Here is a 72,089-nt window from a genome sequence, read left to right on the forward strand (position 1 = left end):
TTGACAGACAAGAATGCAGCAGCCTCAGCTACAGTTTCTTCCACTACAAGAGCATCCAGCATTGCATCCTCTATATACACCTGTTCCCCCCTGTGGTTTCAATAGCCTTCACTTGAGCCTCATTTTTCGTGCATACATGTCCAGGAGCATATTTGTCTCACAGCTGTAACACACTTTGCTTTGCAGAGATTCCCAGCAGCAAACTGAGTTCGCTGAACAGGTTCTTGTTGTGGTATATACCGAAAAAGGCTTTCGCCCCACTTTAAATTATAAAGCAACCGCCCAAACCAAGCATCCAACAGGGTTCCATACAAGTCCACACACACGCACACGGAGGTCCACAGGTACACAGACAAGACATAAGGGTCAATGCTGAGGGCACATCACAACAAGCCCTAAACACACACAACACAAAGCCACGAGACGGCCTAGTCAGGCTCTGGCGGAGGGGGCGGCAGCGGGCGAGCCAAGCGGAGCGCCATCAAGCGAAGGTCGGTGAGGAGGGTGGTGATGACGTCCCGGTCCTGGGGGCGGCTAAGCGGCCGCCAAAGCTGCAAGTAACCACACATTTTGAAGATAGCGTCAGTCGCACGTCGGAGAGGCACCTTCTGAATGACAAGCTTGTTGCGAATGTTCCAAAGCGTCCAGGCGAGGATCCCAATGCACAACCATCTCATATGGCGGTAGCGAGTAGGGGAGGCGTTGAGTTCCGCAAGTAGGTCGGGGAAGTTGGTATTGCACCACTGTCCACCGACCGTTTCGCGGAAGCAAGCCCACATGAACTGGGCAGTAGAGCTCGAGAAGAAGATGTGGTTAGCATCCTCGATCGTGCCATAGATGGGACATCTCCCATCGCCTGAGCCGTTACGCTTGAGGACTTCAACCCCGGAGGGGAGGCGTCCACGGATCCATTGCCACAGGAAGATCCTGATCTTCAGAGGGAGGCGGATGTCCCAGATCAGGCTAAAGGGTTCCGGGGCCGTCGAGGGCGTGATGGCGGCGTACAAGGACTTCGTGGAGAAGCGGCCAAATGGCTCAAGGTGCCAAGAAATGGCATCCTGGTCCTCCTCGACGTTCATCGACATAAGGGTCACATCTTGGAGGAGGGAGTCCCAAGCAGCCACCTCGAGGGGGCCGAAGGGGCAACGGAAAGCAAGACGCCCTAAGTCAATAAGGGCCGTCTCGACAGAGACCCGAGGGTCGGCCGCAATGGCAAAGAGATCTGGGAATCGCACAGCCAAGGGGGAGTCTCCTAGCCATCGGTCGAACCAGAACAGGGTCGAGGACCCGAAGCCAACAGAGATGGAAGTACCGATGCGGAGGATGGGCAGAAGCTGGATCACGGACTGCCAGAACTGGGATCCACCCATACGCTGGCAAAAGGCCAGAGGTTGGCCCCTAAGGTATTTATTACGGATGATGGTAAGCCAGAGGCCTCCCTCCCCATTGGCGATGCGCCACAGCCAGCGGGTCAGGAGAGTGATGTTCATGCGACGAGATGATAGGATCCCAAGGCCACCCTGGTCTTTGGGTTTGCAAATGTCGGGCCAGCTCACCATGTGATACTTCTGCTTGTCTCCCTCGCCCGCCCAATAGAACCTCGACTAGTATTTAGCGACCTCCTGATGGAGGGTCTCATGGAGGCTGTAGAAGCTCATGAGAAACCAGAGAAGCCTAGCAAGCGAGGAGTTGATTAGAATCATCCTGGCCTCTTTCGACAGCCAACGTCCCCGCCAAGGTTCAACCCGGTGCTGCATCCTAGTCACCGTCGGGCGGAGATCAGCCACGGTGAGCCTGGAGTCACTAATGGGTATCCCCAGGTAGGTCATGGGGAAGGAACCCAAGTGGCAGTTCAGCCGGTCCGCAATGGACAACGCCTCCTCCGGAGGGTAGCCAAGGACCATCACTTTGCTCTTATCGAAGTTAATGGTGAGCCCAGACATCTGTTGGAAACACAAGAGGAACTTTAGGTTGGTGATGTCGGACGCGGAGCCCTCCACCATAACTATGGTGTCATCCACATATTGGAGGAGGGAGACCCCTCCCCCACCCACAAGGTGGGGGACAACGCCGCGGAGATGGCCACAAGTTTTGGCCTTATCAAGAATGCCTGCGAGGGCATCGACAACCATGTTGAATAGAAACGGGGAGAACGGATCGCCCTGGCGCACCCCACATAAGGTGGGGAAGTAAGGTCCGATCTCGCCGTTGATGTTGACCGCCGTCCGACCGCAGGTGACCAATTGCATAACGCGGGTCACCCAACGGTCGTCGAAACCCTTACGAAGCAGAACTTCCCGAAGGAAGGGCCAGTGGACAGTGTTGTAGGCTTTGTGGAAGTCTAACTTTAGGAAGACTGCGCGGTGGTGTTTGGAGCGGACTTCGTGGAGGACCTCGTGAAAGACCAACACCCCATCCAAAATGAACCGGCCTTGGATGAAGGCGGATTGGTTTGGGTGGATGACAGAGTCCGCAAGAAGGGTCACCCTATTGGTGTACCCTTTAGCCAAGATCCTGAAGATCACGTTGATCACCGTGATCGGGCAGAATTGGCGAATGTCGGAGGCCCCCGAAACCTTGGGGCTGAGGGCAATGATCCCATAGTTTAAGCGCCCAAGGTCCATGGTCCCAGAGAAGAACTCGTCGAAGAGGGCCATGACCTCCGGTTTGATGGTTTGCCAGAACGTTTTGAAGAACGAGACTGGCAATCCATCCGGACTCGGAGCCGAGGAGGGGTTCATGCCCTTGATCGCCGCTAGGACCTCCTCCTCCGAGAAGGGGGCCACCAAGGCCGCGTTGGCCTCGTCGGAAACTAGCTAGGCACCCGACCAGGTGTCGGGAGCCAGCGCAGCCCCACCCCGAGGGGTGGGGGAGAAAAGGGCTTTATAAAAGCCGTCTACGTGGACTTGGATGTCCGAGGGGCGAGTGAGCTGAGTATCACCGTCCCACAGAGAGTGGATGGAATTCCGACGATGCCGGCCATTGGCGATCGCCTGGAAGTAAGCCGTGTTAACGTCACCACGGAGCACCCACCACTGGGTGCCGCACAGCCTCCAGTAAGCCTCTTCGTCAAAGTAGATGACCGAGAGCTCATCCTCGAGATCATATCTCACCATCCACTCGTCTGGAGAGATCCCGGACGAGTCAGCGCGAGCGTCCAGGGCCTGGATGGCACACATGAGGGCCTTCTTGCGCTCACGAAGATCACGTCCAAAGTTCGTGCCCCAACCCTTCATAAATTGGCGGGCCAGCTTGGCACAGAACTGCCAAGAGTCAACGGCGGACATGGCATGGTGAGGAGCGTCTCGCGCGGCGATCCACTTGGCCGCAACGGCCTTGCGGAATCCAGCCTGGTTGAGCCAGAAGAGCTCAAACCGGAACCGAGGAGGGACGGGGGTGGGGGGGGCGTTCATCCGCGGAGGAGAGGAGTAGGGGAACGTGGTCCCGATCCGGGTGATGGCCTGCAACGAGGCCATGGGGCATCTAAGCTCCCAATCCGGAGAGACTAGGACGCGGTCCAGAACGGACTACATTGGGTTCGCCTGGCGGTTGGTCCAGGTGAACCGGGCCCCCGTTCGCTCAAGCTCATGGAGGCCAAGCTCCGCAATGCAGTCGTTAAACATCTGCATCTGGGGACGGTTAACCCTGTCGTTATTCTTCTCATCCGGAGAGTGGATGAGGTTAAAGTCACCTCCCACCACCACTGGGAGGGAGGAAGCGGAGATCTTTTGTTGTAGCTCAGCGAGGAAGGTCGGGGAGCGGCGGTGGTCCGCCAGTCCGTAGACAATGATGACCTCCCACTTAAAATTGAGAGCCCACTCGAAGATCTCCATACTAATGAAGAACTCGCCCCGGTCCATACCGCCCACCTCAAAGGTGGCATCCTTCACACCTAACAGGATGCCACCTGAGTGGCCATTGTTCCCACTAGAAGGGAGCCAATGCCAGGCAAACAGGTGGGAGCTAAGGCTGTCAAGCTCGGGAAGACAGAACTCCGTGCGCATGGTTTCTTGGATGGCAATGATGTCTATGTGTTCGGCACGGATGTACTCAACTAGCTGGCGGCGGCGGCCGTCATGGCCAAAGCCGCGGATGTTCCAGAAGAGGGCGCGCATCTAAACCGCCATAGAGGGGCTGCTTGACCCCAGGACGGTGGATGCGCTGTGAGCTCTGAGCGCGGCAGTGCGGGAGCGAGTGCGGCCACGGATTTCCTCGACTAGCACCACAGAAGGAGGCTGGGGCGCCGGCGTGCGGAGGAGGCGGGCCTGGGTTTCGGCGAGTTTCCCGTCAAGGATCTCGCGAGCCTGAATAGCCGCAATCTGCTCTAAGGGGTGGGGGGCACTTCCCCCCTGAAAACTACAGCCGAGTCTAGGGCCACCTTGGCAAGGCGGCCGAGCGGGACCGCTTCAAGCGTAGAAAACGAACAGCTGGAAGAACTGGAGGGGATGTCGGTCGCACCTGTCTCGAGGTTCCAGGCCGCAGCCCGGATCTCAGCCCGCTCGGAGATGGACGACGTCGGGAAGCTGGCCGGGCGGTCCGCATCGAGACGGGCACTGCGGTGGAAGGCAGTCATCGGAGTCGACGAGGCCCGAGCCCGACGGACGTACGACACACCGACCGAGGCGGGTGGGAGGCGACGGGGGTGACCACATCAGCGGAGGCCACCAGGAGCAGGCGAGGCGGTGACGCAGGCGCCGGAGGCTCCAGCAGGGCACTGGACCCTGCCAGGGCAGGAGAGGGCGGGCCCGGGGCCGACGAGTCGATCTCCGGGGCGGGAGCAGGCGCCAGGGGAGAGGCGGGGGACGACGGCGTGTCCTCCCCAGGGGGGTCCGCCGGGGGAGACCCGAGGCGAGGGGGGCCCGACGCAGGCGAGTCCGGCTGCAGCGGAGAAGGCACCGTCGGGGACGGAGGAGGCGGGGCGGCCGCGGGGACGGAGGACGGCGAACACGGCAAAGATGCCGGGAGGACGAGGAGACTGACGTTGGAGATGTCGCTGAGCTCGGCCGAAGAGGAGAGGGAGGAGACGGGCAGCGCGGCGGGGGCGGCCTCGGCGGAGGCCAACCCACGCGACCGGCCCGCAGCCGCACCCCCGCGACCCGTAGGGGGGCCCGAAGGGTCACGCGAGGGGGAGCGGCTGTAGCCAGAGTGCTCATCGTCATCCTCCGGATCCTCGTGGCGGGAAGGGCGTGGACGGCGGTAGTGGGAGTCGTCGCGGTGGTCCGCACCGCCCCCGCCAAAGTGGCCATCAGTGAGGTATCGAGGGCGGCCGATGTGGTTGGGAGGCTCAGGGTAGATCTTGAGGTCGAAACCCTGGTCGTTGAAGAAGACCCGGACGGTGGCACGGAAGGTGGAGGAGTCAAGGCACTTGACCTTGACACGGACCTCCTCCTCCTTGAGGAGAGAGAGCTCGTCCACCACCACCACCTTGCCCAGGAGCTTGGACATACTGCGGATCACCTCCTCAGAGCAGGCGATGTCGGGGAGGCCAGCTATGACGATCCAAGCAGTATCCAACACGGCCACAACCTTAGGGTCCAACAGGGGCTCAGAGATGTTGACAACGAGCTTGTTGAGGGCGAGGGTGATGTCGTCGCTACGGGTGCAGAGGCCCAGGCTAAGAGCGTCGGGGAAGACCACGGTGAAGGAGCCGTTCGAGGTCGGAGTCACCTGCCAGTCGTAGACACGGCGGCAAAGGTGGTTGAGCTCGGCCTCGATCATCTCCGGAGAGGCGACCCCAGCCCCCACAATGGTCACGACCGCAAGGAGTGACGAAGATGGGGGGGGGACGTCCTCCACCTCGATGTGGAAGAAGCCGAGACCCTCAATGTCGTGGCCGTACATCATGAGCTACTCTGACATCGGGCGATCCGGGCAAAGAGCCACGGGGTGACCCGACTCCTTGTAGAGGTAGCACATCGGCGGGTTGGGACACTCCACCTGGTAGTGACCGGCAATGCCAGAGGAGGATCGCGGGGGCCATAGGAGACGGCCGCGGCCGAGGATGCGGGAGTCGGGGCCGCGGAGTTGAGGGGGTGGTCGGGGCCCTTCCGCTTCTTCTTTTTGGTGCCACCATTGCCGGGAGGCATGCTCGGCTGGATGCGGGGCGGCTGGTAGGGGCGAGGAGGGGCCGCATCGGCGGCCACGGGGAGGGACCGGGAGGGCGACGGCGACCGGCCGCGACGGCGCGCGGGAGACGGGGAGCGGGGGCGGTCGCGGCGGGCCTCCCGCCCGGGGGAACGCCAGTCCGCGACATGCGCTGGGGAGCGCCGGCCATCCCGAGGGGAAGCACGATGGCCAGGTGAGCGGCGGTCGCGGTCCGGGGAGCGACGCTCTGCGCGCGCCGGCGAGCGGCGGGTCTCACGGGCGGGGGACCGGCGGGAGGGAGGCCGGGATGTGAGCTGCTGCCGGAGGTCGGCCTCATGACGCAACCCGTCAGGGGAGGAACGGGGAGCGTCCCGGCGCTCGTCGCGGCCGCGCTTGGGCCGACCGGCGTGATCGCCCCAGTTCCGGGCCATGGCTGCAAGGGGAGGAGGGGGACGCTGCCGGAGCCGGAGACGAAGGGGCAGCCGCAATCGCGGGGAGGGAAGGGGATGGGTCGGGGCGGCGGGAGGGAGGCGCAAGGGAGGAGACCGGTTGGATTAGGAACCCTAGGGTAGGCCAAATGTGTGGCCTGGGTGGGCCCGCAACCACAGATAGCCGCGACCCAATACCGCCCGCACTCGCAGAGGGCCACACAGGCCGGCCCATGGGAGGGCCCAAGAGTGACGGGCGGCCCAGCACCCGCGCGAGGAGGCAGGGTTTCCCAGCGCCGCCGGCGCCGGCGCCGGGGCAGGGCTGGGCGGGCGCGGCCGGAGGAGGGCACGAGAGGGCACCGGCGAACGGGGGAGGGGGGCGCCAAAGGCAGATATGGAAGGGCGAAATGGCGAACGTCGCGACATGACCGAGGACAGCGTCGGCCATGCTATGGCCGAGCTTGCGACCGGACCCGAGAGGGCACCAACGCACCACGACAGCCGAGCGGCGCCGTGGTCGGCGCGGCCCGTGACCCCCCAGCCCTGCAGCCGGCGACAGTGGCGGCGGCCCGACCCCAATGTCGCCCCTTTACTCCCCGGCGACTGAGACGAGTTCAGCGTCCGGTGCCGGCGCCGGGCAGGCGGGCGGGCGGCCGAACTCCCACCCCTGGGAGTAAGGCCACCGGCGCCATCCGGCCATCGGGCACGGGCAGGAGCGGGAGGGGCGACGCGGTCGCGGCACACCACGGGGCGGCCGGCCTCGATGTCATCGGCCTCCGCTAGGTCAACCCAGATGACCCGCGCGGGGGCAAGGGGCGACGGGGGGCGCGACGGGGAGGCGGGCGGCGAAGCCGCGGCGAGGAGGTCGGAGGAGGGAGGCGCGGCCGAGGGGGAGGGCGGAGGCGGCGTGGCAGGGGGAGACGCCGCGCCGGACGAGTCGCCCCTGGGATCGCCAGCGCCGTCGCCAGAGCAGTCCGCCATCAGGACCCGTCTCACTCCTTGGTCTATTGCTCTAGTGCCCGCTCTGCTTCTTTTCTTGTTGTGGTATATAACCCCCATTTGTGCTATATCGTCCCTGCTGTTCTTTGTTTAATTCCAGCACTGCCTCTTGTACTAGAGCATATACAGTTGCAGTATGAACTGTAAGAGGCAATGAATTTCAACAGCTGCTCTTATATCACCTTTCAATCCAAGTACAAATTGAGTAACCAAAAATATTTCACTGACAGACCCTTCATATAGTTTGACTTGGTACACAAGCTGATTGAAATTACTCGGATATTACTGAACAGTTCGAGTCTGTTTTAAAACCAACAGACCTCTCATGCAATCTCTATGCACATCGAGGTCAAATTCCTGCAGCATGGCCACAGAAAACTGACTCCATGATGAACAGTAATCAGACAGTTTATATGACTGGTACCAGTGTGCAGCATTTCCATGTAAGTGCAGAGATGCAGACATTACTTTTAAGTTTTCAGGAGTTTGATACAACAGGAAATAAGCTTCAATTATCAAGTCAAATTCGAATTCCTTCCCCATCAAACTGTGGAAATTCCATCTTAGGCATCCAGGTGCGCGTGGATCCATGCTAGTCAGAGGAAGAATTTTTTTGAGGTGTGTGTGATACCTTTCCTGGATCCACAGGAGGAAGCTGTCCATGTTGCCCCCCTGCGAACATGAACCCTTGGCTGCGTCGCCGCTGTGGGCGACACTGCATAACAACCCTTCGCTGCCATCCGCTCCAGATCCGCGTCCTGAACACTGGTGGATTCCTTTAACACTCGCGCCACATGAACCTGTTCCTGATGGATCTCTCCAATAGAGCTCACAAATATGTTTACTTCGGACTGCACCTGATCCAGCCGAGCGACTTATTCCTCAAACTTGTTGTCCAACCCATCCAGTCGCGCCTTGATTTCCAAAATTCCTTCCACTTGCTCCTGCAGTAGCTGCAGAGCCGCAAATGCCTGCGTTACGTTCTCCTCGAATGACCCCATCACCTCTACCTGGTGTCGTGTCTGAGCACTTGGCTTGAACGGCACCGTTGCAGCTTCCTCTGGATTTCTCCAACGCCGATCTCGGATTTACAGCCAACCGCGTGAGCAATCGACAACCGACCAGTCGATGTTACGGAGAGAATCTTGAGTATGCGAAGCACAAGACGGACCTATCTAGCTCTGAATACCACTTGTCATATCCTTGCTGAGGATTTCCTGCCCAGATTTGGGATCGAGAAGAGGATACTTGGGAAGAAGAAGAAGAAACCACAGAAATAGTAGGTATGAGGAGAGAAAATATGAGCTATTTCATTTAGTCGCTGCCAATTCCAGCCAACGGTCGTGCTTATATATAGCTAATAGATTTTCACACACTCAGCCCCCAAATGAACATGACACTCGCAGATGGCCCACTAGTTATACAAATATTACCGAAAAAAGCTTTCGCCCCGCTTTATAAATAAAGCAACCACCAGAAGCACAAGGTCCAACAAATGTTCACACCGCACATGCACGCCAAAGTAGCAGACAACAAAGAAAGTATAACAGAGGGTTCTGCTGAGGGCACAGCTCAACAAGCCCTAAAGAGAAAATAAAAGGCGGCAACACATTTCCCTTGGCGCTGCTCTCGACCGCCTTCAGCTTCCTCATCCCTGGTTCTGCAGCCCTCAGGGCGACAGTACTGACAACCATAATTGGAAGGGTATAATCAAATTGTAATATATGTTCCCATAAAAAGTAAGAGACATGGAAAATTGGTAGTTTTGATCACCTTGCAGGTTGTTTTGTTAAGGTGGAAAAATTGTATCGGGTTCCTACCTGCACGCCTTGTTGAATGCTAAACAGAATCATGTGCATGGATTAGTTTCCGCAAAATAATTCTACGTGTATGGATTGGTAGTTTGGACCAATATGGAACTGTGGCCATGATATTGTCTTGAGAATTAGGCAAATAGTTAATCCATTATGTGTTGAATGTAGTGCAGCTGTAGCTCTTTTATTCTCATATAGAAGTTCACCCTGATGATCGTCAAAATTACTATGAATTCAATTTTTCTGTGAAGAGACTTATCTTTTTCACAATCTATTCCTGACCTGTCAAAATATTATATGTACTTCCGTAAAATGGTTCGCAAGGTATCAGAATGAAAGTGAAGGGACTAATTAGTGAAGTTGTAACTAACCACTAGATTTTACTTATTTCACATTCTCTCTCTTTGCATACAGATGGCTATGGGGCTCAATTTTTCTAAATTTGTTGGTTCCTGTGGTTATCCTCAAGGATATTAATTTCAGATGGCTGAAGTGTTTTCTTTGACAGAGAATGTGCTTCAGTATTAGTGAGTGTCTACCTCTTTCCCAGTTAACCCTCTCTTGTCATAGGATTTCATGAAAGATAATACCTTGCTGTGAAAATTGTAGAATGATCATGTTTTTTCTTTGTATCCAGGGACTAATCTAGGATCTCTCATGCCCGGGCTTGCCGACTACATGATGTCTTATGTTAGATGATTAATACGGTGATTTTTATGAAAAAACTAGCATCTTACGCACCTTAATTTGTGTTCTTCCTCGGCTTTCGAGAAGTTTCTGGGTCTGTCACTGTTTGCATCCCTATGATTTTAATGTTTTTAGAGACTCCCTAGAAAATTTAATGGTTATTGAATAAAAATAAAAAGACCTAACCATCTTATTGGTGGACGCTAGTTTTAATGGCTTGAATTTAATCTGGACTACTAATCTACAAGAAAATAAGAGGCCGTATGTAAAATAAGGAGGTTGATATAATTTGGTGTGATAAAGTTACTAGAATTATGTAATTTGGTACGTTCTGACATTGGTTTACTAAATTATAGTATTTGTTCTCAGCAGTGCACTGTTGTTCTTTAGGCTCAGACAATATTGACAGAATAAAGTTCATTTAGTTTGATTTATATTGCAATTAAGAAGGATGTTGGATTTGCCAACCAATGTTGCTGGGATGTAGATTTATGTTTTTACCACCATATGGTCCATTTTATGGTATAAAGTTTTTTAGTTGTCTAAATTTCTCAAGTGTATTTTATGTTGGCTTAATAAGGTTTGTTACAGCAAATGTGATCCTTTTGTAATATCAGTATGTGAATTTTTTTCTATTTAAATTTTCCATTGTATAAGCATACCTACTCATTTAGTTTACATCAGACATTTCTACCCTGACTATGGGCTGCTTAAACTAACATGAGTTTCCTTCCTACAAATCTTTATATATTGAAGTGTTTTTAGCACATTATTTGTTTATAATAACTGTGGGCATGTACTGGCGAAGAATTTGCAAAGGATAACAACATATATTGATACTGATATACGGAGTAGAATTTACTTAGCTTCTATCCATTTCCCTTATTCAGCCACCCGTATCACATTCTTATGAGTAAGCATGGTTTGTAAATACAAGTGTTCACAAAAATATTAATGATCGTGTCGTTTTTCAGGAATTGCAATGGACCAAATTGTTGCCCAAGGCCTGGATTCGAAACATGCAGCTGTAATGCTAATCAATCATACCCATTGCTTATCAGTCGTAATCAATTCCTGCTTTTTCAACTTTCTCTTTTTTGGAAAAAGCGGAAGCATTATCGGCCAACTGAAAAGAGTATGTTATAAGTACAATGAAATCTGGGAAAAGAACTATGGTAATTCTTTCTCTTCTATTTGACCTCCATTTGTTCTGTCATACAATCTAACTCACAACAAATTGGAGGAAAGTAATTTATTTTTCCCTAAATTTATTTCTATAAGCAAGAATTTCATCCGCTTTAAAAATAACTATTTTAAAACATATGCCTAACTTTTCTTCAACATTTCTATTACTCCCTCAGTCCCTTTTTATAAAAGTTAAACTTTTTTCTTATCTTTGGCCAGTTTATAGAAAAACTACCAATATGTACAATATTAATTAAATGAAATATTAAAATAAATTTCATGATGGATCTAGCGATACTGATTTTGTGTTGTAGATATGATATTTTTCTAGAAACTCATCAAATATAGAAAGGTCTCACTTTTGAAAAATTAACACACTTCACAAAAATGTACCGAGTGAGTAATAAAAAATAAACCGAGTGAGTACTTATTTGTAGCCCTATTTTTTACGGAAATATTTTAGATATTTTGTGAGCTTGTTAATTAAATTTGCCATCCCGTGCACCTGCACGGGTTGACTACTGTGTCGGGGAAAATAAGTCGTGATGCCCAGCCTTCCCATGCAGATGGGAGACGACGACACAGCCGCCGCTCTTTTCCCCTTCCCAAACCCTAGAGTTCGAGGCACTGATCCCCAAGCCAAGGATTTGATGCCGCCAGGAGGAGGTGAGCATGGCTGCACGGAGCAGGACCACTCATTGGCGACCGGTCGCCGTGACGAAGGCGCTCCGTCCCATCCTATGCCGCCGCCTCCCCTCATTGTTCCCGTAGCTTCTGAGGTTTGTTCTTCGCCTGTTTCTTGTTCCAATCTTTGACATGAAAGGGAACCCGCTCGGGCGACTCGGGCGGAGCCCCAAATCCCTAGCCGACAGGGTCGCCACACCTCCTGTCCACCCCTTTTGTCGCTGCTAGAGGAAGCTGTCGGGCGAAGCCCTGGTGGCTGATTGGGTGGTGCGGGCACCCAAGGGCGCGGGGGCACATCCCTCGGATCTAGGTCACGGTGGAGTGAGGCGGTGTGGTGGTGGTGGGTGGATGCGGCGGAGCCGCAAGGGCACCGTGGGATGGCTGGTGGTTCGGCTGTGCTGGTGTCCCGCAGGGCCCAGTGGGGACCGGGTGGTTCGAGATCGGGGGCGGGCGCCTCCGTGGTCTTCGGTCAGATCCGCTCGGATCTGTCCTCTGGGCGTCGGCGTGCGGTGTGAGGTCTTGGCAGCGGCCATGTTGGCAACTGCGTGGGTGTGGGCTGCGACGGCGTGGTGGCGGTCCATGGTGGTGGGGCGGGTCGGTTAGGGCGGCTGCGGGACATGCTCCGGCGTCTGGCCGTTGGTGAGCTACTCTTGTGGAGGTCCCTAGGTCCTCTTGTGGCGACATGGTGTGGCCGTTCGGGAACCTCCCGTCGCTGGGCGTGTGGCCGGTCCCTGCCAGATGATGCAGATCCAGGCCGGGAGTCGAGGTTGGGTGTGTGTGTGTGTATGGGGGGGGGGGGGGTGACGCTTGGGAGAGGTGTTGGGAGTGGTGGGTGGCGCCAATGCGGTCGGGCCACCCATCACCGGCAGGGGTGCCGGTCGTCGACGTGGTCCGCTCCCGCTTCACCTCTTCTCCGACTTGGTGGCTCCTCGATCGATCTGGTCGTTCTGGTCGCTGGCGGCTTTGTCGGCGGTCAGAGTTTGCCAATCGGCACATCGTTGGCAGCCATGGAGGACCCATGGGGCGTCTTGTTCCCTGGGCGGCGGCCCAAATGGTGGGAGCTCCTGCGATGCTCGTGGGCTGAGCTCGTGGCTCAGGTGCAGGCGACTAGCGTCCATGGCCGTGTGGGCGGCGTGGTGGCTGGTGTTTTGACGTTCTGTGACGGCGAAGGCGGCATTGCTGCGGTGGCCTTGTTCTCTGCAAATACTGGGAATCATATTGTTTTGAGGAAGATGAGTACAATCTTGTCGTGTGCAATCCTGCGACCAAGAAGTGGGCCGAGCTGCCTCCTAATCCTATACAATTGCAAGACGAAGACGAAGAATATTTGTGTTTCGATCCAGCCGTCCCCTCCCGTTTCATGGTATTCACACACACTTGGGATTTCACAGAAGTGACAATCTACTCATCAGACACTGGACGATGGACTACGGTGGAGAGTGGTTGGATTGATAAGACTCCTATTGGTCTTCCTGTCTTCCTGAATGGTACTTTGCATTTGATGACCACTGAATATTCAATAGTCACAGTAGACACAGAGGGGAAGGTTTGGGGGCAAATTGATATTCCAGGCAACATGCGAGACAGCTCTGATTATCCGTTCATTGGACAGTCTCAGGAACGATTGTATGCTTGGTGTATAAATGATAATGTTGATGTTTGCCAACTTTTAGTTTGGGCTCTTGAGGATTATGGTGGTGCAAAGTGGGCCTTGAAGGATACTGTTAACGTTTCAGAACTGTTTGGAAGGGATCGTTACAAATATGTGGAGCCCTTAGCAATTCATCCAGATTGTGATTTGATTTTCCTTACCGACCAGAGGGGGAAGGCTATCTCATATGATATGGACAGCAAGAAAGTGCATGTTATCGGCACTCACGAAACATTCTATGGTGCTATACCTTATGTTCCATGTTTTGCGGAATGGCCGTCAGATGGTCACTGACCTTGGTGGAACTATATATTGTCTTCATAGAATTCAGCCATGGAGAATATGCAACACCTAGCAACAGCTTCCAGTGGCTAATGCTTAGTTGTATGAATGAGTCTAGGTATTTGATATATCGGCTGCCTCTAGTGCTAATCATTATGGTCACCTGTTAGCTCTTGGTATGGGGTAACTGTGAGGGTATATTATCTATTTTTGAAATTGGTTGGATTTTCACCTCTTTATTTTCCGTTTAAGATTGGAGATGCTTATCTCTTGTTGCAACTTGCAAGTACATTTATCTTTTATGGACAACTTGTTATCCATCAGTTCTGAATATTGATATCGCCTTGTTCTTATGCACATGTTAAAGACTGGAGATGCCTATCTCTTGTACGTTTATTATTCTTCCATTTTATTTCACTTCATTAGGGGAAGAGGATTTTTCTAGGGGAGGAGAAAAACATGACCCTCTCTGTGTGACCATTCTCCTATTTGAATTCTGACTATGCTGTATGACTAAATCTATTTTTGAGCATCTTTCGATTTTGTTTACTGTGATGTTAGTTTACAGATTTTTCTCATCTTTTTCCAAAATTGTGCAGTGAGTTCCTAAACATGCAAATTGAATTATTTGCATATTGTCTGAGATTATAACTGTTTGTCCAAGAAGACGACATTTTCCTTCAGTGAAATGTGATCACCAAAGGTTTTGATCAGTCAAGGCATGCATTTTCCCATCATAAACATAAGCATTGCGATTGTCAAGTCTTGGTTCCAGCGACAGTTTTCTTTACCTGTATATATAAGCGTGAGCCTGAGAGACTATCTAGAGGATGGCCACTGACAGAGAAAATAAGCCAAGAACTATATAGTCACCAAGGTGTCTCTTTCTTGTTTTCAAGCCCAAAACGCGTTGCATCCCGAACTCCCGGTTCCTTCCAATCAGATACAGTGAGGATTACAACATGGAAAGCCTCTAAGTATTGTCCATAATTAAGCGGAAACTATATCTTTCTTTGGCAGAGAAATAACAGAGTAGTATTGATCCAGTTAACAAACATCAAAACATAGATGAAACTATTTTGACATCTCCTAATAAGGAATTAAAGAGCAGGGGCGCCTTGCTTTGCTAACCCAAAGCATTCTAAGGAAACAAAATAACCAGAGCCAATTGCCAGGTAAGCCTGGAGAAATGCAATGGACTACCAAGGCAAAATAAATAAACAAAGTGATGCCACTTTGCATCTCCTCCTTATAAAGCAAGCACATAGGCATTCGTAAAACAACAGAACCACCTGATACTGTCACAAAGTCTGGAAACCAGGCAACTACCCATTGCAACTAAAATATCTAATGTTACCCAAAAAGGCTTTCGCCCCGCTTTATATATAAAGCACAGATCAACCACAACCCAAGTACAAACACACCCCACGACAACACACGCACACACCCAAGGCGGGATACATAGGCGCTGTGCGCAGCAACACCACCCCTAACACTACAAGAGCAATCAGGGATCTCCACCGGGAACATGCCACCGCGAAGAGATGAAGCCGCATATGACGAACCGAGAGCTCCAAGGCGGCGCCTCCAAGAAGGTTACGACGTTAGCGCGCCTCCACTGCCTGACCCGGGGGTCAGAGTTTCCTCTGGAGCGACACGATGACCGGTGAGAGCCGCGACGACGCCTTCAAGAAGGTAACGCGCTACGCTGCCGCCTGAGCACCGCGCTACCACCACCAGGGCCACCGCCCCGGCATCCAAGACCTTGACACCATCGCACCCGAGATCCGTCGCTACCCCAACCAAAGAGACGAGTGGAAAGGTCGCTCCTTTACACACCCCTGGACGGCCCCCGGCGCCGAGACCCAAAGGGTCGGCCCAAAAAAAGGCCTCCATCACCCGTCCTGCTGCACCGGGTGCAAGACAAGCTCAGTCCTGCTGCCAGGCGCGACACGAGGTCGGTCTTGCTGCCGGGCGCGAGACAAGCACGGTCCTGCTGCCGGGCGCGAGACGAGCTCGGTCCTGCTGCCGGGCGCGAGACGAGCTCTGTCTCGCAGCCACGGGCGCGAGACGAGCAATGGACCGCAACTGGGAGCGGTCCAGCCCTATGACGAGGGTAGAGCCCGGACGACGAGGGGAGGGATCGAAGGTCGAAAAAGGCCGCTCACCGACGGCCGACGCTGCTCTCAGAGATGACCAGCAGCCGCCGTGACACGATCTAGACCACCGCCATGAGCCACCACCACGCCGTGGCAGCCCACATCCTCGCATCCATGCCCTGGCCAACACCACCGGAGGCTCCACCATCCCACCGGAGAAGCACAGCCGCCAGCAGCACCACCACCACCTTAGCAGGGCCGCCGGCCGTCCCCGCCGCCACCAACCACCAACACCAACCAGATCTGGGCAGAGCCACCCAGATCCGCCGCCAGAGCAACCCGCCTCCTCGGATCCCCACAAGCCGCGCTGGAGGGGGGAGGGAGGAGAGGGGGGCACGCCTGCGGGCCACCACGACGCCGGAGAGGGGGAGGGGAGACGGAGCAGAGGAGAGCCACCGCCCGACGCCGACGGGCAGGAGGGGGCGCCCCGCGACGCCGGCCACCTGCGCGCGGGAGGAGACGCCCCGCCGCCGCCTGCGCCACGCGGCCTTTGGCCGGTGACGTCGCCGGCGGCGGCGAGGGAGGAGAGGCCGAGGCGAGGGGCTGGGGCGGCGGCGCTAGGGAAGCCGCCCGGAGTCGCCCGCGGGAGCGAATCTGGGGCGGACGCGTTTTTCTTCAGTGTCACCGCCCCAATTTCCCTGGAGCTCTTATACTGTTAAAGATCTAGAAACCATGAACTATTAGCATTGCCAAAATACTGGGCATCACTCTGCCGAGGGCATGCCAATCAGCTTCATCACAACAGAAGGACAGCTGATATACACACGCTGGAAGCTTTCAGTGGCCACAACTGCCCTCCAGTTTGCAGGGGAGCTGAGGAAATCAAAGCATGCCTTCTTCAGCCCAACACAGTGGTGCTGATCAGCGAGAGCCATGATGGTCGCAACTGTGCCTACATCGATGTACCCGCATAGCCTTTCCCCGCAAACCAGCTGTTGCTACGGGAAATTGATCCGCGCAACAGCACTGATTCCTCGCTTTCGTGGAGGTAAACCAACCGTTTTTCATGCAAAACGGCAAAGATGAGTCAAACCCTAGGTTTGCTAGGGCTGGGCAGAAGCTACGAGCTAGGTGCTGGAAAGTAAAGAGCGTAGGAGAAAAAGTAACGTAAGGTTGTGAAAGGATTGATTGATTTTTCAATCGGCCATATACCCACATATATAAGGGTATGCCTGGCCTTTGGTAAATTGGAGTAGGACTCCTGACGTGCTGTTTCCTTGGCACATAAGCCAAAAGGCTTTTCCTAATCTTTCTGTAGAAGCATCAGCCTGGGCCCAATACTAGTAAACTTTCCATATTAGCTCCGTTTTGGCAGAATAGCTGATTATGCAAAATCTTTTCCATCTTCAGTTTTCCAAACCAGGCCTCTTTCCTTCTTTCTTTTCATGTGTGAGCTCTAACACACAATTCTGTTCCATCCAGCCTGCTGCACCTAGCCTCTGTACTTGCAATCATGTGTGAATTCTCAAACCATTAGCTTAACCACCAAAACTAAATAATCTGGGCAACCCCTCAAGCCAGATCCAAATTAGACTATCAACACATGCCCCCTGTTTTTGGGTGTAATTTTATTTACCAAAAACACCATGGCAATGTCTTAGGACGATGTCAACCGCTTCACCAGCCATATCAACTGCTTAGGGCGATGTCTAAATAACACATCGGCCAAATTTTGTTTAGGGTGATATCTAAAATCATATCGGCCATATAGTGCCATCAAGCTTCTTGCCACATGCTAGGATATTACTTCTTCAAATATTTGCCATTGGGAACTTTGGGCAACTTTTCCCCTTGCAAAGATTGTACAAAATATGAATTTCCAGGAACAATCTCTACAACCTTATACGGACCTTCCCAACTCGGTGACCACTTGCCGAATTTATTGTTCCTAGTTCCAACAGGCAAAATCGTTTTCCACACCAAGTCTCCTATTTGAAACGATTTTCCCTCACCCTTTTGTTATAAGCCTTAGCTACTCTTAACTTTTCTTTTTCAATTTCCTGCAAGGCTCTTAATCTTTCTTCTGGAACATCATCAATTCTATCCAGCATCAAATTATTATAGTCTATAGCTGACAAATCATTTTGTGTGGCTACTCTAAGAGCTTGCAAATTAACCTCTACAGGTAACACTGCTTCCTGTCCATGCACTAACTCATATGGTGTCACTTGAGTTGCTCCATGCTTAGATATCCGATGAGCCCATAAAGCCTCCGAAAGCACTTCATGCCACTTTCTTGGATGCTCCTTAATTTTTTTCTTTATAAGTTTAATTAAAGTTTTATTGCTAGATTCGGCCTGTCCATTAGCTTGAGCATAATAAGGCGACGATTTAACAATTTAATTCTAAAAGATTCGGCAAACTCATGAAATTTATGAGACATAAAAGAAGAACCTTGATCAGTAGTCAAAGTTTGAGGAATACCGAATCTGTGAATAATATGCTCCAAAACAAAATTAATCACGTCCTTATGGGTCATATTTCTTAAAGGAATTGCTTCAGTCCATTTGGTAAAATATTCTGTAGCTACTAGGACGAAGCGATGACCTTTAGATGAAGCAGGATATATTTGACCAATAAAATCTAAATCCCATCCTCTAAACGGCCATGGCTTAATAATGGGATGCATCATAGCTGCAGGTGCCAATTGAACATTTCCAAATTTCTAGCATTCTTCACACCCTTTATAATAGCGAAAACAGTCCCCTAACATCGCCGACCAATAAAAACCTGCTCTTTTCAATAACCATTGCATCTTATGAGCCGACTGATGTGTTCCGCATAGCCCTTCATGTACTTCACCCATAGCTACTCTTGACTGATCAGGACCTAAGCACTTTAAAAGTAATCCATCTATTGTTCGACGGTACAACTCACTATCTAGCAAAGTATATTTTAAAGCTTGTCGCCGAATTTTTCTATCTCTTGTTTGCCCAGGATCCTTTAGATGATTAATCAGAGAAATTCTCCAATCACTTGGTTCTAAATTAGCTGCTGATTCGGTTATTTATGACTCCTGCACCGAATCTTCTTTGCCATATACTATTTGCTGCTGGATTGAGCAAGGACCTGCTACATCTTTTAGCAAATTAATAGCCAACAGATCAGCATTACTATTAACAGCATCTAGCATCGGTTTCTCTAATATGAAAAACTTTCCCCTGCTGATTTGGTATCCGGATGCTTGCTACGCTAAGCAATTAGCTCTAGAATTCTCTTCCCTAGGTATATGACTGATAGTGAAAGTATTGAGAGACTTAATTATATCTAAACATCGGTCTAAATAGCTGTTTAATAATCCATCAAAACATTGAAATTCACCACCAATTTGCCGGACTACCAGAAGTGGATCTCCAAAAGCCTCTATATCCTTTACACCCATATCTACTAAATTTTGTAAACCAAACAACAAAGCTTCATATTCAGCTTGGTTATTTGTACAAGGATATTCCAAACAGACTGATGTTTCATAAACGACATTGTTTGGTGAAATTAAAACATTACCGATGCCTTGTCCCTCCCTACAAACCGATCCATCAAAATAAAATTTCCACGGGCACACACTAACATAATTAATATCTTCTTCATCCTTAATCCTATGATCAACAATAAAATCAGCGATGACTTGACCTTTCATAGCACACAACGATTCATATGCCAAGTCATATTCTATTAGTGCATAAGCCCATTTTCCAATCCTACCACTAAGAATCGGCTGCTGCAGCATATATTTAATTATGTCGGCTTGGCAAGCTACTACACATGTATTATAAAGTAAATATGGCCGAAATTTTGTACATGCATAATATAAAGATAAACATGATTTTTCAATAAACACGTACCGACTCTCAGCGTCAAGCAAGCGTCGGCTCAAGTATGCAATGATGTACTCCTTCCCGCCGTTCTCTTGTGCTAAAACTGAGCCGATCACCTTGTCTTGTGCGGCAATGTATAACCTGAACGGCACACCAGACTTGGGTGCTCGAAGCACCGGAGGACTTGACAAATACCGTTTTATATTATTAAAAGCCTCTCGCTGTTCTTCCCCCAAGTGAATTCGGCTTCATGTTTTAACCGAAGTAAAGGAATAAACGATTCAATTTTTCCCGCAAGGTTAGATATGAATCGTCTCAAGTAATTAATTTTTCCTAACAATTTATGCACATCCCTTTTACATGTGGGCTCCTCCAATTTTCTGATTTCCTCTACCTTCTTAGGATCAATCTCTATGCCATGCTTGTGAATTACAAAACCTAAGAACTTACCAGCCGACACACCGAAAGCACATTTGAGTGGATTCATTTTCAGCCCATACCGACGCATTCTTTCAAAAGCTAATCGAAAATCGGCTAAATGATGATCAAACCCATCCGATTTAACAACTACATCAATATATATTTCTAATACGATGCCTAGAAGATCATGAAAAATCTGATTCATAGCACGTTGGTATGTAGCTTCGGCATTCTTCAATCCAAAAGTCATAACATTCCACTCAAATAAACCAATAAAACCAGGGCATCGAAAAGCAGTCTTAAACATATCTTCTTTGGCCATAAATATCTGATTATAACCAGCATTACCATCTAAAAAACTGATCACTTTATGTCCAGAAGCATTGTTAATCAACATGTCGGAAATAGGCATAGGATATTCATCTTTAGGGGTAGCCTTATTCAAATCCCTAAAATCAATACATACTCTAATCTTATCAGCATTCTTCTTTTCAACAGGAACAATATTAGAAATCCATTCCGCATATCTACACGGCCGAATAAACCGAGCTTTTAACAACCGATCAATTTCATCTTTGATGCGGTCATATATACTAGGATTGAATCGCCTAAGGGGCTGTTTATGCGGCCTAAAATCAGATTTAATAGGCAATATGTGTTCAACTAAGTCCCTACTCAAACCGGGCATCTCAATATAATTCCAAGCAAAGCAATCAACAAATTCCCTAAGTAATTCACATACCTTTCCTCTCTGATCGCCCCCCCATATTAGCATTAATAAATGTAGGTCTAGGGACACTTCCATCACCAATATCAACTTCCTCAAGTGGGTCAGCCGATGAGAATCCTTGTCCAAGCTTCTCCATGTCATCGAAATCCTCAATAGCTTCATGCATATCATTCTTTCCTGAACGATACTCCTCAACATGCCTTTGCATCCATTTAACACTATCTTCCTTATTCATTGAAGCCGAGCTACACTAGCCGGCTGTGCGTGTACATGAACAAAACTATCTCTGCCAATACTAATATAATCATAATCTGATAAATCTCTACCCGTCAAGCATCGCATCTCACCGTGTTGCCAATCAACCGGAGCCTCAGCCAAAGCAATGCAGGCCGAATTATCCACCTCAACTACTTCAACATCATCATCAACCCATTGAATCAAACATTGATGCAGAGTAGAAGGGATGCAACAATTTGCATGAATCCAATCACACCCCAAAAGAATATTATATCGGCCTTTGACATCAACAACGAAGAAGCAGTCAGCAATGTTTTGCTCCCAACCGTGAGCTCCATAGAAATAACACCCTTAGCTTCAGACAAGTCTCCTGAGAACCCACTAAGTCCCATATTGATTTTCATTAGTTCTTCCTCTTTTCGGCCCAATTTAGAAGAAACCAAAAAATGCATGATATTAACACCGGCTCCGCCATCAACAAGCACGCGACCAATAGGCTTACCATCAATGTGACCCTTGATAAACAAAGGCTTTAGGTGTTGTCCGTGCTTCTCTGGTTTCTCAAATGTAACACTTTTGTGGCCAAGAACAAGCTCTGCAACTTCAGCCTCTTCAGCCTTAGGCGCATGAAATTCAGCAGGCAGCTCAAATACCATATTAATGTCCATATCTGTAGGCATATCTTCTTTATCCCCAGAGTTTCCATCCATGACCATGTCATCAGCAATGTTGCCTTCCTCCCTTGCGATGCGTTTCTCTTTCCAAGTCATATTCAAAGGCACCATTGGTTTATCTTTATTGAACCACTCGTCGCGCTTCTTCTCAGCTAGTTCCTCTCTAATTTCCAATGCCTGCAGCCGTTGCACCCTTCTTTTTTGAGTATGTGTGAGCCCCGTTGGGCACCATCGAAGCTTTGGTTTAGTTCCTGGTGCCACTGACCTAATTTTGCTGCTCCCCGAGTTCCTCGGTCCGTACTGATGTGCTGCTGCTTGGGGAGCAAACATTCTGTCTTTGGCTGAAAAAAATTCTGTATTGATCAGTTGTGCTAGCGGTCCCATCTTTCTGCATATTGGGCCTCAAATCAGCATGTGAGTTGCTTTCTTTTTCTGGAATCTCCTCTTGCTGCAATGTATCAGGCCCCTGTTGCTGCAATGCATCATTACTAATCTTTTCTGACTAACATCAAAAAATCTTGTCACACTTACTAACATCAAAAGTATATTTGATTTCCTCTCTTTTAGCTGGTGTGGGTTTCAGGGCAGCACATGCAAAAGGTTTTGACTAGGTGCTCGAACCCATTCGGCCATACATATATCAACACCATCTTCACTAGCCGAATCACTATCATGCTCTACAACATTAACCGTAGGTTTTTCCTTGTCTTTGTTCTTATTATCCCTAAACCGGCTGTATGGTTTAACTTCTTTAGCACGGTTTTCCTGTGCCCAAGCCTTTTGCAAAACTTGGTTAACATCTGAAAATTCTTGCCCTTCCAATTTATCTCTAATATGAGCAAGCAAACCCGAAAAGGCAAGATCAGCTAAATCTTTTTCGGCTATGGTCAAACTGAAGCATCAGTTTTTGACATCTCTAAATCTTTTAATATAATCATAAACATATTCATTGTGTTTTTGCTTAACCATTGTCAAATCTAAAAGTCTAAGTTCGGTTTCACCACAATAAAAGTACTCATGAAATTTCTGTTCCAATTGAGCCCATGTTGTAATAGAGTTAGGACCAAGCGATGTAAACCAAGTAAATGCAGTACCAGATAAAGACAAAGGAAATAATTTCACTCTAAAAATATCTGATGTACCAACTTCACTGCATTGTGCTAAAAATTGTCCTACATGCTCAAAGGTTGATCTACCATCTTCTCCTGTGAACTTAACAAAATCTGGAATTCTAAACCCACGAGGATAAGGTGTTGTGTCGAAATATTAAGGGTAGGGTTTTTGATATGCGCGTGCTCTACCCTTAGGTTCCAAGCCAAATTCTCTAAGTATATTAGCAAGTTGATCCTTAAAATTTTTGGTAGGCTGCGGAGAACTAGCTTGTGGCATAGATGCACCATAAGTACGTGGCGGTAACTCTGACAAAGAAGTATGAGCATGATACATTTGCTACAGAGAACCATTAAAACACGCATCTGGCACCGGCCCGTAAGGAACCCCGGTAACAATAGGTGGCAAGGGTGGTGTGCTATATGCTACTGTTTGATAGTAGGGTTGCTGCAGATTGGAATTAAAGCCAACACTTTGGTTATTGCTGCTGAAATTTTGTGGAACCGAAGTCAGAGCAGGAGTAGCAGCAGTAGGTACAAAATTATTGGCCGAATTGCCAATGTAATTATGACCACTTTGGTTATTGCTTAACGAGATGTGGGGCTGCACAACATTGGGTACTGCAACGGGTGTATGCATAGGGTTAGGTACATTAGTGAACCTACTATTTTCTGGATGCGCCGGCTATTTCTCATAACGTTCATCATTGGCCTGTAGCACCATTGAACGAATTTGACGAGGCAAGCTGATCTGAATATCCTTATTAAATTGCTCTCTGAACTCATCAAATTTGCTAACTACAGATTCAGTAATCGTGCATGCCATATCTGTCATTTGTTTGTCGTATTTACTAGCTACAGATGCATCAATTAGATGTGCAATCTCTTCTGTACAAGCAGTTTTACTTACCCCAACAGGATGACTTGCTGTAGCTATCTTCTGGATGACGCCATTTCTTGCCTTTGGAAGCCTGCCAATTTCTGCTTCAACTTTTCCACCCTCTCTTCCTCAAGCTCCTTTTCAAGTTTCTGCCGTTCATCCTCAGGAAGATCCTCAAGTGTGACAACGATGATGTTGTTGGGGTTGAGATCACTTCCGTCCTTGGGGTCGGTGCTCATTGTGTTCCTCTTCTTCGTCCCTAGCGGAGTCACCAATTGTGTTGCTGCGGGAAATTTATCCACGCAGCAGCACTGATTCCTCGCTTTCGTGGAGGTAAACCGACCGTTTTTCAATGCAAAACGGCAAAGATGAGCCAAACCCTAGGTTTGCTAGGGCTCAGCAGAAGCTACGAGCTAGGTGCTGGAAATTAAAGAGCGTAGGAGAAAAAGTAACATAAGGTTGTGAAAGGATCGATTGATTTTTTAATCGGCCATATACCCACATATATAAGGGTATGCCTGGCCTTTGGCAAATTGGAGTAGGACTCCTGACGTGCTATTTCCTTGGCACATAAGCCAAAAGGCTTTTCCTAATCTTTCTGTAGAAGCATCAGCCTGGGCCCATGATACGTCTCCGTCGTATCTACTTCTCCAAACAGTTTTGCCCTTGTTTTGGACTCCAATTTGCATGATTTGAATGAAACTAACCCCGGACTGACGCTGTTTTCAGCTGACTTTCCATGGTGTTATTTATGTGCAGAAACAAAAGTTCTCGGAATTACCTGAAACTCCACGAAACGTCTAGTTAAAAATAATAAAAAATCCTCGCCAAAGATGAAGACCAGGGGGGCCACACCCTGTCCACGAGGGTGGGGGCGCCCCCCCAGGGCGCGCCCCTACCTCGTGGGCCCCCTGGAGCTCCTCCGACGCCAACTCCAACTCTATATATTTGCTTTCGGGGAGAAAAAAACCAAGGAGAAGAAATCATCACGTTTTATGATACGGAGCCGCCGCCAAGCCCTAAACCTCTCGGGAGGGCTGATCTAGAGTTCGTTTGGGGCTCCGGAGAGGGGGATTCATCACCGTCGTCATCATCGACCATCCTCCATCACCAATTTCATGATTCTCACCGCCGTGCGTGAGTAATTCCATCGTAGGCTTGCTGGACGGTGATGGGTTGGATGAGATCTATCATGTAATCGAGTTAGGTTTGTTAGGGTTTGATCCCTAGTATCCACTATGTTCCAAGATTGATGTTGCTATGACTTTGCTATGCTTAATGCTTGTCACTAGTGCCCGAATGCCATGATTTCAGATCTGAACCTATTAAGTTTTCAGGAATATATGTGTGTTCTTGATCCTACCTTGCAAGTCTATAGTCACCTACTATGTGTTATGATCCGGCAACCCCGAAGTGACAATAATCGGGACCACTCCTGGTGATGACCATAGTTTGAGGAGTTCATGTATTCACTATGTGGTAATGCTTTGGTCCGGCACTATATTAAAAGGAGGCCCTAATATCCCTTAGTTTCCGTTAGGACCCCGCTGCCACGGGAGGGTAGGACAAAAGATGTCATGCAAGTTCTTTTCCATAAGCACGTATGACTATATTCGGAATACATGCCTACATTACATTGATGAATTGGAGCTAGTTCTGTGTCACCCTATGTTATGACTGTTACATGACGAACCGCATCCGGCATAATTATCCATCACCGATCCAATGCCTACGAGCTTTCCATATACTGGTTTACGCTTATTTACTTTCCCGTTGTTACTGTTACAATCACTACAAAACACCAAAAATATTACTTTTGCTTTTGTTACTCTTTTGTTACCGTTACCAGTACTATCATATTACTTTGCTACTAAATACTTTGCTGTAGATACTAAGTTATCCAGGTGTGGTTGAATTGACAACTCAACTGCTAATACTTGAGAATATTCTTTGGCTCCCCTTGTGTCGAATAAATAAATTTGGGTTGAATACTCTACCCTCGAAAGCTATTGCGACCCCCTACACTTGTGGGTTATCAAGACTAATTTCTGGTGTGGTTGCCGGGGAGCATAGCTCTATTCTTTGAGTCACTTGGGATTTATATCTGCTGGACACTATGAAGAACTTGAAAGACGCTAAGACAACAATTTGTCCCTCAACTATGAGGGGAAGTAAGGAACTGCCATCTAGCTCTGCACTTGATTCACCTTCTGTTTTGAGTAAGCTTGCGACACCTAAACCTTATTCTGCTATTCGTTCTGATATGTCGCATGTTATTGATGATGCCACTTATGCTATGCATGATACTTATGATGAAACTACTTCTACGCTTGATACTACTGTGCCCCTTAGTGAATTTCTTGATGAACAAATTGCTAGGGCTAAAGAGAAAGAAATTATTGATACTGAATATATTGATGAAAGTGATGATGAAGATACGCCTGTTATTCCTGAGGGTTATGTTTTTGATATGGAAGCTTCTACATCTATTTTTGCCTGCAAAGGTAGATCTGAGCTTAAGAGGCTATTAGTTAAATGGAGTAAGGAATCTCTTAGAGATAGAATGAAACCTGACCCTGCTTTTGCTACTTCACCTATTTGTGTTGCCGATAAGGATTATGAATTCTCTGTTGATCCTGATATAATTACTTTGGTTGAATCTGATCCTTTTCATGGCTATGAATCTGAAACTGTTGTGGCACATCTTACTAAATTAAATGATATAGCCACCCTGTTCACCAACGATGAGAGATCTCGCTACTTTCTCTGTTGATCCTGATATAATTACTTTGGTTGAATCTGATCCTTTTCATGGCTATGAATCTGAAACTGTTGTGGCACATCTTACTAAATTAAATGATATAGCCACCCTATTCACTAACGATGAGAGATCTCGCTACTTTTATATCCTTAAAATATTTCCGTTCTCATTAAAGGGTGATGCTAAGATATGGTTTAATTCTCTTGATCCTGGTTGTGTGTGTAGTCCCCAGGATATGATTTATTACTTCTCTGCTAAATATTTCCCTGCTCATAAGAAACAAGCTGCTTTAAAGGAAATATACAACTTTGTGCAAATTGAAGAAGAGAGTCTCCCACAAGCTTGGGGGAGGCTTCTCAAGTTACTTAATGCTTTGCCTGATCATTCTCTTAAGAAAAATGAAATACTTGATATCTTTTATAATGGACTAACCGATGCTTCCAGAGATTACCTGGATAGTTGTGCTGGTTCTCTTTTCAGGGAAAGAACACCGGATGAAGCTGAAATTTTATTGAATAATATGTTGACAAATGAAAATAATTGGGCACTTCCTGAGCCAGCTCCTGCTCCAATTACCGAGCCTATTCCTAAACCAACTCCGAAGAAGAGAGGTGTTCTATTTCTCAGTCCTGAAGATATGCAAGAGGCAAAGAAATCTATTAAATAAAAAGGTATTAAAGCCGAAGATGTTAAGAATTTACCTCCTATTGAAGAAATACATGGTCTTAATTTACCGCCTGTTGAAGAAACACATGATCTTAATCCATTACCTATTGAATAACCTCCTGATCCTGATAACCCGACACAGGTAGTAAAGGTAAATTCTCTCTATAGATATGATAGAGCTGAAATCCCTCCTACTAAAATTGCTAGCCAATGCTTGGATGAGTTTGATAACTTTAAGTTTAAGCAAGAAGATTTCAATGCTTATTTTGGTAGACAATTAAAACAAAATGCTTATATGATTAAACACTTGGGTGACTATATGGCTAATATTAGAGGTTAACTTAAACTTGTTAGCAAACATGCTTCTATGGTTACCACTCAAGTAGAACAAGTACTTAAAGCTCAAAATGATTTGCTCAATGAAATGAATAGTAAGAAAAATGATTATGCTATTAGAGTGGCTACTAGAACTGGTAGAATGACTCAGGAACCTTTGTATCCTGAAGGCCACCCTAAGAGAATTGAGCAAGATTCTCAGAGAAATAATATTGATGCACCTAGTTCTTCTAAAAGGAAGAAAAAGAAAAATAATAGGACTTTGCAAACTTCTAGCGAACCTATTGCTGAAACACTTGATAATCCAAATGATATCTCGATGTCTGATGCTGAAACACAATCTGGTAATGAACATGAACCTAATGAAAATGTTAATGATGATATTCATGATGATGCTCAACCTAGTAATGATAATGATGTAGAAATTGAACTTGCTGTTGATCTTGATAACCCACAATCAAAGAATCAACGTTATGATAAGAGAGACTTTGTTGCTACGAAACATGGTAAAGAAAGAGAACCATGGGTTCAGAAACCCATGCCTTTTCCTCCCAAACCATCCAAGAAAAAGGATGATGAGGATTTTGAGCGCTTTGCTGAAATGATTAGACCTATCTTTTTGCGTATGCGATTGACTGATATGCTCAAATGAATCCTGATGCTAAATATATGAAAGATATTGTTACAAATAAAAGAAAGATACCTGAAGCTGAGATTTCCACCATGCTTGCTAATTATACTTTTAAGGGTGGAATACCTAAGAAACTTGGAGATCCAGGAGTACCCACTATACCATGCTCCATTAAAAGAAATTATGTTAAAACTGCTTTATGTGATCTTGGAGCCGGTGTTAGTGTTATGCCTCTCTCTTTATATCGTAGACTTGATTTGAATAAGTCGACACCTACTGAAATTTCTTTGCAAATGGCTGATAAATCAACTGCTATACCTGTCGGTATTTGTGAGGATGTGCCTGTTGTGGTTGCAAACGTTACTATTTTAACGGACTTTGTTATTCTTGATATTCCCGAGGACGATAGTATGTCTATTATTCTTGGAAGACCTTTTTGAATACTGCAGGGGCTGTTATTGATTGCAACAAAGGCAATGTCACTTTTCATGTTAATGGTAATGAGCATACGGTACACTTTCCGAGGAAACAACCTCAAGTTCATAGTATCAACTCTATTGGAAAAATTCCATCGATTATTTTGGAGGTTTTGAATTTCCTCTTCCTACTGTCAAGAAGAAATATGATATTCTTATTATAGGGGATGTGCATATCCCCGTTGAGGTAACATAGTGTTATTCGAAATTTCTCCGGTTCCATGTTATTCGGAATGAGTTTGTTAACAAGACCTGATCAACCTTGTTAGTGGATTCCTTTTGATGAGCATGAGACAGATGAAACTAGAAGCACAACCTTCTGTACCCTCTTTATACTTTCTGTTATTTAGTTGAAATAAAGTAAAAATAGTATTTTTCTGTCTGTTTTCTGATTTATCCGTGCAATATAAAAATACCCCAAAAATAAAAGTCCTCCAAATGCCATGCCAATTTAATATGATTTCTTCTGGAATATTTGAGGATTTATGGTACTGAAAACACCACGGGGGGAGCTGCCACCTGGCCACGAGGGTGGAGGGCACGCCCTACCCCCAGGGCGCGCCCCCTGCCTCGTGGGCCCATGGTGGCCCTCCTCCACTTATTCCTGCACCCATCCACTTCTTCTTCCTCCCAGAAACACGAATAGCTGCTTCAAGCACGAGTTCTAGCTCACTTTGCCGCGATTTTCGATCTCCTTGCTCAAAGCACCTCTCACAAAACTTCTTGGGGAGATTGTTCCTTGGTATGTGACTCCTCCATTGGTCCAATTAGTTTTTGCTCTAGTGCTTTATTCACTGCAAATTTGTGCTGCATAGGTGACCATGTTCTTGAGCTTGCATGTCAAATTTATATGGTTCCAAGTAGTTCTAATGCTTGATATAGGCTCTACGCACTTGTAGGAGTAGTTGCTATCAATTTTGTTGAGCTTGGCTCACTTTTGTTTGAAGTTACTAAAAATTTCAGAAATTTTTCAGAGGAAGCAATATGCTTAGAAAAATGTTCCAAGGTGGTTCTTCAAGGAAGCAAGGACCCAGACTTGCAATGCGTGATGCTGATGAGGAGCCCCCAAGGGATGCTCCAGTGCGGCCCTGTGAATGGCCTTCAGAAAATTTTATGGATCGAGCGGGAATCAAAGAGGAATTTAACGCATATTTGCGTAACGCCGATCTCGTGAGCTTTGAGGCAGACAAATGCCCACAGTACTATCAATTCACTAGTTCATTTGTGAGGAGGTTTGAATTTGCATCTTCACGTAATTCTCCAACTGTCATGTTTGATCTTTATGACAAATCTTGTACCATGGACTTAGAGGATTTTACTTTTGCTTGCAAACTTGCACAATGGGGTAGTGCTAGTGATTCCCGTAAATCTGAATTTAGAGATTTTCTTGCTGGTATAACTGTAGGGGAATCTAGAGATATAACACAAGCTACCATAGGGAGCATTCACTTTCCTGCTATACATTATTTTGCTCTCTTCATTGGTAGGTGCATAACTGCTAAGGATGAAGCATGTCATATGTGTGTGCCTGACCTCAGTATTCTTAGGAGTGCTGTGTTAGGAGACCAATCTTATCATCTGGGAGCTATTGTAGCACATAGGTTGCATCATAATAGATATAATGGAGATTTCTTTGGAGGAATTTATGCAACCCGCTTAGCTAATTTTCTTGAGGTGGACGTTCGTGAGGATGATATTGAGTTGCCTCCTACTTATTTAGATTTTAATTCTATGGTCTCTCACCAGTTTATCGAGAGGAATGGATCACCTCTCTTGTATCGACTAATCTTTGACAAACGGTGTGTTGTCCGTATTACTCTCCCTGCTCCTGCCTTCTTTGATTATCAGGCAAAACGAAGATATATTATTACTAGAGAGGAGGCATATGAGTACGAAAGGAGAGCGGAGGCAGCCCGATGCCATGCTGCAGCTCAAGCGGCGATAGCCGCTGCATCACAGTACGACCCCAACTACACCTACGGGTATTTGCCAGGCCATCACTCGCAATGAACCAACTTAGGACAAAAGCCTAAGCTTGGGGGAGTAAGTATTTCCCACAGACATTACATTTATGTTTACACACACTCATTGCTAGATGTCGGTGCTCATACTCTTTCATTGTAATATCCATGCTAGTTTATTTTCTTTTTCCTGCTTTCTTCTTGTGTGTTTGTTAAACCTTAAGAAAAACCAAAAAAATTTAGTAATAGCTTCTAGCTAGTTTACCTTTCTTGATGTAGTAGTAATAATTAAAAATAAAACCCAAAAATATTTCCCGTTCTTCTTTTGCTTGTTGGGAGCTTTCCCGTGTAAATAGTTTTATTTCTTTTCTTTTCTTTGGGGGTCGATAGGAGAAGACCATGATTAAATTGTTGAAGTGGCTCTTATATGCATTATTGTTGATTTAACCAAGAGCCCATACTGCCTTGTCTTCTCCTATTTTTTGAATGCTCGCAGATTCCAGCTTAGTCCAATGCACGTGCACTCTTATTATTATTCAGTTCGTTCGGCCGTGCAAGTGAAAGGCAATTATGATGATATATGATGGACTGACTGAGATGAGAAAGCTGGTATGAACTCAACCTCTCTTGTTTTTGTAAATATGATGAGTTCATCATTCTTGATTCAGCTTATTATGAATAAACATGTTTGCAATGACAATTAGAGATCATAGTTGCTCGTGCCATGCTTGATTAGCTATGAGTTATAATGGTTTACCTTGCGTGCCAACATGCTATTGAAATGGTTGTGATGTGGTATGATGGGGTGGTATCATCCTTTGAATGATTTAAGTGACTTGACTTGGCACATGTTCACACATGTAGTTGAAACAAATCAACAATAGCCTTCATGATATTTATGTTCATGGTGAATTATATCCTATCCATGCTTGCATCCAATGTTTATTAATTTTAATGCATGTTCATGACTGTTGTCGCTCTCTAGTTGGTCGCTTCCCAGTCTTTTGCTAGCCTTCACTTGTACTAAGAGGGAATACTGCTTGTGCATCCAATCCCTTAAACCCCAAAGTTATTCCATATGAGTCCACTATACCTTCCTATATGCGGTATCTACCTGCCGTTCCAAGTAAATCTGTATGTGCCAAACTCTAAACCTTCAAATAAATATTCTATTTTGTATGCTCGAATAGCTCATGTATCAACTAGGGCTGCCCTTATCTTCCATGTTAGGCGGGTTATTCTCAAGAGGAGTGGACTCCGCTCCTCACTCATGAGAAAATGGCTGGTCACCGGGATGCCCAGTCCCATGCTTTATGCGAACTAACTCAAAATTAATTGCAAACAAAACTCCCCCTGGGACTGTTGCTAGTTGGAGACACTCATTGTTTCGAGCAAGTCTTGGATTGATGCTTGTTGGTGGAGGGGGAGTATAAACTTTACCATTCTGTTTAGGAACCGCCTATAATGTGTGTAGCATGGAAGATATCGCCATCTCTTAGTTGTTATGTTGACAATGAAAGTATGCTGATCAAAATATTGTTTATCTCTATTTCAAAACCGAGCTCTGGCACCTCTACAAATCCCTGATTCCCTTTGCGAAGGGCCTATCTATTTACTTTTATGTTGAGTCATCACCCTCTTATACAAAGCACTAGCTGGAGAGCGCAGCTGTCATTTGCATTCATTACTATTAATTTATATTGGGTATGACTATGACTGGATCTCTTTTACCATGAATTACAATGTCTAGCCAGTCCTTGATCTTTAAAGGTTCTCTGCATTTATGTTTTGCGGTCTCAGAAAGGGCTAGCGAGATACCATCTTGTTATACCATATTATGATTGTTTAGAGAAAGTGTTGTCATCTGAGATTTATTATTATGGCTCGCTAGTTGATTACGCTATTGATATGAGTAAACGTGAGACCTAGGAGTTATTGCAAATGTGGTTAGTCATAATCTTTGCTGAAAACTTGAATGCTGGCTTTACATATTTACAACAATAAGAGCAAACGGAGTTTGTAAAACTTTTTCTTTATCACTTTCAGTTTGTCAACTGAATTTCTTGAGGACAAGCAAAGGTTTAAGCTTGGGGGAGTTGATACGTCTCCGTCATATCTACTTTTCCAAACACTTTTGCCCTTGTTTTGGACTCTAATTTGCATGATTGGAATGGAACTAACCCCGGACTGACGTTGTTTTCAGCACACTTTCCATGGTGTTATTTATGTGCACAAACAGAAGTTCTCGGAATGACCTGAAACTCCACGGAACGTCTAGTTAAAAATAATAAAAAATCCTCGCCAAAGATGAAAACCAGGGGGCCCACACCCTGTCCACGAGGGTGGGGGTCGCGGCCCCCTAGGTCGCGCCCCCCTACCTCGTGGCCCCCCTGGAGCTCCTCCGACGCCAACTCCAACTCTATATATTTGCTTTTGGGGAGAAAAAAAATCAAGGAGAAGAAATCATCGCGTTTTACGATACGGAGCCGCCGCCAAGCCCTAAAACCTCTCGGGAGGGCTGATCTGGAGTCCATTCGAGGCTCCGGAGAGGGGGATTCGTCGTCGTCATCATCATCAACCATCCTCCATCACCAATTTCATGATGCTCACCGCCGTGCGTGAGTAATTCCACCATAGGCTTGCTGGACGGTGATGGGTTGGATGAGATCTATCATGTAATCGAGTTAGTTTTGTTAGGGTTTGATCCCTTGTATCCACTATGTTCTGAGATTGATGTTGCTATGACTTTGCTATGCTTAATGCTTGTCACTAGGGCCCAAGTGCCATGATTTCAGATCTGAACCTATTATGTTTTCATGAATATATGTGTGTTCTGGATCCTATCTTGCAAGTCTATAGTGACCTACTATGTGTTATGATCCGACAACCCCGAAGTGACAATAATCGGGACCACTCCCGGTGGTGACCATAGTTTAAGGAGTTCATGTATTCACTATGTGCTAATGCTTTGGTCCGGAACTCTATTAAAAGGCGGCCTTAATATCCCTTAGTTTCCGTTAGGACCCCGCTGCCACGGGAGGGTAGGACAAAAGATGTCATGCAAGTTCTTTTCCATAAGCACGTATGACTATATTCGGAATACATGCCTACATTACATTGATGAACCGGAGCTAGTTCTGTGTCACCCTATGTTATGACTGTTACATGACGAACCGCATCCGGCATAATTATCCATCACCGATCCAATGCCTATGAGCTTTCCATATACTGGTTTACGCTTATTTACTTTCCCGTTGTTACTGTTACAATCACTACAAAACACCAAAAATATTACTTTTGCTTTTGTTACTCTTTTGTTACCGTTACCACTACTATCATATTACTTTGCTACTAAATACGTTGTTGTAGATAATAACTTATTCAGGTGTGGTTGAATTGACAACTCAACTGCTAATACTTGAGAATATTCTTTGGCTCCCCTTGTGTCGAATCAATAAATTTGGGTTTAATACTCTACCCTCGAAAGCTGTTGCGATCCCCTACACTTGTGGGTTATCAGCCCAATACTAGTAAACTTTCCATATTAGCTCTGTTTTGGCAGAATAGCTGATTATGCAAAATCTTTTCCATCTCCAGTTTTCCAAACCAGGCCTCTTTCCTTCTTTCTCTCCATGTGTGAGCTCTAACACACAATTCTGTTCCATCCAGCCTGCTGCACCTAGCCTCTGTACTTGAAATCATGTGTGAATTCTCAAACCATTAGCTTAATCACCAAAACTAAATAATCTGGGCAACCCCTCAAGCTAGATCCAAATTAGACTATCAACACCAGCTTTAGCCTCTGCATGTCATACCTGTCTGCCACGACAAGTAGATGCTGGAACATGGTATCTTCATCTTCTTCTTTTGTCTCTAGTATCTTGTCGGTGTAGGCGAAATAGAGCAACGCCTTGAACACCTGAGCCTATATGTCATCTATGTGTATGACTCTGGATGTGCCACCCTCCTTCATTGCGCTGAAGAGCTCCGCACTGAATACCGGCGATCGGGAGGCGATCACGCATCGGTGTGCGGCGAACGTCTCACTGCCAACCCGAAACACCACATCGCCACCCTTCTCGGTCTTAAGGAGAACACCGAGGTGCTTGCTCAGGTAGGACGGGGGCGGGGAAACAAACTTTGGGGCAGCAGCCTCGACCATCTTGGCGGAGAACCCGTTGATGACAACAATGTCACACCTGATTGTGAAGGAATCATCCTTGAGATGCTTGGATTTCTCAAAGGCTTCCCTTTTGATGAACTTTTTTTTTCTCGAATATGCACGAGTGTGCATATCATATATTAAAGAAGAAAGGCCAAGAGTGCCTCCACCATAGTTTACAGGATTGTTATTACATGCTAATCCTCATCACTCACCCACCTCTCTACCCTAGCAAAGAAGGGCATTACATTCCCTTTCAATAACCCAGCGGAGGACCAAGTGGAACCCTCCGAACACACCTTTCTCAGCAGCTGCTCGACGGAAGGCTGCGCGCCCTCGAAGACAATGGCATTTCTATGCTTCCACAACTCCCACCAAGTCAGCGTGAAGATGGTGCGAAGATCCTTCATGCTGACATTGTTCGATCCATGCTTGTCGACAGCCCACTCTACCAGCGAGTCTTGGGCAGTAGGGATCCAACTCGGTGTCCCCAACGCAACAAAGATCGTTGCCCAAACTATCCGAGAAAAAACACACGTGAGTAGTACATGATTGATCGTCTCCTCCTCTTGATCGCAAAAAGGACATGCAGCCTGGAGAGGTAGACCTCTGCGTGCAAGACGATCCGAGGTCCTGCATCTATCCTTCATGGCCAGCCATGTGAAAAACCTGCATTGCATCAGAGCACGTGATTTCCATGTCAGGTCCGCCGTTGGGATCACCTCCCGACCCCAAAAACCAGCCGCATATGCCGATTTCACAGAGAACTGCCCATTATTGTCCCACGACCATGATATCTCATCCGGCGCCTCGTCAGAAAGTTCCCAACCATTGACCACCTGCCATAGTGCTAGAAACTCATGCAAGGTCTCAGGTCCAAAGTTGGGGCTAATGTCCATCGCCCAAGACCCGTCTTCCATGGCCGTACTGACCACCCTCAACTTCCGAGTGCGGGGTGGCACAAGATCATAGACTCGTGGTGCTAACTCCTGGATTCTCTGTCCATGTAGCCATCGGTCCTCCCAAAAGAGTGTTGTTCGTCCCGACCGCATGTTACTCCTCATGGTTGCCTGGCACAACATGTTTGCTTCTTCCGCAACTTTGATTCTGAATTCATTCCAGGGTCTGGACTCATCAGTCCTCTTGAGCCATGGCCAACGAGCTTGCATGGCGATATTCATCCATCTTAGATTTGGCAGCCCTAAACCACCTGCCCACTTCGGCATACACACCAAGTCCCATGCAATAGCACAATTGCCACCGTTTGCCTCAGCTCTTTGGCACCATAAGAAACCCCGACAAATCTTGTTCATTGTCGTGATAGTTTTTGCAGGGAGGTCCAAAGCCATCATAGCGTGGATCGGCATGGCACATAGGACAGACTGCACAAGAGTTAATCGTCCACTTTTAGGCATAAGAGTTGCCTTCCACTTAGGAAGTTGATTTGCCATGTGATCCACCAAAAACCGCAGCTGCGTCGCTCATTGCTTTCTTAGCGATAATGGTAGCCCAAGATACTTAATCAGAAATGATCCCAAGGGGCATTGCAACTCATTGCATGCCATTGCAATCTCCTCCTTGGAGAACCTGATAGGTAGGGCCGTAGATTTGCGCATGTTGATTTTCAGCCCTGCTGCCTCCCCAAATAGCTCAAACAGAGACTTACACACCTCCAGGTCCATTGGATTCGGCTTGACAAATAATACCACGTCGTCAGCAAAGATAGATAGGCGCTTCCTCATAACAACATGCGTCAGGGGTGATAGCACTCCTCTACCCATAGCCAGCTCGAACATCCTTTGCAGGGGCTCCGTTGTTAGAATGAAGAGCATTGGGGAGATCGGGTCGCCCTGCCGCAACCCTTTACAGTTGTAGATCGTGTCTCCCGGATCACCATTTACAATGATGTTGGTGGTCGATGTTGCAAGTATCCCGCATATCCAAGACCTCCACCTTGGCCCGAAGCCCATTTGATGCAAAACCTCAATAAGGAAAGGCCACTGAACGGAGTCGAATGGTTTTGATATATCTAGCTTGAGCAGCACAGTTGAACTCCTCAAAGCATGCAATCGGCATGCCATGCTCTGCACAAGCATGAAATTGTCATGCAGCGATCTGCCCTTAACAAATGCGCTCTGGTGGTTTCCAACCAGCTTGGGAAGATCCTCCACCAACCGGCAAGCCAGAACTTTCTCAAAAATCTTAATGGCCCCATGGACAAGGTTTATAGGCCGGAAATCGCTCACCTCCAAAGTCCCCTCCTTCTTGGGAAAAAGTGAGACGAGGGACTTATTGATTGCGTCCAAACCTCTCATATCCCCTTGTAAAAGCTGTCCATCACTTTCATGAAGTCTACCTTGATAATGTCCCAGCAAGTTGCATAGAATCTACCGGTGAACCCATCCGGTCCCGAAGCTTTATCCATGGGCATGCTCTTTATCACCTTCTCCACTTCCTCAGCCGTAAATGGATTCTCCAAATGCTCTAAGTCCAGGTGTGGCAGGCCCAACCTATCCAGATTGAGAGCATGTGACCTAGCCTCCGGAGCACCAAAAGCCGCACCAAAGTATGCGTCCACCGCCAATGCCACCTCATCTTGCCCAGAGTATAAGTTGCCGTTGTGCTTCACTGTTCTCATGATATTATTTCTCTATCTATGACTAGCTTGTTGGTGGAAGAGCCTAGTGTTTCTGTCACCCTCACGCAGTTGCAACAGCCTTGATCGTTGCCTCGCTATCGTCCTCTCTAGAGAGCTCAAGCCCAACAGCTTTTTTCTTTAGGCATTTCCTCAGCGCCCTCTCAGCATCAGATAGTGCTCTTGTCTCCATGGCGATGTCAAGTTGTTTGATAACTTCAAGCACAATCGCTATTTGCAGTTTCACATTTCCGATCCAACGGTCACTCCACCTTTGGAGGCTCACTGCAGTTGCTCTCAACTTGTTATGCAGCATGAGATAGTCATTGGTGGCCGCAGGTGTGGTGGACCAAGCCAGCTTGAGTACATCACGAAACCCTCGGCTCGAGTCCAAAATGACTCAAATTTGAAATGGCTCTTTATATTGATACTCACATTCATATCTAGCACCAACGGGCAATGATCAGACACAGCCGTGCCCAGAGCCGAAAGAGAACTTGCTGGATAGGCCTCGTCCCAGTCATTTGAGACGAACACGTGATCAATCTTCTCCAAGGTGGCCACTCTTCGTTCATTTGACCAGGTGTATCTTCTGCCGTTCAAATAAATCTCTTTGAGTTCCAAGGTGTTAAGTTTGGCGTGAAACCTTCCCATCATCCTTCGGTTGATCAAGGCATTGTTCTTATCCTCCTCACAGGTGATGAGATTGAAATCTCCGGCCACGAGCCAAGGCCCCGCATGTAGGTCTCGAATATCCACCAAGTCTTGTAGGAGCTCAACCTTCTCATCCTCCTCTTGTGGCCCATACACACATGTGAGCCACCAGGGCTGCTCATCCTCAGGGCATTTAACGAGCACAGTTAATGTATGGTTGGTATAGTGTGGGTTAGAGAGTTGAGTCATCGTGGCATCCCAGGCCACCAAGATTCCACCGCGCGTTCCGGACGCAGGCAAATAGAAAAACTTCTCAAACTTAGCACCGAGGCATTGCCATACAACGTTTAGCGATACATCATGCAATTTAGTTTCTTGGAGACACACAATGGCTGGACAAGCCTGAGTCACCACCTGAAAAACCGTGTTCTGATGGGTAGGCACATTGAGCCCACAGACATTCCACACCATCATCCTCAAAGGTTGCGCATTCATCACAAACACCAACCAAGCCACTCGCGTGTGCGCTAACACACCTCCACCCCCTCCTGGGGCACAGCCGGCGATTCCCACCCGAATAAAGCGAGCACAACGGCGATGTGCATGTCCGAAAGCGGGCGGGAAAATAGATTCACGTACATCCTTAGAGCTTCTTCCGAGATGACCTCCCCTTCATGCACCAAACAGAGCTTCCTAATGAGCACCTGCTGTTGCTTGGATGCCCCGTGCTTCGCCAGCCTCGCACTCCTCCTTGGCGTGCCATCCAATCTTCATTTCTTCCTCGGGTTAGGTGTTTGCACCACATATGTGCAAGTGGTCGGGAGCGGCAAGATTGGAGAGAGAGTTTTGCACATCTCAGCACGCATGCTCTCGATATCGCCATGCATCAGCATGCCACCACCAGACCGTGGCGGCATGGCCAGGGCCAGCCCATCTTCAACAGCAGTAGCGGTCACATGGTCCAGCATGCCCAGGAACTGCCCATGTTCAGGTTCATCAGTAGAAGTGGGCGCATGCATTGGCTCACTCCCCTGCTCCATGCTACGTACCATGCATGTTGCATGGGTGCAACTCTCCTCCGATCGGCACACTTGGAAGGTTTCCATAGCCTCCACTTGTTTGTTTTGTCCATACTCGCACGCGTTGCAATCCAACTGGTGAGACAGCGACTCCAAGGCCCAGGAATATCCAGAAAAGCTGCTACTATCTTCCTCCAGTAGGCCCACCAGGGTGATGCGGCAGGAGCCAATCAGGATGGAATCGCTACCGCGCAGGCCCCCAGCAGGTACCAGATGCCCAGGCCTATCCACCTTGGGTGCACAGCCAAGCCTGTCAGCACTGGTCCATCTCAACAACTGGACCGAGGCAGGGGAGATAGGCTGATCAGCGAAGGGACCCACAGGCGACTCGGGCCGATCCCCGATTGGCTGGCAACACTCCACAGCAGCAACCAGTCCAAAAGTATGTTGCGGATGCAACCCAATGACATCCCCCACACAGCTATTGCTGACCGAAGACCGGACCATATCTGATGCAATTTGAACCTGACGCCCCGCCGGCGGTGGCACCGCCGACGAGGATGAACCCACCGTGCTGGCCGAGGAGATGCCAGCGGCCAAATCCCTCCCGGGCCGATGAAGTCCAAAACCAGGCACATGCTCATCATTGCCAGAGGAAGGCGACGGTGGCGACGGCGGAGGCGGAGGCGGAGGTCGCCGGCCGTCAACATCTCCAGCGTCCACCAGCACCGGCTCTGCAAGCACGGTGATGTCGATCTGGTACCAGAGAGTCTTGGCCCACCGTCCCGCAGGCACCTGGCGGCCGATCTCCTCCGCCCAAAGGTTCTGCCTTGGCTCGTTGATGAAGAGCAGCCGGCGTCGAGGAATCTTCCGCGGCCGGTCCGTACGAAGCCAAACTCGAAAGTCCGCCATGTCCAAGCGCCGAGCAGTATTGTCATCCACACCAACGACATATCCTAGACCACGCAAGATCACACTGGCCGCCCTCTGGTTCCAAGCGTGCGCAGGCACGCCGCGCAGGGCGACCGGGACAAGGAAGGGCAACGAAGCCGCCGTCGCCTGCGCCTGCCTGTTCCATGGCCGGAGATTGAGCTCGAACCATGAGGAACGCGCATGCCCTGCACAGACCATCCTATCGCGGATCGCTCGGTCTCGGCACAACACGAGGAAATCATCCGGGAAGTATGACTGGATGGACATATCCGCCGGACCGATATCGAACGCGGCGTGTAAGGCCTCCGCCGCCGACGCCAGATCCACCGTAGGCCTGTTGCCAGTCACTGTGACCAGAACGGCGCGAGCAAGCTCCTCCTCCATCTGCCATATGTCATCGGACGCCTCCAGGAAACAAACCTCCACTTGGTCATCCTGCTCCACCTAGGCAGGCACCGCCACCGGCCGCGCCGGCTCGTGCTGGCCAAAAGGTACCGAGAACTCCGGCCCAGCAGTCGGCATGACGGCCTGCAGCGAGCCCTGGGCAGGCTGCCGCACCACATCACTCCAAAGCCGAACGGCACCCGGAGGTGGAGGGCCGGGCGGCGGCGGGGGAAGCGACTGCAAAGAGGCAGAGCACCGAGGCGACGGGGAAGCGCCATCTTCAACCCGATGGCGCAAAGCAGGTGGCTGCACAGGCTGATCCACTGGAGAAGGACTACGCGGCCTGGTGCACCCGCGCGAGCTGTGACCAACTCCATGGCAATGCACGCAGAAGGGCGGGTTTGACCAGTCCACCGAGATGTGCCTGTCACTTCCACAGTTGTAGCAGGAACCATGCAACTCCACCGGAAGGCACGAGGAGGGCAGCGAACAGGGGGCCGGCAGTGCACTAGGCCAACCAGGTGGAAGGCGGCTCCTTGGGCGCCGATCCCGGCCGAGCGGAGCCCGTGGGTGGTGATGCACCTTGGTGTGCCAAGCCTCCTCCGCCCGCCGCGGAGCAGAGACACGCGACGGACCACCCGCCTCCCCCTGGACAATCGGGCCAAAGGCCGTGCCCAGGACAGGCGGCACGATGATGGAGAGCAGCAGGGGACGCGGCAGCACCGATGGGGACGGGGGAGGATCTGGGCGGGGAGTTGGCGCCGGGGAAGATGGAGGCGCCAGATTCGGCCGGAGCAGCGACGACGAGCCAGATCCCGACGAGAGCGAGCCCGAGAGGGAGACACGAGAGGCCATAGCGACGGGACGGGGGTGGGTGCCGCCACCAGATAGGGGGCGGCGCGAAGGTGGCCGCCGGCGCCGGAGTGGCGGCCGGCGCAGAGCGCTAGGCAGGGGAGCGGAGCGCTAGGCAGGGTTTGAAGTCCCCCAGCCAGAGCTGCCTACGTAGTTCTTCACAGCTGCCCCCGATGGGAATGAAGGCAGCACTTCCTCCTTCTGCACCGCGTCGACGAACCAGAAATTGTGGCGCGCTTTCACCTCCGTGCTGCCAACAATGTTGTCATCGAGACACGGAAAAAGGGACAGGTGATCCGCTGACTCCGATGTTTGGCCGTTGGGGTAGTATTCGATGTGCCAGCGATGGCCGCACGCGGCAACTGGTGTGACTTAAGGGGTTCTCCGGTGGGAACAGTCTTGGTGCAGGAGTAGCCATCGACCGTGAGAAGGTGGTACCCGCTCGCCCTGTTGGCGACGATGGCGGAGGCTGACATCAACGGCTTCCCACTGACCGCAAGCCTTCCCTGAGGGTGGGAAGCTGGCTACTTTGTCTCCTCCGTCTCCGGCGACCGCACTTTTTAGGAGGGGATTTGCTGCTACTACCGCTTTGCTAGGGCTCAAGCGCCGGATATTTTTAGGACAGGGCATGGATGGATGGACCGAAAAAATATACTCCCTCCGTTCCCAAATAATTGTCTTTCTAGTCATCTCAAATGAACTACAACATACGGATGTATGTAGACATGTTTTAGAGTGTAGATTCACTCATTTTTCTCCGTATGTAGTCATTTATTGAAATCTCTAGAAAGACAATTATTTAGAAACGGAGGGAGTATGAAGCGATGCCCTTAGGGAAGAAGAACATGTAACTTTTACTGGACTCTTGGGCTTACACGAAGTACTTGATGGTTTAGCTCGGCCGGGCCTAATAGTCTTCCCGACCTTTATGGCCGCTCCATCTCTTCTTCTTTTTTCAAACAGGAGGATAAACCACCGACCAACACCCAGTATTAAATATTATTAAACATTGATGATGCCAAACAAAATAAATCTTGAAATCATTAATCCCGAACGACCGCTCCTAAACTAGTTGCTCTCAACAAATCAAGTTAAACGATTGGAGGTCATTCATATACGACAAGCCTCACGACAGTATCTCTAAATCCCACCTTTTACCTATGTGATATATCCCCACAGAAAGGGTGCAATGCTCCAAGAAAATACCCTCAAGGAGTAATCGCTCTCTGCACGCCGACGTCAGTTGGTCCAACCAATGCAAGGCAAAGAGTTTCCACCACCGAAGCGGATCTTTGAACCAACTGTTCCAACAGGGAAATGACACATGGACATCAATCCTACCTTTTTTTTTGAAAAGTGGGTTTGCCCCAGCCTCTGCATCGGAACGATGCATACGGCCATTATTATTAATAAGCAAAAGGTCCAACACAAGTCTTCCAGTCTCGATCAAAGAACATAAAAAGGCTCATCCAGAGGTAAACAGTAAAAGAAAAGCCACAACCGGCTGGTAAAGATAGATAGGAACACTAAAGCCTATCTTATTACATGACCTGTTGGGGAACGTAGTAATTTCAAAAAAATTTCTACGCACACGCAAGATCATGATGATGCATAGCAACGAGAGGGAAGAGTGTTGTCCACGTACCCTCGTAGACCGAAAGCAGAAGCATTAGCACAACACGGTTGATGTAGTTGTTGGGGAACGTAGTAATTTCAAAAATTTCCTATGCACATGCAAGATCATGATGATGCATAGCAACGAGAGGGGAGAGTGTGTCCACGTACCCTCGTAGACCGAAAGCGGAAGCGTTAGCACAACGCGGTTGATGTAGTCGTACGTCTTCACGATCCGACCGATCAAGTACCGAACGCACGGCACCTCCGAGTTCTGCACACGTTCAACTCGATGACGTCCCTCGAACTCCGATCCAGCCGAGCTTTGAGGGAGAGTTCCGTCAGCACGACGGCGTGGTGACGATGATGATGTTCTACCGACGCAGGGCTTCACCTAAGCACCGCTACGATATGATCGATGTGGATTATGGTGGAGGGGGGCACCGCACACGGCTAAGAGATCCAAAGGATCAATTGTTGTGTCTCCAAGGGGTACGCCCCTCCCCGTATATAAAGGAGTGGAGGAGGGGGAGGGCCGACCCTCTCTATGGCGCCCTAGGAGGAGTCCAAGTAGTAGGAGTAGGAGTCAAGGAAAGGGGAGAGAGAAGAGAAGGAAGGAGGGGGCGCAGCCCCGCCCCCTAGTCCAATTCGGACTAGGCCTTGGGGGGCGCCCAACCTCTCCTCTCTCTTTCCCCTAAAGCCCAATAAGGTCCATATACTCCCCGGCGAATTCCCGTAACTCTCCGGTACTCCGAAAAATACCCGAATCACTCGGAACCTTTTCGATACCCGAATATAGTCGTCCAATATATCGATCTTTACGTCTCGACCATTTCAAGATTCCTCGTCATGTCCCCGATCTCATCCGCGACTCCGAACTACCTTCAGTACATCAAAACACATAAACTCATAACATAACCGCCATCGAACTTTAAGCGTGCGGACCCTACGGGTTCGAGAACAATGTAGACATGACCGAGACACGTCTCCGGTCAATAACCAATAGCGGAACGTGGATGATCATATTGGCTCCCACATATTCTACGAAGATCTTTATCGGTCAAACCGCATAACAACATACGTTGTTCCCTTTGTCATCGGTATGTTACTTGCCCGAGATTCGATCGTCGGTATCTCAATACCTAGTTCAATCTCGTTACCGGCAAGTCTCTTTACTCGTTCCGTAATACATCATCCCGCAACTAACTCATTAGTTACAATGCTCGCAAGGCTTATAGTGATGTGCATTAGTGAGTGGGCCTAGAGATACCTCTCCGACAATCGGAGTGACAAATCCTAATCTCGAAATACGCCAACCCAACAAGTACCTTTGGAGACACCTGTAGAGCACCTTTATAATCACCCAGTTATGTTGTGACGTTTGGTAGCACACAAAGTGTTCCTCCGGTAAACGGGAGTTGCATAATCTCATAGTCGTAGGAACGTGTATAAGTCATGACGAAAGCTATAGCAGAATACTAAACGATCGTGTGCTAAGCTAACGGTGGGTAAAGTCAATCACATCATTCTCCTAATGATGTGATCCCGTTAATCAAATGACAACTTATGTCTATGGCTAGGAAACATAACCATCTTTGATCAACGAGCTAGTCAAGTAGAGGCATACTAGTGACACTATGTTTGTCTATGTATTCACACATGTATTATGTTTCCGGTTAATACAATTCTAGCATGAATAATAAACATTTATCATGAGAATAAGGAAATAAATAATAACTTTATTATTGCCTCTAGAGCATATTTCCTTCAGTCTCCCACTTGCACTAGAGTCAATAATCTAGTTCACATCGCCATGCGATTTAACACCAATAGTTCACATCACCATGTGATTAACACCCATAGTTCACATCGTCATGTGACCAACACCCAAAAGGGTTTAGCAGAGTCAATAATCTAGTTCACATCGCCATGTGATTAACTCCGAAAGGGTACTAAGGTGTGATCATGTTTTGCTTGTGAGAGAAATTTAGTCAACGGGTCTGCCAAATTTAGATCCGTATGTATTATGTAAATTTCTATGTCAACAATGCTCTGCACAGAGCTACTCTAGCTAATTGCTCCCACTTTCAATATGTATCTAGATCGAGACTTAGAGTCATCCAGATCTGTGTCAAAGCTTGCATCGATGTAACTCTTTACGACGAACCTTTTGTCACCTCCATAATTGAGAAACATATCCTTATTCCACTAAGGATAATTTTGACCGCTGTTCAGTGATCTACTCCTAGATCACTATTGTACTCCCTCGCTAAACTCATTGGAGGGTATACAATAGATCTGGTACACAACATGACATACTTTATAGAACCTATGGCTGAGGCATAGGGAATGACTTTCATTCTCTTTCTATCGTCTGCCGTGGTCGGGCTTTGAGTCTTACTCAATTTCACACCTTGCAACACAGGCAAGAACTCTTTCTTTGACTGTTCCATTTTGAACTACTTCAAAATCTTGTCAAGGTACATATTCATTGAAAAAACTTATCAAGAGTCTTGATCTATCTCTATAGATCTTGATGCTCAATATGTAAGCAGCTTCACCGAGGTCCTTCTTTGAAAAACTCCTTTCAACTACTCCTTTATGCTTTGCAGAATAATTCTACATTATTTTGGATCAACAATATGTCATTCACATATACTTATCAGAAATGTTGTAGTGCTCCCACTCACTTTCTTGTAAATACAGGCTTCACCGCAAGTCTGTATAGAACTATATGCTTTGATCAATTTATCAAAGTGTATATTCCAACTCCGAGATGCTTGAACCAGTCCATAGATGGATCGCTGGAGCTTGCATATTTTGTTAGCACCTTTAGGATTGAAAAAACCTTCTGGTTGCATCATATACAACTCTTCTTTAATAAATCCATTAAGGAATACAATTTTGTTTATCCATTTGCCAGATTTCTTAAAATGCGGCAGTTGCTAACATGATTCGCACAGACTTAAGCATAGATACGAGTGAGTAACTCTCATCGTAGTCAACACCTTGAACTTGTCGAAAACCTTTTGCGACGATTCTAGCTTTGTAGATAGTAACACTACTATCAGCATCTATCTTCCTCTTGAAGATCCATTTAATTTCAATGGCTCGCTGATCATTTGGCAAGTCAATCAAAGTCCATACTTTGTTCTCATACATGGATCCTATCTCAGATTTCATGGCCTCAAGCCTTTTTGCGGAATCTGGGCTCATCATCGTTTCCTCATAGTTCGTAGGTTCGTCATGGTCAAGTAACATGACCTCCAGAACAATATTACCATGCCACTCTAGTGCGGATTTCATTCTGGTTGACCTACGAGGTTCGGTAGTAACTTGATCTGAAGTTACATGATCATCATCATTAGCTTCCTCTCTAATTGGTGTAGGAATCACAGGAACAGATTTTTGTGATGAACTACTTTCCAATAAGGGAGCAGGTATAGTTACCTCATCAAGTTCTACTTTCCTCCCACTCTCACTTCTTTCGAGAGAAACTCCTTCTCTAGAAAGGATCCATTCTTAGCAACCAATGTCTTGCCTTTCGGATCTGTGATAGAAGGTGTACCCAGCTATCTCCTTTGGGTATCCTATGAAGACACATTTCTCCGATTTGGGTTTGAGCTTATCAGGATGAAACTTTTTCACATAAGCATCATAGCCCCAAACTTTAATAAACGACAACTTTGGTTTCTTGCCAAACCACAGTTCATAAGGCGTCGTCTCAACGGATTTTGATGGTGCCCTATTTAACGTGAATGCAGCTGTCTCTAATGCATAACCCCAAAACGATAGTGGTAGATTGGTAAGAGACATCATAGATCGCACCATATCTAATAAAGTACGGTTACGATGTTCGGACATACCATTACACTGTGGTGTTCCAGGTGGCGTGAGTAGTGAAACTATTTCACGTTGTTTTAACTGAAGACCAAACTCGTAACTCAAATATTTACCTCTGCGAACATATCGTAGAAACTTTCATATTCTTGTTACGATGATTTTCTACTTCACTCTGAAATTCTTTTGAACTTTTCAAATGTTTCAGACTCATGTTTTATCAAGTAGATATATCCATATCTGCTTAAATCATCTATGAAGGTCAGAAAATAATGATACTTGCCGCGAGCCTTAACACTCATCGGACTGCATACATCAGTATGTATTATTTCCAATAAGTCAGTTGCTCGCTCCATTGTTCCGGAGAACGATGTCTTAGTCATCTTGCCCATGAGGCATGGTTCGCAAGCATCAAGTGATTCATAATCAAGTAATTCCAAAATCCCATCAGCATGGACTTTCTTCATGCGCTTTACACCAATATGACCTAAACGGCAGTGCCACAAATGAGTTGCACTATCATTATTAACTTTGCATCTTTTGGCTTCAATATTGTGAATATGTGTATCACTACAATCGAGATCCAACAAACCATTTTCGTTGGGTGTATGACCATAGAAGGTTTTATTCATGTAAACAGAACAACAATTATTCTCCAATTTAAATGAATAACCGTATTGCAATAAACATGATCAAATCATATTCATGCTTAACACAAACACCAAATAACACTTATTTAGGTTCAACACTAATCTCGAAAGTATAGGGAGTGTGCGATGATGATCATATCAATCTTGGAACTACTTCCAACACACATCGTCACCTTGCCCTTAACTAGTTTCTGTTCATTCTGCAACTCCCATTTTGAGTTACTACTCTTAGTAACTGAACTAGTATCAAATACTGAGGGGTTTGCTATAAACACTAGTAAAGTACACATCAATAACATATATATCAAATATACCCATGTTTACTTTGCCATCCTTCTTATCCGCCAATTACTTGGGGTAGTTCCGCTTCCAGTGACCAGTCCCTTTGCAGTAGAAGCACTTAGTCTCAGGCTTAGGTACAGACTTGGGATTCTTCACTCGAGCAGCAACTTGCTTGCCGTTCTTCTTGAAGTTCCCCTTCTTCCCTTTGCCCCTTTTCTTGAAACTAGTGGTCTTGTCAACCATCAACACTTGATGTTTTTCTTGATTTCTACCTTCATCGATTTCAGCATCACGAAGAGCTTGGGAATCGTTTTTGTTATCCCTTGCATATTATAGTTCATCACGAAGTTCTACTAACTTGGTGATGGTGACTAGAGAATTCTGTCAATCACTATCTTATCTGGAAGATTAACTCCCACTTGATTCAAGCGATTGTAGTACCGAGACAATCTGAGCACATGCTCACTGCTTGAGCTATTCTCCTCCATCTTTTAGCTATAGAACTTGTTGGAGACTTCATATCTCTCAACTCGGCTATTTGCTTGAAATATAAACTTTAACTCCTGGAACATCTCATATGTTCCATGACGTTCTAAACGTCTTTGAAGTCCCGATTCTAAGCCCTTAAGCATGGTGCACTAAACTATCAAGTAGTCATCATATTGAGCTAGCCAAACGTTCATAACGTCTACATCTGCTCCTGCAATCGGTTTGTCACCTAGCGGTGCATCAAGGACATAATTCTTCTGTGCAGCACTGAGGATAAACCTCAGATCACGGACCAAGTCCGCATCATTGCTACTAACATCTTTCAACATAGTTTTTCTCTAGGAACATATCAAAATAAATAGGGGAGCTAAACGCGAGCTATTGATCTACAACATAGATATGCTAATATTACCAGGACTAAGTTCATGATAAATTTAAGTTCAATTAATCATATTACTTAAGAACACCCACTTAGATAGACATCCCTCTAATCCACTAAGTGATCACGTGACCCAAATCAACTAAACCATGTCCGATCATCACGTGAGATGGAGTAGTCTCAATGGTGAACATCACTATGTTGATCATATCTACTATATGAATCACACTCGACCTTTCGGTCTCCGTGTTCCGACGCCATATCTGTTATATGCTAGGCTCGTCAAGTTTAACCTGAGTATTCCGCGTGTGCAACTGTTTTGCACCCATTGTATTTGAACGTAGAGCCTATCACACCCGATCATCACGTGGTGTCTCAGCACAAAGAACTTTCGCAACGGTGCATACTCAGGGAGAACACTTATACTTTGATAATTTAGTGAGGGATCATCTTACAATGCTACCGTCAATCAAAGCAAGATAAGATGCATAAAAGATAAACATCACATGCAATCAATATAAGTGATATGATATGGCCATCATCATCTTGTGCTTGTGATCTCCATCTCCGAAGCACCGTCATGATCACCATCGTCACCGGGCGACACCTTGATCTCCATCATAGCATCGTTGTCGTCTCGCCAATCTTATGCTTCTACGACTATCGCTACCGCTTAGTGATAAAGTAAAGCATTACAGGGCGATTGCATTGCATACAAAAAGCGACAACCATATGGCTCCTGCCGGTTGCCGATAACTCGGTTACAAAACATGATCATCTCATACAATAAAATTTAGCATCATGTCTTGACCATATCACATCACAACATGCCCTGCAAAAACAAGTTAGACGTCCTCTACTTTGTTGTTGCAAATTTTACGTGGCTGCTACGGGATTAGCAAGAACCGTTCTTACCTACGCATCAAAACCACAACGATAGTTTGTCAAGTTGGTGCTGTTTAACCTTCGCAAGGACCGGGCGTAGCCACACTCGATTCAACTAAAGTTGGAGAAACTAACACCTGCCAGCCACCTGTGTGCAAGGCACGTCAGTAGAACCAGTCTCACGTAAGCGTACGCGTAATGTCGATCCGGGCCGCTTCATCCAACAATACCGCCGAACCAAAGTATGACATGCTGCTAAGAAGTATGACTTATATCGCCCACAACTCACTTGTTTTCTACTCGTGCATATGACATCTATGCATAAAACCAGGCTCTGATACCACTGTTGGGGAACGTAGTAATTTCAAAAATTTCCTACGCACATGCAAGATCATGGTGATGCATAGCAACGAGAGGGGAGAGTGTGTCCACGTACCCTCGTAGACCGAAAGCGGAAGCGTTAGCACAACGCGGTTGATGTAGTCGTACGTCTTCACGATCCGACCGATCAAGTACCGAACGCACGACACCTCCGAGTTCTGCACACGTTCAACTCGATGACGTCCCTCGAACTCCGATCCAGCCGAGGTTTGAGGGAGAGTTCCGTCAGCATGACGGCGTGGTGATGATGATGATGTTCTACCGACGCAGGGCTTCGCCTAAGCACCGCTATGATATGACCGAGGTGGAGTATGGTGGAGGGGGGCACCGCACATGGCTAAGAGATACAAAGGATCAATTGTTGTGTCTCCAAGGGGTGCCCCCCTCCCCGTATATAAAGGAGTGGAGGAGGGGGAGGGCCGGCCCTCTCTATGGCGCGCCCTAGGAGGAGTCCTAGTCCCACCGGGAGTAGGATTCCCCCCTTCCAAGTAGTAGGAGTAGGAGTCAAGGAAAGGGGAGAGAGAAGAGAAGGAAGGAGGGGGAGCAGCCCCGCCCCCTAGTCCAATTCGGACTAGGCCTTGGGGAGCGCCCAACCTCTCCTCTCTCGTTCCCCTAAAGCCCAATAAGGCCCATATACTCCCCGGCGAATTCCCGTAACTCTCCGATACTCCGAAAAATACCCGAATCACTCGGAACCTTTCCGATGTCAGAATATAGTCGTCCAATATATCGATCTTTACGTCTCGACCATTTCGAGACTCCTCGTCATGTCCCCAATCTCATCCGCGACTTCGAACTACCTTCGGTACATCAAAACACATAAACTCATAATATAACCGTCATCGAACTTTAAGCGTGCGAACCCTACGGGTTCGAGAACAATGTAGACATGACCGAGACACGTCTCCAGTCAATAACCAATAGCGGAACCTGGATGCTCATATTGGCTCCCACATATTCTACGAAGATCTTTGTCGGTCAAACCGCATAACAATATACGTTGTTCCCTTTGTCAACGATATGTTACTTGCCCGAGATTCGATCGTTGGTATCTCAATACCTAGTTCAATCTCGTTACTGGAAAGTCTCTTTACTCGGTCCGTAATACATCATCCCGCAACTAACTCATTAGTTACAATGCTTGCAAGGCTTATAGTGATGTGCATTATTGAGTGGGCCCAGAGATACCTCTCCGACAATCGGAGTGACAAATCCTAATCTCGAAATACGCCAACCCAACAAGTACCTTTGGAGACACCTATAGAGCACCTTTATAATCACCCAGTTATGTTGTGACCTTTGGTAGCACACAAAGTGTTCCTCCGGCAAACGGGAGTTTCATAATCTCATAGTCGTAGGAACATGTATACGCCATGAAGAAAGCTATAGCAAAATACTAAACGATCGTGTGCTAAGCTAACGATGGGTAAAGTCAATCACATCATTGTCCTAATGATGTGATCCCGTTAATCAAATGACAACTCATGTCTATGGCTAGGAAACATAACCATCTTTGATCTACGAGCTAGTCAAGTAGAGGCATACTAGTGACACTATGTTTGTCTATGTATTCACACATGTATTATGTTTCCGGTTAATACAATTCTAGCATGAATAATAAACATTTATCATGAGAATAAGGAAACAAATAATAACTTTATTATTGCCTCTAGAGCACATTTCCTTCAGTAGTCGTACGTCTTCACGGTCCGACCGATCAAGTATCGAACGCACGGCACCTTCGAGTTCAGCACACGTTCAGCCCGATGGCGTCCCTCGAACTCCGATCCAGCCGAATGTTGAGGGAGAGTTTCGTGAGCACAACGGCGTGGTTACGATGATGATGTTATACCAACGCAGGGCTTCGCCTAAGCACCGCTACAATATTATCGAGGTGGATTATGGTGGAGGGGGGCACCGCACACGGCTAAAAGATGAATGATCAATTGTTGTGTCTATGGGGTGCCCCCTGCCCCCGTATATAAAGGAGCAAGGGGGGAGAGGCGGCCGGCCAGGAGAGGGGCGCGCCAGGAGGAGTCCTACTCCCGGTAGGAGTAGGACTCCCTCCCTTCCTTGTTGGATTAGGAGAAGGGGGGAAGGAGGAGGAGGAGGAGAAGAAGGAAAGGGGGGCCCCGCCCCCCTCCTTGTCCAATTCGGACTAGAGGGGGAGGGGGCGCGTGGCATGCCCTAGCCTCCCCTCCTCTTCTCCACTAAGGCCCATGTAGGCCCATTAAACCCCCGAGGGTTCTGGTAACCCTCGGTACTCTGGTATATATCCGATAACCCCCGGAACCATTCTAGTGTCAGAATATAGTCGTCCAATACATCAATCTTCATGTCTCGACCATTTCGAGACTCCTTGTCATTTCCGTGATCACATCCGAGACTCCGAACTACCTTCGGTACATCAAAACATATAAACTCATAATATAACTGTCATCGAAACTTTAAGCGTGCGGACCCTACGGGTTCGAGGACTATGTAGACATGACCGAGACACGTCTCCGGTCAATAACCAATAGCGGAACCTGGATGATCATATTGGCTCCTACATATTCTACGAAGATCTTTATCGGTCAAACCACATAACAACATACATTGTTCCCTTTGTCATTGGTATGTTACTTGCCTGAGATTCGATCGTCGGTATCTCAATACCTAGTTCAATCTCGCTACCAGCAAGTCTCTTTACTTGTTCCGTAATACATCATCCCACAACTAACTCATTAGTTGCAATGCTTGCAAGGCTTAAGTGATGTGCATTACCGAGTGGGCCCAGAGATACCTCTCCGACAATCGGAGTGACAAATCCTAATCTCGAAATACGCCAACCCAACAAGTACCTTTGGAGACACCTGTAGAGCACCTTTATAATCATCCAGTTATGTTGTGACATTTGGTAGCACACAAAGTATTCCTCCGGTAAATGGGAGTTGCATAATCTCATAATCATAGGAACATATATAAGTCATAAAGAAAGCAATAGCAGAATACTAAATGATCGTGTGCTAAGCTAACGGAATGGGTCAAGTCAATCACATCATTCTCCTAATGATGTGATCCTGTTAATCAAATGCCAACTCATGTCTATGGCTTGGAAACACAACCATCTTTGATCAACAAGCTAGTTAAGTAGAGGCATACTAGTGACACTCTGTTTGTCTATGTATTCACACATGTACCATGTTTCTGGTTAATACAATTCTAGCATGAATAATAAACATTTATCATGATATAAGGAAATAAATAATAAATTTAATATTGCCTCTAGGGCATATTTCCTTCAGTCTCCCACTTGCACTATAGTCAATAATCTATATTACACAGTAATGATTCTAACACCCATGGAGCCTTGGTGCTGATCATGTTTGGCTCGTGGAAGAGGCTTAGTCAACGGGTCTGCAACATTCAGATCCGTATGTATCTTGCAAATTTCTATGTATCCCACCTGGACTAGATCCCGGATGGAACTGAAGCGTCTCTTGATGTGCTTGGTTCTCTTGTGAAATCTGGATTCCTTCGCCAAGGCAATTGCACCAGTATTGTCACAAAAGATTTTCATTGGACCTGATGCACTAGGTATGACACCTAGATCGGATATGAACTCCTTCATTTGCTGCTTCCAAAGCAGCTATGTACTCCACTTCACACGTAGATCCTGCCACAACGCTTTGTTTAGAACTGCACCAACTGACAGCTCCACCGTTCAATGTAAACACGTATTCGGTTTGCGATTTAGAATCGTTTGGATCAGTGTCAAAGCTTGCATCGACGTAACCATTTACGACTAGCTCTTTGTCACCTCCATAAACAAGAAACATATCCTTAGTCCTTTTCAGGTATTTCAGGATGTTCTTGACCGCTGTCCAGTGATCCACTCATGGATTACTTTGGTACCTCCCTGCTAAACTTATAGCAAGGCACACATCAGGTCTGGTACACAGCATTGCATACATGATAGAGCCTATGGCTAAAGCATAGGGAACATCTTTCATCTTCTCTCTATCTTCTGCAGTGGTTGGGCATTGAGTCTTACTCAACTTCACACCTTGTAACACAGGCAAGAACCCTTTCTTTGCTTGATCCATTTTGAAGTTCTTCAAAACTTTGTCAAGGTATGTGCTTTGTGAAAGTCTAATTAAGCGTCTTGATCTATCTCTATAGATCTTGATGCCCAATATATAAGCAGCTTCACCGAGGTCCTTCATTGAAAAACTCTTATTCAAGTATCCCTTTATGCTATCCAGAAATTCTATATCATTTCCAATCAGCAATATGTCATCCACATATAATATCCGAAATGCTACAGAGCTCCCACTCACTTTCTTGTAAATACAGGCTTCTCCAGAAATCTGTATAAAACCAAATGCTTTGATCACACTATCAAAACATTTATTCCAACTCCGAGAGGCTTGCACCAGTTCATAAATGGATCACTGGAGCTTGCACACTTTGTTAGCTCCTTTTGGATCGACAAAACCTTCCGGTTGCATATACAACTCTTCTTCCAGAAATCCATTCAGGAATGCAGTTTTGACATCCATTTGCCAAATTTCATAATCATAAAATGCGGCAATTGCTAACATGATTCGGACAGACTTAAGCATCGCTACGGGTGAGAAAGTCTCATCGTAGTCAATCCCTTGAACTTGTCGAAAACCTTTTGCAACAAGTCGAGCTTTATAGACAGTAACATTACCGTCAGCGTCAGTCTTCTTCTTGAAGATCCATTTATTCTCAATGGCTTGACGATCATCGGGCAAGTTAACCAAAGTCCACACTTTGTTCTCATACATGGATCCCATCTCAGATTTCATGGCCTCAAGCCATTTTGCGGAATCTGGGCTCACCATCGCATCTTCATAGTTCGCAGGTTCGTCATGGTCTAGTAACATAACCTCCAGAACAGGATTATCGTACCACTCTGGTGCGGATCTTACTCTGGTTGACCTACGAGGTTGATACGTCTCCAACGTATCTATAATTTTTGATTGCTCCATGCTACATTATCTATTGTTTTGGACCATATTGGGCTTTATTTTCCACTTTTATATTATTTTTGGGACTAACCTATTAACCGGAGGCCCAACCCAGAATTGCTGTTTTTTTGCCTATTTCAGTGTTTCGAAGAAACGGAATATCAAACGGAGTCCAAATGGAATGAAACCTTCGGGAACGTGATTTTCTCACCGAACATGATCCAGGGGACTTGGACCCCACGTCAAGAAAGAAGAGAGGCGACCACGAGGGTGGAGAGCACCCCCTGCCTTGTGAGCCCCCCTTTGCTCCACCGACATACTCCTTCCTCCTATATATACATACGTACCCCGAAACGATCAGATACGGAGCCAAAAACCTAATTCCACCGCCGCAACTTTCTGTATCCATGAGATCCCATCTTGGGGCCTGTTCTGGAGCTCCGCCGGAAGGGGAATCCACCATGGAGGGCTTCTACATCAACACCATAGCACCTCCGATGAAGTGTGAGTAGTTTACCTCAGACCTTCGGGTCCATAGTTAGTAGCTAGATGGCTTCTTCTCTCTTTTCAGATCTGAATACAATGTTCTCCCCCTCTCTCATGGAGATCTATTCGATGTAATCTTCTTTTTGCGTGTGTTTGTTGAGACCGATGAATTGTGGGTTTATGATCAAGTCTATCTATGAACAATATTTGAATCTTCTCTGAATTCTTTTATGTATGATTGGTTACCTTTGCAAGTCTCTTCGAATTATCAGGTTGGTTTGGCCTACTAGATTGTTTTTTCTTGCAATGGGAGAAGTGCTTAGCTTTGGGTTCAATCTTGCGGTGTCCTTTCCCAGTGACAGTAGGGGCAGGAAGGCACGTATTGTATTGTTGCCATCGAGGATAACAAGATGGGTTTTTTATCATATTGCTTGAATTTATCCCTCTACATCATGTCATCTTGCTTAAGGCGTTACTCTGTTTTCTTGAACTTAATACTCTAGATGCATGCTGGATAGAGGTCGATGAGTGGAGTAATAGTAGTAGATGTAGGCAGGAGTCGGTCTACTTGTCTCGGATGTGATGCCTATATACGTGATCATACCTAGATATTCTCATAACTATGCTCAATTATGTCAATTGCTCAAGAGTAATTCGTTCACCCACCATAGAATACTTATGCTCTTGAGAGAAGCCACTAGTGAAATCTATGGCCCCCGGGTCTATCTTTATCATATTAATCTCCCAACACTTTATTATTGCTTTTTGCTTTTTACTTTGCTTTTATTTTACTTTGCATCTTTATACCAAAAATACCAAAAACATTATCTATCATCTCTATCAGATCTCACTCTCGTAAGTGACCGTGAAGGGATTGACAACCCCTAATCGCGTTGGTTGCTGATGACCCACAAGTATAGGGGATCTATCGTAGTCCTTTCGATAAGTAAAAGTGTCGAACCCAACGAGGAGCAGAAGGAAATGATAAGCGGTTTTCAGCAAGGTATTCTCTGCAAGTACTGAAATAAGTGGTAACAGATAGTTTTGTGATAAGATAAATTGTAACAAGCAACAAGTAACAAAAGTAAATAAGGTGCAGCAAGGTGGACCAATCCTTTTTGTAGCAAAGGACAAGCCGGAACAAACTCTTATAATAGGAAAAGCGCTCCCGAGGACACATGGGAATATCGTCAAGCTAGTTTTCATCACGTTCATATGATTCGCGTTCGGTACTTTGATAATTTGATATGTGGGTGGACTGGTGCTTGGGTGCTGTTCTTACTTGAACAAACATCCCACTTATGATTAACCTCTATTGCAAGCATCCGCAACTACAAAAGAAGTATTAAGGTAAACCTAACCATAGCACGAAACATATGGATCCAAATCAGCCCCTTACGAAGCAACGCATAAAGTAGGGTTTAAGCTTCTGTCACTATAGCAACCCATCGTCTACTTATTACCTCCCAATGCCTTCCTCTGGGCCCAAATAACGGTGAAGTGTTATGTAGTCGATGTTCACATAACACCACTAGAGGCTAGACAACATACATCTCATCAAAATATCTAACGAATACCAAATTCACATGACTACTAATAGCAAGACTTCTCCCTTGTCCTCAGGAACAAATGTAACTACTCACAAAGCATATTCATGTTCATAATCAGAGGGGTAATAATATGCAATAAGGATCTGAACATATGATCTTCCACCAAATAAACCAACTAGCATCAACTACAAGGAGTAATCAACACTACTAGCAACCTACTAGCACCAATCCCGGACTTGGAGACAAGAATAGGATACAAGAGATGAACTAGGGTTTGGAGATGAGATGGTGCTAGTGAAGATGTTGATGGAGATTGCCCTCTCCCGATGAGAGGAGCGTTGCTGATGACGATGGCGATGATTTCCCCCTCCCGGAGGGAAGTGTCCCCGGCAGAACAGCTCCGCCGGAGCCCTAGATTGGTTCCGCCTCGTGGCGGCGGAGTCTTGTCCCGAAAGGTTGCTTATGATTTTTTTCTCATCGAAAGACTTCATATAGGAGAAGATGGGCGTCGGAGAGCCACCAGGGGGCCCACGAGGTAGGGGGGCGCGCCTAGGGGGGAGGGGCGCGCCCCCCACCCTCGTGAGAAGGGTGTGGGCCCCCTGGCCTTCATATTTGGCGACGATTTTTCTTTATTTATTTTAAGATATTCCGTGGAGTTTCAGGACTTTTGGAGTTGCGCAGAATAGGTCTCCAATATTTGCTCCTTTTCCAGCCAGAATTCCAGCTGCCGGCATTCCCCCCTCTTCATGGTAAACCTTGTAAAATAAGAGAGAATAGCCATAAGTATTGTGACATAACGTGAAATAACAGCCCATAATGCGATAAATATCGATATAAAAGCATGATGCAAAATGGACGTATCAACTCCTCCAAGCTTACACCTCGCTTCTCCTCAAGCGAAAAGCCGATAACAATAAATATGTCCTCTTGTTTAGAGGTAGAGGCGTCGATAAAAATAAAATGCGGACATGAAGGCATCATGAATATTCTCATAAGAACAACATATATAGATTTGTCATACGATTACTTATGTTCAAGTGATGATCTTTTCACAATGCAAAAGTATGAATCAGAAACCTTATTGGGCACCAACAAATTATAACCTCAGTCATTGAAGCAATTGCAATTTATCATAACATCGGAAAGAGTCTATGTCAGAGCTTAAAAGCAAGTCCACATACTCAACTATCACTTAGTCCTTCATAATTGCTAGCACTCACACAATACTTGTGGTTACGGAGTTTTAACCTGACACAGAGAAAGATAGGGGCTTGTAGTTTTGCCCCACAACCTTTTATCTCAAGGGTAATGTCAACAATAATAGTTCATGCTCCCCTACATCCAATTAGATATATATATATATATCATGTTCTTTCCAACATGCTGGGCTTGCCAAAGGATAAAATGAAAAAGGAAAGGTGAAGATCACCGTGACTCTTGCATAAGGTAGAAGATAATAATAAAAGATAGGCCCTTCGCAGAGGGAAGCAGAGGTTGCCATGCACTTTCATGGTTTGATGCACAAAATCTTAATGCAAAAGAACGTCACTTTATATTGCCCCTTGTATGTGAACCTTTATTATGCAGTCCGTCGCTTTTATTGCGTCCACAACAAGTTCGTACGAAGCTTATTTCTCTGCACTAATAAGTCATGCATATTTAGAGAGCAATTTTTATTGCTTGCACCGATGACAACTTACTTGAAGGATCTTACTCAATCCATAGGTAGATATGCTGGACTCTCATGGCTAAACTGGTTTAGGGGTATTTGGAAGCACAAGTAGTATCTCTACTTGGTGTTGAGAATTTGGCTAGCATGAGGGGGAAAGGCAATCTCAACATGTTAGGAGATCCATGACAATATACTTTATCTCAGATATAAGAAAACATAACTCATTACGTTGTCTTCCTTGTCCAATATCAACTCCTTAGCATGTCATATTTTAATGAGTGTTCCCAATCATAAAAGATGTCAATGATAATATATCTATATGTGAAACCTCTCTCTCCTTATTACTTCCTATTAATTGCAACGATGACCAAAGCTATATTTGCCAACTCCCAACAACTTTTTAATCATCATACTCTTTCTATGTGGAGTCATTACTTTCACTAAGATCAATATGAACTCTTTGTTTCTTTTTATTCTTTTCTTCTTTTATTCACCCAATATCATGGCAAAATAATCAAGCCCTTGACTCAACACTAATCTTTATTATATATATAGCTCACGGACTCGATCACATAGAGGGATCATAAAGCAAAACTCAAAACTAGATCATGCCATGACTTTATTCTACTAAATCAAGATACTAGTAATAGGATCGAACTAAGAAAAACGGTAAAGATAGGAGTTGTGATGGTGATACGATACCGGGGCACCTCCCCCAAGCTTGGCAGTTGCCAAGGGGAGTGCCCATACCCATGTGATTATGTCTCCTTTGTTGTTGGTGAAGAAGGTGGAGTTGTTGTCGATGATGCAGGCTTTCCCTTCTCTTTCTCCAGCTTGCGTCTGAGACGACATGTTGATCTAACCTGCAGTGGGACAGCTTGAAACAAAAACAGAGAATATTTGTGTGATACAGGAGTCAAAACCTTCAGGAGAATATATAATGAATTTTTACCGACCAAGATACATATCGTGCAAGCAAACAGAGTCCGGAGGGCACACGAGGTGCTCACGAGGTAGGGGGGCGCGCCCAGGGGGGTAGGGCGCGCCCTCCACCCTCGTGGAGGCCTCGTGTCCTCCCCGGACTGCTACTTATTTTTCTATTTTTCTGAATATTCCAAAACAGAGAAATATTGCTTTAAAAATTGTTTTGGAGTCGGTTTACTTACCGTACCACATACCTATTCCTTTTCGGAATCTGAAACGTTTCGGAAAGTGTCCCTTATGTATTCCTCTGGGGTTACGGTTTCAATAACATTGGTTTCAACATTTATAGGATTACCTGAGATATAGTGTTTGATTCTTTGACCGTTTACCACCTTCGGAATTGTGCCTTCGAAATTGTTGATTTTTATGGCACCGGAACGATAGACCTCCTCGATAACGTAAGGACCTTCCCATTTGGAGAGAAGTTTTCCTGCAAAAAATCTTAAACGAGAGTTGTATAGCAATACATAATCACCTACATTGAACTCACGCTTTTGTATCCTTTTGTCATGCCATCTTTTAACCTTTTCTTTAAATAACTTGGCATTTTCATAAGCCTGGGTTCTCCATTCATCAAGTGAGCTAATATCAAATATCCTCTTCTCACCGGCAAGTTTAAAATCATAGTTGAGCTCTTTAATAGCCCAATATGCCTTATGTTCTAGTTCGAGAGGTAAGTGACATGCTTTTCCATAAACCATTTTATACGGAGACATACCCATAGGATTCTTATATGCAGTTCTATAGGCCCATAATGCATCATCAAGTTTCTTGGACCAATTCTTTCTAGACCTATTAACAGTCTTTTGCAAAATTAATTTGAGCTTTCTATTACTCAATTCTACTTGACCACTAGACTGTGGGTGATATGGAGATGCAATTCTATGATTAACGCATATTTAGCAAGCATTTTATGGAAAGCACCATGAATAAAGTGTGAACCACCATCAGTCATTAAATATCTAGGGACTCCAAACCTCGGAAAAATAACTTCCTTAAGAATTTTAATAGAAGTGTTATGATCAACACTACTAGTTGGAATAGCTTCTACCCACTTAGTAACGTAATCAACAACAACTAAAATATGAGTGTATCCATTAGAAGCAGGAAAAGGTCCCATATAATCAAAGCCCCAAACATCAAATGGTTCAATAACAAGTGAATAATTCATAGGCATTTCTTGACGTCTACTAATATTACCAATTCTTTGACATTCATCACAAGACAAAACAAACTTACGGGCATCCTTGAAGAGAGTAGGCCAATAAAAACCAGATTGCAATACCTTATGTGCAGTTCTATCTCCAGCGTGGTGTCCTCCGTAAGCTTCGGAGTGACACTTGCGTAGGATCTGTTCCTGTTCATGCTCAGGTACACAACGTCTAATAACACCATCTACTCCTTCTTTATAAAGATGTGGATCATCCCAAAAGTAATGTCTCAAATCATAAAAGAACTTTTTCTTTTGTTGGTATGTGAAGCTAGGTGGTATAAATTTAGCAACAATATAATTAGCATATCAGCATACCATGGAGTGCTACGAGAAGTGCTTATGACATTTAATTGTTCATCAGGAAAGCTATCATCAATAGGTAGTGGGTCATCAAGAACATTCTCTAACCTAGACAAGTTGCCTGCAACGGGGTTCTCAGCTCCTTTTCTATCAACAATATGCAAATCAAATTCTTGCAGCAACAGAACCCATCTAATAAGTCTAGGTTTAGCATCTTTCTTTTCCATAAGATATTTAATAGCAGCATGATTGGTGTGAATAGTTACTTTAGAATCAACAATATAGGGTCTGAATTTATCACAAGCAAATACAACTGCTAAAAGTTCCTTTTCGGTAGTAGCATAATTTCTTTGAGCATTGTCTAGAGTCTTACTAGCATAATGGATAACATTCAATTTCTTATCAACTCTTTGCCCTAGTACAGCACCTACAGCATAATCACTAGCATCACACATAATTTCAAAGGGTAAATTCCAATCAGGTGGCTGAACAATAGGTGCAGAGACTAATGCTTTCTTAAGTATTTCAAATGCTTCTACACAATCATCATCAAAGATAAATGGTACATCTTTTTGTAATAAATTAGTCAGAGGCCGAGAAATTTTTGAGAAGTCCTTAATGAACCTCCTATAAAATCTGGCATGACCAAGGAAACTTCTTATACCTTTGATGTCCTTGGGACATGGCATCTTTTCAATAGCATCAACCTTGGCTTTATCAACTTCAATACCTCTTTCAGAAACTTTGTGCCCAAGACAATACCTTCATTAACCATAAAGTGGCACTTTTCCCAATTCAAGACAAGATTAGTTTCTTCACATCTCTGCAAAACTCGATCAAGATTGCTCAAGCAATCATCAAAAGAGGAACCATAGACGGAAAAGTCGTCCATGAAAACCTCACAAATCTTTTCACAAAAGTCAGAGAATATAGCCATCATGCATCTTTGAAAGGTAGCAGGTGCATTACATAAACCAAAAGGCATACGTCTATAAGCAAAAGTACCAAAAGGGCATGTAAAAGTAGTCTTTGACTGATCTTTAGCCAACACAGGTATTTGAGAGAAACCAGAATAACCATCTAGAAAGCAATAATGTGTATGTTTGCATAATCTTTCTAGCATTTGATCAATAAAACGTAAGGGGTAATGATCTTTCTTAGTGGCTTTATTTAATTTGCGGAAATCAATTACCATCCTATAACCTATAATAATTCTTTGCAGAATCAATTCATCTTTATCATTAGGGACAACAGTAATACCTCCCTTCTTAGGGACACAATGGACAAGACTTACCCACTAACTATCAGCAACGGGATAAATTATACCTGCCTCCAGAAGCTTGAGTATTTCTTTCCTTACCACTTCTTTCATTTTAGGATTCAAACGTCGTTGAGGATCACGAACTGGTTTGGCATCTGCTTCCAAATTTATTTTATGCTGACATAGAGTGGGACTAATGCCCTTAAGATCATCGAGAGTATATACAATAGCTGCACGGTGCTTCTTCAGAGTTTTCAATAATCTTTCTTCTTCATGCTCTGAAAGGTTAGCACTAATAATAGCAGGATATATTTCTTTTCATCAAGATAAGCATATTTAAGATTATCAGGCAACGGTTTAAGCTCAAACACGGGATCACCCTTGGGTGGAGGAGGATCCCCTAAGATTTCAACAGGCAAATTATGTTGCAGAATAGGTTCCTGTTTAAAGAATACTTCATCTATTTCCCTTCTTTCATTCATGAACATCTCATTTTCATGGTCAAGCAAATAGTGTTCCAAAGGATCACTAGGAGGCACGACAATAGAAGCAAGACCAATAATTTCATCCTTACTAGGAAATTCTTCCTCACGATGTTGTTTACTAAATTTAGAGAAATTAAACTCATGAACCATATCATCCAAGCCAACAGTAACAACATTCTTTTTGCAGTCTATCGTAGCATTAACTGTATTCAAGAAGGGTCTACCAAAAATAATGGGACAAAAGATATCTTGTGGAGAACCAAGAACAAGAAAATCATCGGGATATTTGGTTTTCCCACACAAGACTTCAACATCTCTAACAATTCCCATTGCAGATATAATATCTCTATTGGCAAGTTTAATTGTAACATCAATATCTTCTAACTCAGCAGGTGCGATATCATGCATAATTTCTTTATATAAGTCAATGGGTATAACACTAGCACTAGCACCCATATCACATAAGCCATGATAACAATGATCTCCTATTTTAACAGAAATAACAGGCACGCCTACCACAGGTCTATGTTTATCTCTATCACAGGGTTTAGCAATTCTAGCAGTTTCACCAGAGAATTCAATGACATGCCCATCAATATTATCAGACAAGATATCTTTAACAATAGCAATATTAGGTTCTACTTTGACTTGCTCAGGAGGTGTATAAGTTCTAGTATTGCTTTTACAAACAACAGTTGAAGCTTTAGCATGATCCTTTACTCTAGCAGGGAAAGGTGGTTTCTCAACATAAGAGGTGGGAATAATAGGATCATTATAAGTGATGGTCTTTTCTTCAACTTTCATAGGTGCAACTACTTTTACTTCTATGGGAGGATGATATTTAAACCACTTCTCCTTGGGGAGATCAACATAAGTAGCAAAAGATTCACAGAAAGAAGCTACTATCTCAGAGTCAAGTCCATATTTAGTGCTAAACTTACGGAAAATATCGGTATCCATAAAAGATTTAACATTATCAAACTTAGGTGTCATACCTGACTCCTTACCTTCATCGAGGTCCCAATCGTCAGAGTTGCGTTTAATTCTATCCAATAAATTCCATCTGAATTCAATAGTCTTCATCATAAAAGAGCCAGCACAAGAAGTATCGAGCATGGTGCGATTGTTATCAGAAAGCCGAGCATAAAAATTCTGAAGAATTGTTTCTCTCGAGAGGTCATGATTGGGGCATGAATATAACATTGATTTAAGCCTCCCCCAAGCTTGAGCGATGGTTTCTCCTTCACGAGGCCAAAAATTATATATATAATTGCGATCATGATGAACAAGATGCATAGGGTAATACTTTTGATGAAATTCCAATTTCACTCTTTTATAGTTCCATGATCTCGTATCATCACATAGCCTATACCATGTCGATGCGTCTCCCTCCAAAGATAAAGGGAAAGCCTTCTTCTTAACAACATCATCGGGTATACCTGCAAGCTTAAATAATCCACAAATATCATCCAAATAGCGTAGATGCTCGTCGGGATGCTTTGTCCCATCTCCTGTAAAAGTATTAGCCAGCAGTTTTTCCATAATACCCGAAGGAAATTCAAAAGGAGTTTCATTTTCAATAGGTTCAGTAGGTTGAGGAGCAACTCTTTGCTCTATTGGATGGGGTGAAGATACCCCAAACAAGCCCCTCAGAGATTCACTTTCCATAGTAACAAGTGACAGAAAATTTCAGCACACTATATAAATTTTTCCTTACCAAAGGCGCTACACTCCCCGGCAACGGCGCCAGAAAAAAGTCTTGATGACCCACAAGTATAGGGGATCTATCGTAGTCCTTTCGATAAGTAAGAGTGTCGAACCCAACAAGGAGCAGAAGGAAATGATAAGCGGTTTTCAGCAAGGTATTCTCTGCAAGTACTGAAATAAGTGGTAACAGATAGTTTTGTGATAAGATAAATTGTAATGAGCAACAAGTAACAAAAGTAAATAAGGTGCAACAAGGTGGCCCAATCCTTTTTGTAGCAAAGGACAAGCCAGAACAAACTCTTATAATAGGAAAAGCGCTCCCGAGGACACATGGGAATATCGTCAAGCTAGTTTTCATCACGTTCATATGATTCGCGTTCGGTACTTTGATAATTTGATATGTGGGTGGACCGGTGCTTGGGTGATGTCCTTACTTGGACAAGCATCCCACTTATGATTAACCCCTATTGCAAGCATCCGCAACTACAAAAGAAGTATTAAGGTAAACCTAACCATAGCATGAAACATATGGATCCAAATCAGCCCCTTACGAAGCAACGCATAAAACTAGGGTTTAAGCTTCTGTCACTCTAGCAACCCATCATCTACTTATTACTTCCTAGTGCCTTCCTCTAGGCCCAAATAATGGTGAAGTGTCATGTAGTCGACGTTCACATAACACCACTAGAGGAAAGACAACATACATCTCATCAAAATATCGAACAAATACCAAATTCACATGACTACTTATAGAAAGACTTCTCCCATGTCCTCAGGAACAAATGTAACTACTCACAAAGCATATTCATGTTCATAATCATAGGGGTATTAATATGCATAATGGATCTGAACATATGATCTTCCACCAAATAAACCAACTAGCATCAACTACAAGGAGTAATCAACACTACTAGCAACCTACTAGCACCAATCTCGGACTTGGAGACAAGAATAGGATACAAGAGATGAACTAGGGTTTGGAGATGAGATGGTGCTAGTGAAGATGTTGATGGAGATTGCCCTCTCCCGATGAGAGGAGCGTTGCTGATGACGATGGCGATGATTTTCCCCTCCCGGAGGGAAGTGTCCCAGGCAGAACAGCTCCGCCGGAGCCCTAGATTGGTTCCGCCAAGGTTCCGCCTCGTGGTGGCAGAGTCTTGTCCCGAAAGGTTGCTTATGATTTTTTTCTCATCGAAAGACTTCATATAGGAGAAGATGGGCGTCGGAGAGCCACCAGGGGGCCCACGAGGTAGGGGGGCGCACCCAGGGGGGAGGGGCGTGCCCCCCACCCTCGTGAGCAGGGTGTGGCCCCCCTGGCCTTCATCTTTGGCGACGATTTTTCTTTATTTATTTTAAGATATTCCGTGGAGTTTCAGGACTTTTGGAGTTGCGCAGAATAGGTCTCCAATATTTGCTCCTTTTCCAGCCAGAATTCCAGCTGCCGGCATTCCCCCCTCTTCATGGTAAACCTTGTAAAATAAGAGAGAATAGCCATAAGTATTGTGACATAACGTGAAATAACAGCCCATAATGCGATAAATATCGATATAAAACCATGATGCAAAATTGACGTATCAGTTGCGTGGAGCTATTTGTTTTGTGTAGGTACGAGGGACTCGCGCGTAGCCACCTATTGGAATGATACATTTGTTCTAAAAAACTGAGGGAAATACTTACTCTACTCTGCTGCATCACCCTTTCCTCTTCAAGGAAATCCAACGCAGTGCTCAAGAGGTAGCAGGAAGATTTCTGGCGCCGTTGTCGGGGAGGTCTTCGCAAAAGTCAACATACCAAGTACCCATCAAAATCCCTTATCTCTCGCATTACATTATTTGCCATTTGCCTCTTGTTTTCCTCTCCCCCACTTCACCCTTACCGTTTTACTTGCCCTCTCTTTCTCGTTCGCCTTCTTTTTGCCCTTCGCTTTCTCTGTCGCTATGTATGGAATTGGGGAAATTATTGCCGATATGGACAATAATAATATCATAGAAAATTCTTATGCTCCTACTGAAGAACCCCCTACCTTGCATACAAAAAGATTTCGAATTGGTAGTGGTAATATTATTGGAAAAGGAGTTATTCAAGATTACTTTACTTGTGCCGGCGCTTTGCCTTCTATGGGCGGTTCTATTCTCCATAGAACTAGTAGTCTTGCGGACGCTATTGCCATGCTTATCGTTGAACTTGAAAGGCAATTTATGCACATGCATCCTTGCATACAAAGGATTTTCCTAGAATTTTCTAATATCGAGCATTCTTCTGTTAAGCGTGCCGCTACAATCTTTTTGGCTCATGAATTCAGATTTATAATAAAAGAGGCCAAACAAATCTTTGCACAATATAGGGTGAACGCTGGCCGTCCTCCCATAGAATCTATCCTCTTTGATCAAGAAGAAATAATGCGTTTTCAATCTCTTGACTATGTTGCTTTCAATGAAAACCTTAGAAAAAGGTGCCTACCAATATTTTAGTTGATAAAATCTCTGAACTTAGTGATGATTTGGCTATTCGAAATAATGAGCTAGGATACTCTCTTGAGTATAGGCTCACAAGGTTCTATCAAAAGAACACTTATAATGATGAATTGGTTGTGCAATACGAAGGGCCGAAAGAGGAACCTATACCTCCTAAAATTGATCTTGGGGACTTTTGCCCTATTAAATTTAGCCCTTTTGATTACTTTTGCTTGCCTCAAAGAAAACTTGATGCCGAATGTAGAGAATATGAAATGAGTTTCACCGATCTATCTTATTACTACGGCACTACACATATCTATCCTTGCTTTTATGCCTAGCTAGGGGCGTTAAACGATAGGGCTTGTTGGGAGGCAACCCAATTTTATTTTTAGTTCTTTTGCTTTTGTTTTTGTTTAGGAATAAATAATCCATCTACCTTCTGTTTAGATGTGTTTTATGTTTTAATTAGTGTTTAATTAGTGTTTGTTCCAAGTTAAACCTATAGGATCTTCTTGGATGATAGTTATTTGATCTTGCTGTAATTTCCAGAAACTTTCTGTTCACGAAAACAATTGTTAAAAATCACCAGAACGTTAAAAAATACTTATTCCAATTCCTATGATCAATAAACAAATTGCCTAGGTCGTCTTATTTTGGCTGAAGTTTTGGAGTTCCAGAAGTTTGCGTTAGTTACAGATTACTACTGACTGTTCTGTTTTTGACAGATTCTGTTTTTGTGTGTTGTTTGCTTATTTTGATGAATCTATGGCTAGTAAAATAGTTTATAAACCATAGAGAAGTTGGAATACAGTAGGTTTAACACCAATATAAATAAATAATGAGTTCATTACAGTACCTTGAAGTGGTCTTTTGTTTTCTTTCGCTAACGGAGCTCACGAGATTTCTGTTGAGTTTTGTGTTGTGAAGTTTTCAAGTTTTGGGTGAAAGATTGTTGAGTGGCAAGAGCCTAAGCCTTGGGATTCCCATGGCACCCCCAAGATAATCTAAGGACACCAAAAAGTCAAAGCTTGGCGATGCCCCGGAAGGCATCCCCTCTTTCGTCTACTTCCATCGGTAACTTTACTTGGAGCTATATTTTTATTCACCACATGATATGTGTTTTGCTTGGAGCGTCTTGTATGATTTGAGTCTTTTCTTTTTAGTTTAACACAATCATCCTTGCTGTACACACCTTTTGAGAGAGCCATACATGAGTTGGAATTTGATAGGATACTCTATGTGCCTCACTTATATCTTTTGAGCTATATAATTTTGCTCTAGTGCTTCACTTATATCTTTTAGAGCACGGTGGTGGATTTGTTTTATAGAAACTATTGATCTCTCATGCTTCACTTATATTATTTTGAGAGTCTTAAATAGCATGGTAATTTGCTTAAAAATAATAATATACTTGGTATTCAAGATTTGTAAAACTTTCTTTTGAGTGCGTTGAATACTAAGAAATGTTTGATGCTTGATAATTGTTTTGAAATATGGAGGTGATAATATCAAAGTCGTGCTAATTGAGTAGTTGTGAATTTGAGAAATGCTTGTGTTGAAGTTTTCAAGTCCCGTAGCATGCACGTATGGTAAATGTTATGTAACAAATTTGAAACATGAGGTGTTGTTTGATTGTCCTCCTTATGAGTGGCGGTCGGGGACGAGCAATGGTCTTTTCCTACCAATCTATCCCCCTATGAGCATGCGCATAGTGCTTTGATTTTTGATGGCTTGTAGATTTTTGCAATAAGTATGTGAGTTCTTTATGACTAATGTTGAGTCCATGGATTATACGCACTCTCACCCTTCCATCATTGCTAGCCTCTTCGGTAACGTGCATTGCCCTTTCTCACATTGAGAGTTGGTGCAAACTTTGCCGGTGCATCCAAACCCCGTGACATGATACGCTCTTTCACACATAAACCTCCTTATATCTTCCTCAAAACAGCCACCATACCTACCTATTATGGAATTTCCATAGCCATTCCGAGATATATTGCCATGCAACTTTCCACCATACCGTTCATCCTGACACATTCATCATTGTCATATTGCTTAGCATAATCATGTAGTTGACATAGTATTTGTGGCAAAGCCACCGTTCATAATTCTTTCATACATGTCACTCTTGATTCATTGCATATCCCGGTACACCGCCGGAGGCATTCATATAGAGTCATACTTTGTTCTAGTATCGAGTTGTAATCATTGAGTTGTGAATAAATAGAGGTGTGATGATCATCATTTTCTAGAGCATTGTCCCAAGTGAGGAATAAAAAAAAGAGAAAGGCCATAAAAAAAGAAAGGCCATATATAAAAAAATGAGAGAAAAAGAGAGAAGGGACAATGCTACTATCCTTTTCCACACTTGTGCTTCAAAGTAGCACCATAATCTTCATGATAGAGAGTCTCTTGTTTTATCACTTTCATATACTAGTGGGAATTTTTCATTATAGAACTTGGCTTGTATATTCCAACAATGGGCCTCCTCAAGTGCCCTAGGTCTTCGTGAGAAAGCAAGTTGGATGCACACCCACTTAGTTTCTTTTTTTGAGCTTGAAGGAAATATGCCCTAGAGGCAATAATAAAGTTATTATTTATTTCTTTATATCATGATAAATGTTTATTATTCATGCTAGAACTGTATTAACCGGAAACATAATACATGTGTGAATACATAGACAAAACATAGTGTCACTAGTATGCCTCTATTTAACTACCTCGTAAATCACAGATGGTTAAGTTTCCTAACCATAGACGTGAGTTGTCATTTGATTAACGAGATCACATCATTAGGAGAATGATGTGATTGACTTGACCCATTCCGTTAGCTTAGCACTTGATCGTTTAGTATGTTGCTATTGCTTTCTTCATGACTTATACATGTTCCTATGACTATGAGACTATGTAACTCCTGCTTACCGGAAGAACACTTTGTGTGCTACCAAACGTCACAACGTAACTGGGTGATTATAAAGGTGCACTACAGTTGTCTCCGAAGGTACTTGTTGAGTTGACGTATTTCGAGATTAAAATTTGTCACTCCAATTGTCGGAGAGGTATCTCTGGGTCCTCTCGGTAATGCTCATCACTATAAGCCTTGCAAGGAATGTAACTAATGAGTTAGTTACGGAATGATACATTACATAACGAGTAACGAGACTTGCCGGTAACGAGATTGAACTAGGTATTGAGATACCGACGATCGAATCTCGGGCAAGTAACATACCGATGACAAAGGGAACAACGTATGTTGTTATGCGGTTTGACCGATAAAGATCTTCGTAGAATATGTAGGAGCCAATATGAGCATCCAGGTTCCGCTATTGGTTATTGAACCGAAACAGTTCTTGGTCATGTCTACATTGTTCTCGAACCCGTAGGGTCCACACGCTTAACGTTACGATGACAGTTACATTATGAGTTTATAGTTTTTGATGTACCGAAGGTTGTTCGGAGTCCCGGATGTGAACAGGGACATGACGAGGAGTCTCGGAATGGTTGAGACATAAAGATTGATATATTGGAAGCCTATATTTGGATATCAGAATCATTCCGGGTAAAATCGGAATTTTACCGGAGTACCGGGTGGTTGCCGGAACCCCCCCGGGGGTTAATGGGCCTACATGGGCCCTAAGGGAGAAGAGGAGGGCCGGCCAGGGCAGGCCGCGCATCCCCTCCCCCACTAGTCCGAATAGGACAAGGAAGGGGGGGGGGCGGCGCCCCCCTTTCCTCTTTCCCCTTCCCCCTTCCTTCTCCAACAAGGCAAGAGGGGGGGAGTCCTACTCCCGGTGGGAGTAGGACTCCTCCAGGCGCACCCCTAGGGGCCGGCCGCACCTCCCCCTCCCTCCTTTATATACGGGGGCAGGGGGGCACCCCATGACACACAAGTTGATATTTGTGATCGTTCCTTAGCCGTGTGCGGTGCCCCCCTCCACCATATTCTACCTTGATCATATCGTAGCGGTGCTTAGGCGAAGCCCTGCGTCAGTAGAACATCATCACCGTCACCACGCCGTCGTGCTGACGGAACTCTTCCCGACACTTTGCTGGATCGGAGTCCAGGGATCGTCATCGAGCTGAACGTGTGCTAAAACTTGGAGGTGCCGTAGTTTCGGTGCTTGATCGTTCGGGCCGTGAAGACGTACGACTACATCAACCGCATTGATATAACGCTTCCGCTTTCGGTCTATGAGGGTACGTGGACAACACTCTCCCCTCTCGTTGCTATGCATCACCATGATCTTGCGTGTGCGTAGGAATTTTTTTGAAATTACTACGTTCCCCAACAGTGGCATTCGAGCCTAGGTTTTATGCGTTGATGTTATATGCACGAGTAGAACATAAGTGAGTTGTGGGCGATATAAGTCATACTGCTTACCCGCATGTCATACTTTGGTTCGGCGGTATTGTTGGTTGAAGCGGCCCGGACCGACATTACGCGTACGCTTACGCGAGATTGGTTCTACCGACGTGCTTTGCACACAGGTGGCTGGCGGGTGTCAGTTTCTCTAACTTTAGTTGAACCGAGTATGGCTACGCCCGGTCCTTGCGAAGGTTAAAACAACACCAACTTGACAAACTATCGTTGTGGTTTTTGATGCGTAGGTAAGAATGGTTCTTGCTAAGCCCGTAGCAGCAACGTAAAACTTGCAACAACAAAGTAGAGGACGTCTAACTTGTTTTTGCAGGGCATGTTGTGATGTGATATGGTCATGATGTGATGCTATATTTTATTGTATGAGATGATCATGTTTTGTAACCAAGTTATCGGCAACTGGCAGGAGCCATATGGTTGTCGCTTTATTGTATGCAATGCAATCGCCCTGTAATGCTTTACTTTATCACTAAGCGGTAGCGATAGTCGTAGAAGCATAAGATGGGCGAGACGACAATGATGCTACGATGGAGATCAAGGTGTCGCGCTGGTGATGATGGTGATCATGACGGTGCTTTGGAGATGGAGATCACAAGCACAAGATGATGATGGCCATATCATATCACTTATATTGATTGCATGTGATGTTTATCTTTTATGCATCTTATCTTGCTTTGTTTGACGGTAGCATTATAAGAAGATCTCTCACTAAATTTCAAGATAAAAGTGTTCTCCCTGAGTATGCACCATTGCCAAAGTCCGTCGTGCCCAGACACCACATGATGATCAG

At 45.7% G+C, this 72,089-nt stretch overlaps 1 long non-coding RNA gene and 1 pseudogene across 1 annotated transcript; one reads left to right on the forward strand and one right to left on the reverse strand.

Moving 5' to 3' along the window:
- The first annotated feature begins 9,819 nt into the window (after window positions 1-9,819).
- On the forward strand, window positions 9,820-11,398 carry LOC123112451 (uncharacterized). Its single transcript, XR_006455493.1, has 3 exons — window positions 9,820-9,852; window positions 9,963-10,106; window positions 10,987-11,398. It is a non-coding gene; the product is annotated as an uncharacterized lncRNA (long non-coding RNA).
- A 5,244-nt stretch (window positions 11,399-16,642) lies between these two features.
- Window positions 16,643-41,784, reverse strand: LOC123088272 (BTB/POZ and MATH domain-containing protein 1-like; annotated as a pseudogene).
- Between the last annotated feature and the right edge of the window lie 30,305 nt (window positions 41,785-72,089).

The sequence above is a fragment of the Triticum aestivum genome, chromosome 1B, assembly GCF_018294505.1.
Source record: "Triticum aestivum cultivar Chinese Spring chromosome 1B, IWGSC CS RefSeq v2.1, whole genome shotgun sequence".
Lineage (NCBI taxonomy): Eukaryota > Viridiplantae > Streptophyta > Magnoliopsida > Poales > Poaceae > Triticum > Triticum aestivum.